At 42.7% G+C, this 72,089-nt stretch overlaps 1 protein-coding gene and 1 pseudogene across 11 annotated transcripts; one reads left to right on the top strand and one right to left on the bottom strand.

Moving 5' to 3' along the window:
* Positions 1–16,901: 16,901 nt before the first annotated feature.
* Positions 16,902–17,001, bottom strand: LOC126268515 (U6 spliceosomal RNA; annotated as a pseudogene).
* Positions 17,002–20,913: 3,912 nt separating this feature from the next.
* Positions 20,914–37,900, top strand: LOC126267499 (acanthoscurrin-2-like). 11 transcript variants are annotated; one of them, XM_049972790.1, is made up of 4 exons: positions 20,914–21,317; positions 21,363–21,428; positions 37,523–37,609; positions 37,700–37,900. In XM_049972790.1, exons 1-4 carry the CDS (start codon positions 20,963–20,965, stop codon positions 37,768–37,770), a joined length of 579 nt encoding a protein of 192 aa, XP_049828747.1. In that variant the 5' UTR covers positions 20,914–20,962; the 3' UTR covers positions 37,771–37,900. The 11 variants fall into 11 exon arrangements, with proteins under 11 accessions (XP_049828747.1, XP_049828751.1, XP_049828750.1 ...); XM_049972794.1 differs by lacking the exon at positions 21,363–21,428; XM_049972793.1 differs by having other exon boundaries at positions 20,914–21,407; positions 37,574–37,609.
* The last annotated feature ends 34,189 nt before the right edge of the window (positions 37,901–72,089 follow it).

Here is a 72,089-nt window from a genome sequence, read left to right as displayed (position 1 = left end):
CCTACTCTACCATGCTTACGTGGTATAATTGCAATTGATTGTTCTCGATTCCTGTTGTTATTCATTCCACCCCATCCTTGGTCCGACCGTTGACGAGTTTCTCTATTGTAGCCCCGAGATGCGGATACCCTAGAATCCTTCTACATCACTTCCACATCGGCCGACGAGCGTTTGCTGGAAGGAAATTGGCAACTTGATGTAAGACAACCTTATGATGCCGCCGCCGGTGGGGCATGGGTCGTCCAAATACCGATTTTTCTTGGTCTAGTTTTCGAAATACTTCACCTGACAATGGAACCCTGAACTCTCCAACTCTCTGCTCATCATTGTTTCCTGTTTGATCCTGTCCTGTGTCTCTGTGGACCAGTATTTGCTTAAAAATGCGTTTTACGAAACTCTTCTTATGACGTGCACGTTTGTGCACTATTCCGCACGCATTCGGCAGATGTTCCCTCGATATGAGAACATTCGAAGTCCAGTTTGTACATCATAGGCCAGTGAGGAGGTAATGATAAATCAAATTGTTCAATAAAAGTTTTTCGGTGTAAAACATTACCCTCGTCTTTGTAATGCTGGAATTTCCGTACAGAGATAAAATGCTTAAATTCGAAAACTTCATTAGAATTCCTTCCCGCTAGGTCTACCACATTCTCACTTGGCGCTAAAATTTCCTGTCTACCGTTACCTCGGCCGTCCTCTCTTCTACTCCCTGTCACGTTTTCATCACTGGGACAATGTCTCACGGTGCACATTATCGGGTAACAATTATGCATATGACATATCTCATTGCCGTTCTCCTTATTCGCAATTTGCGACCCAGTCGTGCCCTGTGTAGACGTGAGGGTCGTGTCTCTATCGATATTTGGTTGCTCTGCAGATACGCTTTCAGTCTGTAGTTGACGAGCAACTCTTACATTCGAGCATATTCTAGTATCGTCCGGGCTTGCACATGGTCGTGCTGAGATTGAACTGGCTCTTTCGGTTTCTGTTATTTGCAAGTCGCCTACTATTTCTTTTCTGAGATGGGATTTTTGCCTTGGTTGCGACCTGTCTTCCTGAGATAATTGCTTAATTTCGCTTTCTATGTTTTGTTTAAATTGTGAGAGCTCCGCGGTCAATGCCTTCTTTGGCGCAATTTCTGACTTTTGCAGCTGCGTTATTTCTACTTGTTTCAAACGCCTCTGCAACTTCGTTAATGCACCTCTACCTATCATTGCATTTTCTGTCATCTCTGATGTTTCAAGAGCAAACCGATTTGTACCCCTCACTAGTAACCGTGCCTCATTCGCGGTTCTACTGACCTCATTTCTCAATTCCCTCGTTTCATGTTTTATCGAGTGAATCTCAACACTAATGTTTTGAATTTTACTTCCCGTTTCAGAGCGTACTTCATCATTCCCTTTTTTTATTTGGCTTGCCAATTCTGAGCTGACCTTTTGAATTTTACTTCTCATTTCGCTTCCCTATTCGGAGCTGACCTTTTGAGTTTTATTTCCCATTTCACTTCCCACTGCTTTTAGGTATGCAAGGATGTCCAACACACCTGTGTTATCTAAAACGTCCCTCCTATGGTGACTTTCTCTTCCTCTACTGTTAGGTGATCTTCTGCCCTACTTCCTTTCCATTTCTTGTTATTCAAAAAATTCATCACCTCGCGCCCTTGATATGCTGCCTCGTGACGATGTCACTGACGGCTATCTAACACGATTCTTAGTTGTCCCACGTTCACTTGGACTCACTACATTATCTTCCTGCAGGTTTACGATTGCCTCAGTCTGTCTCTGTTCCTCTTCTTCCCTAACGGATTCCCCACAACGGGCTTAACTGTGCATATCATCCTCAAAAGGTTCCCTTGGATTGGTATTCACCTCACCTTTGCCTTGTGCTGCTAACAAAGCTAACTCTTTCTCATTCCATAGGCTTTCTTGATTACCCCGTGTATCTACCATTTCTATAATGTTACAACTACTGTTGTGCTACTAAGTGCGCTTTCGCTCTATTTATCATGGAGTGATCCCTGATAACAGTTCTGTCTTAAGAGCACACACAATTTACACTACCCACAGTTATTATGTAACGGACACACGAGATAAAATATCTACAACAAAGAAGCTAGACTAATGGAAAAGTCGTGTACGAGCAGTGTCGTTACAATAGAAACAAAATGCAACGACAAAGGACATCAATAAATTACATCCAGCGGGCTTAAGTGCAAATAATCTGAAAATAAGTACAATAATGTACAAAAATGTTAGTTTTAATGTTATCGCGAGACTTTACCACTGCAAACTATACACACAAGCTGATGATCACTATCAATCATATCTAAACATTAAAAGATTTGAAAATTTCGGAGGTTTGAAACCACTTATGACTACCATCAGAAGACTCTAAGTAGCATCCTGGCAGGTTAAGCCAAATCCAAGATGCTACTCCTGGTGGGTGTAAAGTCTATGTACACAATACTGAAGTCGAAAATAAAGATTTGGCCCTGTCTGTCTAGCCCACTGAAGCAGATCTTAGGATGTCTTACTGGAGACCCGGCCGCTGTGGCAGAGCGGTTCTAGGCGCTTCAGTCTGGAACCGCGCTACTGCTTCCGTCGCAAGTTCGAATCCGGACTCCGGCATGGATGTGGGTGATGTCCAGAGGTTAGTTACGTTTAAGTAGTTCTAAGTTCTAGGAGACTGATGACCTCAGATGTTCAGTCCCATAGCGCTCAGAGCCATTTGATCCATTATTCGTAATGGTGAAATTATCTCCTCCTTCTTGCTCTTCAACATATAAATCACAACGTAAACATAAATGAATGATTGAGGGTACTAGTAACTAAAAAATGATAAATGCTGTTTCTGCTTATACAGTTATTATAGACCAAAACCCCTTTATATATCACACATGATTATATATCAATGTCCAATTGACATAAAGAGATACAAATGAATTTCCTAACTAATATTACTTATCAGCTTCCCAAATCTGCCCCTTTTTATGGCTACGCGATCTAATATAAATAACGCGAGATGACTGACATCATCTACGTACCAAACACTAGCAGACACTACTTTCAAAGATGATCTACAGTGGTGTGCAACCTTAGTGGAAATAAAAGTTACATGATCACAGCTGTTTAGCTTTATAGTCCTAATAAACCGAAACAGTTAGCAATATCACGGTATGTACTGCGTCCAGTGCGTCGGAGTGATGGTTCTCGTACACGTCTGCGACGAAGGAAGAACGCCGGTCACAAAATATAAAAACACTTCATTCAAACACTAGGCTGGCAGAAGACGGTCCTCTGACTTGTATAATCTAATACAGTCTTCTCCTCTATGTGTGATACAGACGAGAAAAGAAAACCCCCAGACACAAGGACGGAGTTCAGATAACGTCTCAACGTGAGTATAGACAGAAGAAGTGCTCTCAATCACTAAACTGCGTACGCAATGACGACTCCCTACCCGGAGGCGAAGTCCAGAATCATATAATTTCGCAACAATACGGTGCCTAACTGTTCACTAACTACCAAAAACTCCTGAGAGCAAAGACAGCAAGTCCATCTGTACCAACAGAAGCTGATACTGAGCGACGGTCAAACATGGGTGCTGAAATAGAAGACCTCTTGCTTCCCAGCAAGTCTCGGCTCCCCTCTCTCGTAACTGAAGAAGGCGAGCCGTATTCTCGAAACCACGGAATATTCCCCCTCTCTACAGATTCATCTGAACGCCGACCCAGCGACTGGTGGCTGTGGTCGAGCGGTTCTAGACGCATCTGTCCGGAACCACGCGGCTGCTACAGTCGCAGGTTCGAATCGTGCCTTGCCCATGGATGTTTGTGATGTCGTTAGATTAGTTAGGTTTAAGTCGTTCTAAGTCTAGGTTACTGATGACCTCAGATGTTAAATCTCATAGTGCTTAGAGTCATTTCAACCATTTGAACGCAGACCCACCATATTTTAGACTTCTGTCGTCCAGGACGGAAAGTCTGCGAAGAAATACCTGCACCCGTTAATTAGGAATTCATACAATGGTACGCTTCTCAGAGTAAAAATCCTCTGAAATAACACAGCCTGCGCGATTTCCGAGGTAACGCTTCCTCGTTCCTCTCTGTGGCGTTAAAGATTTTCAGACTTTCCGAAGTATTGTCTGGTTATCTTTCCAGCCCCGCTACAATATTGGCCGGTCGCTGCTGTATTGTGCTTCAACGCTCAGGTGCCCAGATCGCCCGTCTTGGGATACTTCCTGTGTGTAGTAGACCAATCTTCCATAACCCCGTTTTGATAATAAAGGCAATACATAACCTTTCATGTAGTAAGTGTTGACATCTATTTACAAGGTGTACGTCACAACGCCAGTCTTCTTGAAATATTCATATCAAATGATATCTAATTCCGGGTTTTAAATCACGGCAAAGTATGTAGGTGAGTTCTTGTAAGGAGCGAAATTATAGCCACCTTACAACCTGGATGGGCATGGCATTGACCTGAGCCTGAATGACAGATCAGATGCGTCATATCGTGCTGCTACAGTTCTACGCCAGAGTTCATTAGTCATAGTGAGTGTCGAGTGGTGTCGTGACAGGATGTCTTCAGCAAGTTAGGGACCTGAAAAACGTGTCTGCCAAGGCAACACATATACCAATATCGGTTGTAAGTAGGTTTATAGTATGTGTATCTCTGATCATGAAGTGTTTGTTCTTTGTTCGTTAAGCTCATTAATTTTTGTCAAGAAATTTAATGTTTGTAATGTGTGTATGAAAAAAGATAGATGATATTTAAAATAATGAAATTTTATAAAATATGTATCTCCATCAAGAAAATTTTGTATATTTGAAGGTGGTTCATGCTTAGGGAATTTGTATTGTGAAATATAAAAGCTGTAGGGAACCCGCTCCGCAACGGAAGTGGCTTGGCGTAAGGTAAAAGGTTGTTTTGGCGGTCGATCTGAACGGTTCCTTTGAGGGGACGGTAGGCAGTCAGTGGCTAGCCGTTGTACAGTAAACAGTGTGCCAAGGGAGGCATTTTGAAGGCGTTTTGTATGGATTTGTGACTCGGATGTGGATTTGGTTAATGCATGGTGCTCTTGGAAATAAGGAATGGCTCTAATACGACACAAATCCGTCGCTAAGAAGAAATTATAAAGAGCATTCAACACGAAGAGCCGTGAGTACAGTTAGCCGCCACATCGCTTGTCACCACTACTTCGCCACTGCTCCACCAACTTAAGTTACACATAAACCTTCGTTTGAACCCTAACGTTATCCTAATCATGAACCGATGCCGGATTCCATCCTAAGTGTACAGAAAATCTAGTATCCTGTTTCCATCAAAATAGTGATTTGTTTCTGTGTATTAAAGGTGCAAAAATTGAGTGCCAGATGATGAAAAGGCACGTATATTTAACGTATTTGAAATGTAATTTAATCTTGATTGCTATCATGAAAGTTTTTTTTAGGTTAATCGATCTCAATGTTGAGTAAATTGCTTTAAAGGATGAAAACATAATTTACTCCAAGTGGGGCTAAGCATTAACTTTGGTTGAATTGAACTTTTCTTCTGAAATAATCATAGAGTTGCCTATTGAGTCAGTATCAGTTTATGGGTCCTCACCATATTCTTTTCATATTAGAAAGATATTTGGAATGTAATCATTACTAAAGACATGGGAGTATAAAAAGTGTATATGTAGTATTATTTAATTTTATGTGTGGTATTTAAATGTCAGTTAAGTCATAAATCTTTTCATACCCAACTTTGTTTAAGTGTTTCCATCAGTAACATCTCAGTACTGAATCATGTAATGATAGTGATTGTAACTGTTATTATAAGAGTTGGACAGTATCTAGCTTTCTATGATTACTAGTTGGTGCATTAATGGTAACTACTGTTACCCACAACAAAGATTGCCCTGTTTTCGTATGTATCCAATGTGCTATTCAATAGAAATCTTAATGAAAGTTACTTCAAAAACACATATTCATTTTTCTTAAACATAATGTTTCAAATTAATATGCCTAATTAGCCTGGCTACCGTTTATTTTTTCATTTGTATGAACGTTTCTACTTTCATTAACCCCAAAGTAAAGCCTGTTCAGTTTTCTTTTAATTGCAGTATATACAAAGTTACTGTCCGATACCCTTTATCCATTAGACAAACACGCGTTCAAAACTCAGAATCCTCCCAAAAGGTAACACTGTAGTGTGTGACAGTGTTATAAACAGTCAAACATCCGCTGTATCGAGGCAGGTCAGGACAACAGGGGAAAAGTGCGATCTTGCGTTCTGTTGTCGAAAACTAACGTCACAGGGTCCTCGAGGATAGGGAATAGCCACTAGCGCTAATGTCTCAGAAATTAACGACTGCTGTCCGTATCAACAGCTATGCGAGCCACAGGTGATCTCTTTGCGTACTCTACACCATGACGCGAAGTATTCAGCTCGTATGATATTAACGAATGTAACCTGCCAACGTTCGTTCTTCTTAGTGTAGTCACACAAAGGTACTTTTATCGCAGAAGTGGAACTCGTGTTCAAAGCTGAACTGATAACACTTGAAACAAATCCTCTCGAAGTTTCTTCCGAAAGGAGCTAGTACTATTCACAGCACTTACCTACACCCTTCAAATATATTTCCACGATCGTTAATCGTCATGGTACTGATTAACTTGCCTGATTGAAACTACGAGCTCGTGTTATACACTTCTTTCAGTGGAAGCGACCACTATCAGACTGCTCTCGCAACCTCTGTCGTTAAGCCGTCCTCGAGTCTACGTTTTCGAAACCTAGCCACTCAGAGGGCTAGAAGAGGAACACGTCCTTATGTGATGAAGCGCTGGACAGCAAATGAGCGACGGGAAACGTATTGTTAGTCGTTTCAAGTGTTAATCTACGCACCCACTGCGTGTTCACGATGCAGCAGATGTCACCCAGTTGAGTTTATCCCACAACATTATAGTTTTCACGTACTACAAAACTTCGCAGAAATGACTGTCTCACAATGGAACAACACCATGTTTAAGGTTTCGCAGGTCTGAGCTCAGAGCCAGTTAACCATAAATGTTACACATTCGTGTCCCCACTGTTCGTATTTGGCACACCACCATGTTATCCCCTTTCTACTGCCGCGCCAAGAGAAGTTCTAAGGACGATCGCAGTATTGACAGTTTGTGCTGCTCCAAGCGTCGTTGCTCTGTCCGTGTGGATACTTGTCTTGCTGTAAAAATCCCATTTCGTTGCTCATTGTACGCGATGGAGCTTTACGGTACTGCACGGCAAGCGAACAATTTGGTTGTCTTCTCGGGCGCTCGTCACTTGTGGCAGTTGAGATCATGTATGGCGTTGAGTATGGCTGTCCTGAACCCATCGATACCATATTAACAGGTCAATCGTAGTATCTCTACCAAAACGAGCAGCAATGTCGGGGAACAACATGCTGCAAAAAAATGGTTCAAATGGCTCTGAGCACTATGGGACTTAACATCTGAGGTCATCAGTCCCCTAGAACTCAGAACTACTTAAACCTACCTAACCTAAGGACATCACACACATCCATGCCCGAGGCAGGATTCGAACCTGCGACCGTGGCAGTCGCGCGGTTCCAGACTGAAGCGCCTAGAACCGCTCGGCCACTCCGGCCGGCCAACATGCTGCAGCAGACAACTGTTTTGTGGCTCTTTAGCACAAGCGACACTTCAAACTAGTTTGTGATTTGTTTTATCCTGTCTTTATGGTGTTTCATATTCGATGGCCAGAAATGCACTTACTTGTTTCCTTCAAAAACTTTGGAGAAGTAATGTTTTCAGAAGTGATTACAACAATAACCATACAAATATAATTAAGAAAGGTCAAAGAACTTGACTAATACACTTCCGCAGCCTCCACTTTCCTTCTCAAAGAAACTTAAATAAACCTCCCTTACCTGACCATGAAATCCATGTTGATATACTCCTACCTTACTAGATCTACGAGATTCCTACCACCTCCTCTTCCCAGAGCTTCCTTCCCCACCAATCCTCTCCGCCCATTTCCTAAGTCTCGGTTTGGAAGCACATCCCCCTCCACCCTCACCCAAATCTTCCTCCAAACTTCCTCCTGCGCAAACCCCCCCTCCCCCCCCTTATGCACTATCTTTAAATGCCACCACGTCCATGACACGTTTATCCCTGGCAGTCTACATCCACTCATCTCTTCACACATTTATGTATCTATTGCAATCATTCAACACATCAGCCTTTCCATGTAACCTTCTGCAACTGTCTATCTGTTTTTATATATTCGTGAGTGACGCATGTTTCCATTCATCTGCGTCTGTATTTTAATTAATTTCTAAAACAACCTTTTATGCTGTAACTTGTGCAACTGACGCTCTGCCCTTTTATTGTACAAAACGTTTATTTCTGTCAGCACCACGTCCAGCTTTTATATTATATTATTGAAACTTTACACTCATATGGCTGAAGAACGGCTAATTGTATTTGCTGATAGCCCACCCACTGCCCATATGGAGGAGGGAGGATAAAATAAGAACCAAAAAAAGTAACTGGAGATATACGAGATAGACTATATGAAGTGATTGCTAATAAAACAACTGCTCAAACTGCGGAATGTTTACCAGTAATCACTGACCAAAAAAATAAAACATGTGGTTTCTAAGTGTATAGATTTTCCTAGTTTCGGAGCACAGAATTCAGATGTGAATCAGATTTTCTCTTGCCTGTCAAATTTGTGTGAGACCAAATATTAATGAAATCTTATTGGTTTTATTTCCAATAGGTGTCGAACATAAATAAAACCAAAATGTGATACACATAATCGGAAAATTATTTGAGCACCTGCACGAAACATCAAAATAGTCATCACATTATATGAAAAGTCAAATATAGCATCCAAACATTCATGGTAATTAGAAATGTATTACAAAATCTAATGTCAATTTATTTCGAGAAATGGAATGAGGATGCTTTTCTTTTGGAAAGTGTCTCATCGGTCTCACTGGACAAAAGCTAATGCCCGTCACTGAAGGGCTTCTTGTTAGCAATGTCCCACTTTAAGAACACCTTGGTGCAAGACTTCACCCCATTCATTGCTAACAGCGGGGAAAATCTAAGTGCGAAAGTAAAAACGATATTTTGTTATCATTCTACGTCTCAGTCTTTGTAGTTCTCTTACAGCTGGATCACTAATAATTCTCTTTCATTTGTTTCCCAAAAAGTCATGAAAAGTTAATTTGAAGGAATTCCAAGCACGTAGCTCCACATTCGTGCATTTAGCAACAAAGGTTTCATCTTCCATTAATTTTCTTCATTGTAATGCGATAAAAACTGTTACTTTTGATTTGGCCTCACCGATCTTGGGAAAAACTCTTTTCAAATGTGTGAAATCTTCATCTTGTTTATGAAGAGCCACTGCAAGATTCTTCATCGGGCCTAACATAATACGAAGCAGCGGTAACATGAATTTACTTGTAATAATTAAAAGTTTGTTCTTAACATTTTCCTTTCCAGCAATATACATTTTTCTCATATACCACTCCTTCACATTACAGTGGTTTCTCATGTCTTGGATGTTCCACAGACACAGAAATCAACACTAGAAAAATTTTGAAAAATATGTGTAACTGCATTGCGTCTGGCATTGCAAACAGCACAACAAAACTAACTATTACAGATAAAGCAAAATCCAATGTTACAACAACTGTACCGCACAAAAAACCAAAATTTACTTTAATTGCTTAACGAAGACATCCTGGGACGTAAGATCATCTTAATATAAAGCAGTTTCATACGGACTAATATTACTAACTCAAAAGATTCTGGCAAATGATACTTAACCTGCCTCTTTTTAAAACTGACACTGTAGAAGGCATTATGTCACTCGTAATGATACTTTTTATAATACGAACAAACAAAGAAATAAACTAGCAAAACTGATTGAAAATTACGGTACATTGATAATTTTTACTTATGGACCGTCTGACAGCAACTGAATAAAACACAATTTTAGTGCCATGCGCTTTTTGCCTTTATTTTCTGCAAGGCATCAACAGTGGCCTGGTATATGTACATATGTTTGCTATTTAATTGACATTTTTGTCATTGTGTTATAAACAACCTATAGGCACAGTGATAAAAATGTAAAATAAATAGCAAACATATGTACATATTCCAGGCCACTGATGATGCATTGCAGAAAATAAAGGCGAAACGCGTATGGCACTAAAATTGAGCTTTATTCAGTTGCTGTCAGAAAGTCCATAAGTAAAAATTATCAATATACCGTAATATTACACGCAACTAAGGAAGACAGGACTACAAAAATTGCTGATTAAAAATGTCAAACAAAGTACATAATTATAAATATTACGAAAACCGTATGTTGCCCCACGTTTCTCAGGATACATTGTGGTTTTACAACGAAAAATGCATGGGGATTGATACATCAAACAGCAGATGCAAAATGGTTGCTCAACAGTGTAACAGGTAGTATTCAAGTCTTTTATGTACCACACACAACGTGTTTCGAGAGACAGTGCTACAATCTTCAGAGTGTGAAACTCAGCTCATGAGGTTAAAAATCTAAAAACTCTACCGACACGTTTCCAGTCTTGATAAAATAAACTACAATAAAAACGCATTGGACTGTAGGTCCTTGTCTTGCATTAAAATCGTCTTCTTCTGCCCATAGTCCCACCATCTCACACCGCACCCACACACCAGGCCGCGTCCTCTCCATCAACTGTAGGCTCTAGTTTAGCAAGCTGAAGCTCCTAAAGGTGTCTGGGAATTGTGATCTGAGATGTCCAAGAGGGTACTGTGTGACAACAGCTCCTGGGTCATCATATTGTTATGCTTTGGTCATCTGCTTCTCCTAGTCTCAAAGCTGCTACTTGCATGATGCCTTGTATGATCCTCAGAATCACACTATTTCGTCAGTGTTATAATTGTACATCTGATTTAAAATAGTAGGAAAAATCCGTTGAGAAATCTCGTTCCGTTCTTTTCACTTTCATCTTAAGAGTATTGTCGAACTTCTTTTCACGAAGGGTAATCTCTAGTTCTTCTAGCACATTGGGGTTTTTCCTTTCTTTTCCACGTATCGGATTTCTAAGTCTTCTTCTAGTCATCTACGGAGATGTTTTGTTTCGAATATATGGTTCGCAACAGCTGAATCGTCGTAGTTATGATGTTATTCCCGTCTGTCCAGTATAGACACTAAGACAATTAAAACTACGCACCACGAAGAAATTATCTGAATGGAAAGGAAATCGGTAGATGTGATGTACATGAACAGTCAAGCAAGCGATTACAATTTCAGAAAAGTTGGATAATTTTCTGGAAAGAGATTCACAAAGCGAGCTAGTCAGTTGGTCCACCTGTGGCCTTCATACAAGACGTTATACGGCATGGTATTGATTGTTAGACTTGTTGGATCTCCTCCTGAGGGATATCGTGCTAAGTTCCATCCAATTGACGCGTTAGGTAATCAAAATATCGAGCTGGTTGGGGGGACCTGTCCCTAATGCTTCAAACATTATCAATTGCTGAGAGATGAGACGACCTTTCTGGCCAAGGCAGGGTTTGTCAAGCATGAAGACAAGTAGTAGAAACTCTCGCTGTGCGCGGGCAGCCATTATCTTGCTGAAACATGAGCCCAGGGCGACAAAACTGAGCATAGAATGTCATCGACGTACCGCTTTACTTTAAGGTGCCTGCCACGAAATTAAGTAGCACCCCAGGCCGTCACTCCTGGTTGTCATTCGCTGGTATCACGGCTCACTTCGAAGCGGGACTCATCACTGAAGACAGTTCTACTCCAGCCAATAACATTCCAGGCCGAATATGCCCGACACCTCTGCAAACCCGCTTGTTGGTGTACAGAGGTCAGTGGTAGTCAGTCCAAAAGGCTCTGTGAGCTCGGCCCCATCACTGTGAGCCGCATATTAACGTACTTTTGCTCACTGAAGCGCCAGTCGCACGTCGGCTCCATAATAGTGATGAATCCGTGGCTCTGGGTGCTTCTCTGTCGATTACTCGGTCCTCACTTTTTGTCGTCTCTCTAGGTCGACCGCTTACTTCTTCACGCTGTGTTCGGCCACGGTTCGCCGACTACTCCAACTGACTTCTTTGAGCACAACTACACGCCCTCTGCCAAATGCTTCGCGCGCCCATCTGTGAGGCATATTTACCGTACAACTGAGAATTCGAAAAGACTTTATGCGCTGGTATCGCCACTTCCCCTGTTTACTATCCGTGCCAACTGCACTGTGAAATGCGCTGCGCCGTCACATATTCATCCGTCGGCCGCCTAAGTTTCCGATTTTGTATTTCACGTCGATGCCTGTATTTATATCAATTGGCGAGGAATTTGCGTCAATCCTTTCTCGCGGAACGTCCTTTTTCTTCCTTAGAGTTTGCTTTGCATCACAGGACGCGCAGTGTGTTTTATAGACTCCCAGTCAAATAGACAGGTTCATAAGATTCGTGTGTGAGGAGCCATAGTGGCTCACAATTTTATTCACTTTATTAATGCTGACTGTTGCTGTTTTCAGCATCTGCAACCACTTTCAAATGACCTAGGTCGAAACTTCAATCGTGAATGCTGTTATAAACAGTACAGTCAAAGAGGAACATGATGCCATTTTAAAAATTTTTGCAGTATTGTGATCCCACAACAAATATAGTTGTGTAGAATACTGTCACATTTAATTATGTTTCACACAACTTCATCTATTATTTATTTTTTCATGCTAAAATGTTTCATATCACTAGATTTCATACCACTTCTTCAATTTCTATTCCCATTTTATGCATTGATTTTTTCCTGCATGTTGTACCTTATTTTAAATTTTATTATTAGATACACACTTCAGTTGTGTGAAATCATTTTAAGACTATTGAGTCTGTGATGGTGGATATTTACATCACCATATGACTAACGCCACCTGATGGTTAAATCCAGTGTTAACATGAGTATACGACGCCCTCGAGCCATCGTTCACACTTGTTCACGTGTCTGCGTGTACAAATTATTTGATGTCGCCACTTGTATCAGAATACTCCTAATGGTATGTTATGGCTCTTGGCCACGTTGACCTCTTTATTTATTCTTTGATTTCTTTCTGTAGACTTGGCCTTCAGCCAACTGAATCAATTATTTCTATGGCAGAGTATTTCATTTTGTAACAGACCTGATGACAGCATTAAGATGAAACCGTTGATTGTAAATTGTGCAGTAACGTGTCTTTAAGAAGGACATTTAATAATAAAGTATCAGCTATGAAATTAAGCACTGATGATTATCAAAAATGTGTATTAATTAATGTTGACAGATTATTCAGCACACTATTCGATTCAAGTTACTTACAGTTGATGTCATGATAACCGAGTCATATTCGGTGATAAAGTGACCATAGTAGCGTGGTGTTATTTTCGGTAAGCCTTGGCTAGTCATCAGCTATGTGTGCAACAGGAGGTGATTAAAAACTGATTTAACAACAAAAAGACTGGTTGTAAATGTAATGTACTGAAATTGTAGCCTATATGTTCTATACGTAGAAAAGATGTAAACTGAAATTGTAACCACCATGTTATAGGTACAGGAAAGATGTAATGGTAAACGTAACTGAAATTGTAACTATATGTCATAGATGCATTATGATGAAAAAGTAGCAGACTGGCTACAGACGTATTATAAAAACGCAATTGAAACACACTGGTAATATTCGCGAAATAGATGGAATTGATCTGTTACTAAAAAATAACCAAAAATTTCCATAATATATTAATCTATGTATCCTCGTATTTTTATTGCCATCCATACCTCTCATGACTATTTGAACTTGCATGGCAGACAGACAAACGTAGCATTTGCCTATTCCAACTAGCTGTCATCGCGAGAGAGTGAGAAAATCATGTAACCCCCCTCCCACTTGTCGTAGGAAGCAGCTGATTGGCTGTTTCATTTTTATGGCGGTATAACACTGAGTTCTGAGTGGAAAATCTAAATATGTGTAGCACAGTTGGTTTATATGCTCTCTGTTCCTCTTATTTTCGAAAAAGTGTACGTGAGTTGTTAAATAGTTGAAAAATGAACTAAACAAAAATGATAAGAGAATAAATTACTGAGTTGTAAATTTCACATCTGGATAAGAATGGTGTCAACTCCTATTCTCCATACTTGCGTGTACTTATCGGACTAGCTATTTCACTTTCATGGCAGCACAATACTGAGCAGTGAGTGCGACATCTAAATACACCACTGGCCATTAAAATTGCTACACCACGAAGACGACGTGCTACAGACGTGAAATTTAACCGACAGGAAGATGATGCTGTGATATGCAAATGATTATCTTTTCAGAGCATTCACACAAGGTTGGCGCCGGTGGCGACACCTACAACTTGCTGACATAAGAAAAGTTTCCAACCGATTTATCAGACACAAACAACAGTTGACAGGCGTTACCTGGTGAAACGTTGTTGTGATACCTTGTGTAAGGAGGAGAAATGCGTACCACCACGTTATCGACTTTGATAAAGGTCGTATTGTAGCCCATCGTGATTGCGGTGTATCGTATCGCGACATTGCTGCTCGCGTTGGTCGAGATCCAATGACTGTTAGCTGAATATGGTATCGGTGGGTTCAGGAGGGTAATACGGAAGGCCGTGCTGGATCCCAACGGCCTCGTATCACTAGCAGTCGAGATGACAGGCATCTTATCGGCATGGAAGTAACGAATCGTGCAGCCACGCCTAGATCCCTAAGTCAACAGATGGGGACGTTTGCAAGACAAAAACTATCTGCAGGCACAGTTTGACGACGTTTGCAGCAGCATAGACTACCAGCTCGGAGACCATGGCGGCGGTTACCCTTGACGCTGCATCACAGACAGGAGCACCTGCGATGATGTACTCAACGACGAACGTGGGTGCATGAATGGCAAAACAACTTTTCCGATGAATGCAGGTTCTGTTTACAGCATCATGATGATCGCATCCGTGTTTGGCGACATCGCGGTGAACACAAATTGGAAGCGTGTATTCGTCATCGCCATACTGGCATATAACCCGGCGTGATGGTATGGGGTGCGATTGGTTACACGTCTCGGTCACCTCTTGTTATCATTGACGGCACTTTGAACAGTGGACGTTACATTTCAGATGTGTTACGACCCGTGGCTCTACCCTTCATTCGATCTCTGTGAAACCCTACATTTCAGCAGGATAATGCACGACCGCGTGTTGCAGGTCCTGTACGGGCCTTTCTGGATACGGTATAGAAAATGTTCGACTGCTGCCCTGGCCAGCACATTCTCCAGATCTCTCATCAATTGAAAACGTCTGGTCAATGGTGGCCGAGCAACTGGCTCGTCTCAATACACCAGTCACTAGTCTTGATGAACTGTTGTATCGTGTTGTAGCTGCATGGGCAGCTGTACCTGTACACGCCATCCAAGCTCTGTTTGACTCAATGCTGAGGCGTGTCAAGGCCGTTATTACGGCCAGAGGTGGTTGTTCTGATTTCTCAGGATCTATGCACACAAATTGCGTGAAAATGTAATCACATATCAGTTCTAGTGTAATATATTTGTCCAATGAATATCCGTTTATCATCTGCATTTCTTCTTCGTGTAGTAATTTTAATGGCCAGTAGTGTATGTGTAAAAATTTGCCCAGAAATTCCTTAAAATGTCTATTTACATGAAACGGAAACGGCTTAAGGAGAGGTTGAAAAATATAATTTGATGAGCAGGTAAGGCGGTAAGATATTGAACAATGATTGGGGGAGCTTAATATGTGCAACACAATTGGTTTAGAAGCTCTCTAATTAGGCCATTTCCAAAATGAGTTGCGTCTTGGGAGGGGTGAGGGTTTAACTTCGTAATGCGGTAGAAGGGGGGGAGGGGTGGGGGAAGGGTGGGGTGTGGATTGGACGTGAAGGGAGAAAGAAGATCAAGCTCAGAAGTGAACTTTGGTGCGAAATGCCCACAGCATTCTTGCTTGTAAACTGAAGCACAACTTTACAATTTTAACATTAAAAAATAATGACTGTCGATAAAAAATCCCTTAGCTGATGGAGAATCAACACGGGAAATGATAATTTATTTCCTTAACCAGCAGTATTTCTGTAACACGTTTCATAAGGAATATATTATTCGAAATAGTCTACGTAACCCGCCGGCATCTTATCTGCAGTCAGTCGGCAGGCTGTATCCCATGCTCAACACACTGAAAAGTACCCTGTTTCAATGATAGCTTATAATTTTCTACAATTCCTTTCCATTTTCTAAACTGTCATTTTTGATGCTAGTGTGTTCTCTGAGCATCAGCTGTCTGTCCTTGTAACTGCGCATGGCACTTCTATGCCACGGGTCGATCTCCATAGTCATTTAAAACTGTGTGCGTGTGTGTGTTTTGAACCTCAACTGCAATTTTATGCTTCTTCCAAAAATAATATGCTTCTTAGATGCAGATGACACTCAGTTAATTGTGTATTCGCCTTATCAAGTTTTAAAGGAAGTATTGTGGAATCACAGCCTGTAAGAATCTGGGTTATTGAAGTTTATTAGAGTTATGATTCTCATAGAATATTTAGTGTCATAGCGCTATGACTCTGTAAATATTTTCTGGTCTACAATAATACTAGTAAAGAAGAATTAGCTGACAATGACCTAACTTATGGAGAACCCAAAGAGAGCAGCAGGATTCATTTAGATTTACTGTTGAAACAAAAGTAAATTCCGTACCTGCATCTCAGTAGTTAGTAAGGTTACTACATTTTATCAGCCGTTAGTTACTATTCGTAAGAATTAAAATAGATAATCGATGTCTTTATCGTGTCAAGAAATATCTAAAGTGAAACAGATGCTTTACTTTACAGACGGGATTCGAGAAAACGACACTATCCAAACCATATTTTTTCTTCATTTTGACGTCCTTTCGCAGGGGCAATGCTAACGTTCACTGTGTTGATCCAGTTTGAATATATATACTGTTGATGCGAGTACGCACTGCGAATTTTCCCTCTCTCGTTATTCGTCCTTAGCAACTAAGGCTCTGACTGAAATGGCGTGAAGCAGTGGTCCCGAAAAAGTCTCTCCTCTGCCAGCGCTAGAGAAAATCGTGACATTGTCGACGAAGAATACATGTACCTGTAACCAATGTAGTGTTTCGAATCTAGCTGAAAATCAGGCGGTTACTATTTACGTGTAAGGAAGAAAAATACTTATTTCTTTGAAATCTAAATCGCATGGTGAAGTACACCATCCCAAATGAAGCAAAACATAATTACAGAGTAAGCAGATGGGAGATTTCTGTTCTTTGGTAGTAATATGAGTTGATGTGGTTTCTTTTTAAACCATCTCGTAAGTCTCTCTTGTGACACAACTCTCCCATGAACTTGCAAAGACTGAAGAGCATTGGAAGCTCAAAAAAGACTCAAGAACAAATAAATTAAAAATGTGGAAGTTTGATGAGTTTCGACGAGTAATGACGACGTTGTCAGAGTCTTAATGACGTGCTGGATGGATTTAATGTTAAAATTTAAATCTGAGTGGAAGAATGAGAATTTTAACCACAGCTCTCCAAAATGAGAGTGCAGTATCTCAATCACTATCGCAGACAGATTCTGCTAAGCGGAATAGAAGATACAGAAATTAGGCGGATTCTGCAAGCAGAACCACTTACAGAGTTTACAAGAGATGTGAAATTGGTTAAATCATGTGCAGTATGTTGCAGGCAGATAAGAGTGTTTAACAAGTTTGTCTGTGTGGCCTCCCTCAGCAGCAAGCACAGAAATACTTGACACACAGGTAAAACCACCTTCTCTTGGTGCAACATAATTTATTTTTCCCAGACTCGTTTCACTTTTTTCTTGCTGTAAATTTTCTTCAGTGGGATCTATAACGATACGGTTTTGTTATTTTCAGATTATCTAACAATTCACGTCGCGATTTTTTATGTAAATAAGTAATTCCTTACAGTCCACACTGCCAATTTATGTCCGACACATAATTGTGCATATGTGTCGAAAATAAAGTGGTAGGTAGTGCGACCTCCAGACCAGATGAGAGGAAACGCAGATCACAGCAAACTGTAAGTAATTACTTATTTACATAGAAAATCGCGACGTGAATTGTTTGATAATCTAAAAATAACAAAACTGTACCGTTATAGATCCCACTGAAGATGATTTAGAGTAAGAAAAAGGCGAAACGCGACTGGGAAAGGTAAATTAAGTTGCAGCAAGAAAAGGCGGTTTTATTTACAAAACAAGTAGGTATAAGAGTGTTTAAGTGCGAGGACCGTAATATCCTTCATTTTCTGTGATATTAAACTGCTGAATTCCTATAGTTGCATGTGATACCGCTTGTTCACTGTCGTGGAGAGTTGAAAAACGGCGGAAAATGTACTGACGGCAAACACATAATAACGGTGAGAGGTATACATGGACTTCGCAAAAAAACTCGGACAATGCCGAAAAAGGCAACTGTGTATGATCTGATTGAGTATAATGAATATATGGATTCCAAAATTTCACTGTATCGAATAAGCATTGTGAATTCAATTTTTCAGCAAGATCGGATCAGCTGATACTGTTCAGTCGAAACAATGGCTTATTGCCTACCTGTTCCTCAGACCGACTCACAGTGACCGAGAACAGCCCACTCGAAAGTTCAAATTAACAGCTTCATAAATATTTTATACAAGAATTCCTTAAACTGCAGATTTACACACAAAACCCAGACTCTGAATCAACGTACCCAGTAGATTCGACATAAGACCAACAAATTCGACGCTTGTGAGTGTGAGAGAGTCTGATTAAATTCGTATATATAGTGAATGTACCGTTGCATTTCAGCTGTTACTGGCTCAGGTCACAACTATCAACCACAGTATTGCGCATTTACCGTATATAAGCTGAAGTTCCTGTTTAATCCAGGGATGTTTTCCCAGTTTCATGCCTACCGGTGGTGCTTACTGACTAAATTCAGGTGTATGGTACTATGTATCTTATATATTACGTTGTCACAGTGTAACAGACCGTATTAAAGTCCACATAATAGAAAGCAAGCGTACGCCCGACAAGACGGTTCATGTCAAACTTAGGTAGTGGCAACACTTGGTTACAATTTAACCTCAAACAGTCCCATTTCTGTTGCTGACGTTGCACTAGTTCTGACGTTTTAATTTCTGACAGTATTGCAGTCTCAGATTAATGTAAGTGTGATATTGTAGCTCATACAAAATGTAAAATTATAAAGAAAATATCAAGTCTTAAAATTGTACACTACAGTATATTATACGATTTCAATATTCGAATAATCATTGTCTCTGCAGTCAAATTAGCATTCTTTGTCTACTCAGAATAAAATCAATATTTCAGGTATCATATTGCATTTCTCTGTTTTTTATTGATAAAGAATAGTATTACGTACTATGCCCGTGTCTTGGAGTCACTACGGAGCCCGTGCAAAATTCTGTATTGTCCGCTACAACTTGCACTATTCCACATGCAAAATTTAAAATCTGTTTAAACTGTGACATGAGAAATAACATTTTTTTCTACATGTGGCTGAGAAAATGCCGCAACAGACCTTAGGGCCCAATTCTCAACCGTCAAAAACCCGCCTTTTCGTAATTATGATCACCCCTACGTTTAGCTGCTCGTCAAATTTGCCTTCGCTGTTTTTCTTAGTAGTATAATTTCCTGTCTGTCAGTCAAGAATAGTTACGTCACAGAAAGAGACGGAATACCTGTTTTCAGTAACAATGACGTTCAATTGAACGTCCGTCAACATTAATTTAGGCTACCTGTGGTTTACAGGGATGCTTCTTTGAATAAACTAATACCGATTCCTTCCTCCATAGTACTATAAATTAGCTAGTGAGAACTGTAATAAGCTCCAAGTGTAGGGACAGTTATTTGGTTTGTAACATTAAAATGTTTGTTGTTCAACCTTCCTATTAGTAGCATTAAGTATTTTGATGTAGAATCGTGAGACAAAAAAGGAAAGTATACTCGTAGATAAAAAGTATTTATTAATGATTAATGAAATCTTCGTATGAAGATGACGACTACGGAAATTGCTGAAACGGTACTGTACATCTGATGCTATTTCCGGAGACAACCTTAATTTAAAGTCAGCACATCTCCATGGGGAGGGGAAACAACCAAGCCTCAAGTGCCCCTAACATTGACCTCCTTGATGATGAGGAGAAGGAAATTCGTTGAAACGTTGCTTCAAGTCGAGCCTGTCACTTGGCTGCTATCACGAACAAGATTTCACGAGTCAGATTATCTGAGAAAGCCTACACTCCCATTTAGTAATGACGTTTGCCGAAGAAGAACGTTTACTTCAAAGCGGCACCAGATTCTCTAACAGAAAATTGACTGACAACTATTGTTGTTGACTGTTCATAAACTTTCTCCTTGAAATTGGTTAGTTGGTTATGAAACAGTTACTGAAACCATTTAATAAATCTGGAATGTACTGTTTAACTTAATATTTTTTGACATTCCTTTAATTACGCAATCAAAACAAAAGATTATATCGGAACCATACACAGAGCACCGAAGTGAACTAGTGGCAAATTACCGAAGCAGTGGAGGGGCACAGCTTAACGTTCGGCCGACAACGAGATTATTCGAGAGTAAATAACTGGGGAAGAAATAAATAGTTATTTGCTTTTATGATCCACTTTTGGAAAGAAAATAAAGCGTGGTTTACTCTTCATACAAATCATACAGTGTATTACCTTATACGAAGACGTGCTTTCTGTTTACGAGTAAGAACATTGCGAGAACGAAACCGCGACGGATCGGCAAGCCGAGGAAATGAACCGAGACGCCGAGATGCGGAGAAACCGCCCATGACGCGAGTATAAATACGTGTGGGAGCGCTGGACGAGGCAGCACAGTCGTCCTGCGACGACTGATCCCACAAGTGTCCAGTCACTCCGGCAGCAATGGCGAGATCGCGGGCTTCTAGCAGGCGGCTGCTTCTGGCGTTGTGCCTGGGTGCCGCGCTCGTGGCGACTGTGGCCGCGGGAGGCTACGGAGGCGGAGGGCACGGGGGCGGCGGGGGCGGAGGACACGGCGGCTACGGAGGCGGCGGCCACGGAGGCGGTGGTGGCGGCCACGGCGGCGGTGGTGGTGGTCACGGGGGTGGCGGAGGTGGCCACGGAGGCTACGGGGGCGGCGGTCACGGAGGCGGCGGCGGCGGTCACGGAGGTTATGGAGGCGGTGGGCACGGAGGCGGTGGCGGTGGACACGGAGGCGGCGGTGGTGGACACGGAGGCTACGGAGGCGGTGGTCACGGAGGTGGTGGCGGTGGACACGGAGGCTACGGAGGCGGTGGTCACGGAGGCGGTGGCGGTGGACACGGAGGCTACGGAGGCGGTGGTCACGGAGGTGGTGGTGGTGGACACGGAGGTCACGGAGGCGGCGGCGGCGGCCATGGAGGCGGTGGTGGTGGTGGTCATGGTGGTCACTATGGCCGCTAAGTATCACTCTTCCTCTCTACTAAGCCATCTCTTACTTTCGGACGCTAAAAATTCCCACTTCTGTACCGTCTGGACATTGACTGAGTCAAAATTTTTATATCTTCTTCAATAAAATGTCACTTAAACTGTACATTAATTGTTTTACGTACTCTTTCTTCCCTTGTTTTTCTGTTACTAGTTTTATGTCGTGTCACTCGTTTCTGAACACGAAAACGTTTGTGAGTTTCAATACAGTAGTTGCCTTATTACGACGGTTCTACTGCATCTTTTCTTGTTATCTGGTAACCAACGTATTAGATTCTCCATTGTTATATGTATGCTTTTAAAGCAGCTGGTAAATTAACTTATTCTATAAAGTGTTACACTTCCAAAATGGATCTAAAAGAGAATTTCCTTTCTATCATGATTCCGAAGTACTATGAAATAAACTTAAATCTTTCGCTTACCCTGGATAAAGTCTGCAATAGTGTATATTGAAATATCTATTCATGTCGTATACTTCATATTTTTACATTGTCGAAGATTCTTGGTCAATATTTGTGCAATACAAAGTACATCGATTAGAACAGCGAAAATACCGTGAAAAATAATTCCATTCAGCATTTCATCTAACAATCGCAATGTTAAGATGTACGTGATCATGATTCAGTACACTCAAAATACCGAGTGTCTGAAGGAAGATACAAACGCTACAACACCAAGTGGGGTGTACCAACTCACACACAAACTGACTACGTTTCAAAGTGAAATCAATGCGATATTAAACTGTAGTCTGTGAGATCTCATACTACTAAGTCCGCCAGAAAACTGTACGGACACTTTAAGGAACGAAAAGTATTACTTATGTGTTTATTTTACATTCAGTAATAGAACACACCTGTTGTACAACCTACAATTTAGCACATGGTTACTGTAAATGTTCAAAATGTTCACTGTTGGCGGCTAAACACATAACAGAACGACGAGCGGTCGCCGGAACTACGTCAGTAACTGTTACAGTGAAGATCGCTACACATGTCGCTGTAATCTCCTGGACAAGTTTCTCCAGCGTGCGTGACTTACGTCGATAGCGCTCTCTTTAACATTTCCCCATAAGCACAAAGTGCATATGTGTTAGATCTGGCGACCGTGGAGGGAACTCAATTGGCCCCCATCGTCCAATGCAATGCCCTGGAAAATTGTGATCCAGGAAAGCTCATACGGCTAGGTGGTAGTGTAGTGGCGCCCCGTCCTGTTGGTTGAAGACCTCTTCATCAACTCTAGAAAGCGCACGTATACCTGGCAAAATTGATGTGTGTATCATTTACAGGTAAACTTATCCAGAGACTGCAGCATCGAAGAAAAAAGGGTCCTACTATGCCCCTAGATGATAGTACACACCAAGCATATACCCCTGGGAGAGTTGCTGTTGGTCACTTGTTATTCATGAGTTAGCCTCACGAGTCGCAGTTCACACCATGAGAGTCTCTGCTCTCAGCTACACCTCCCTCACACCTTTTCAAGCTTACTACTTGCTGCACTTTTGAATGATTCACTTAAAAATAAAAAAGAGATCTTTCAAACAATTCAGAGGTTTACAACTACAACGACAATTTCATTACTTCCTAATTCAACCTACGGAAGTATGGTATGCTGCCACCTATGCTTCAACCATATAGCCTACAAAAGTCATCTGTGGAGAGATCGACATTTTTGTTTTGTTCTCACCCCTCAACTCGCGAGTGGGCGAGGAGTAGTCTATTCCATCTCACGACGAGATGCTATAAGTACATCATTTGCCATCAAGATTTTTTTCGTCTTTTGCGATGGCGGCTCTTCTTCGCCTGTCTCTGCCAGAAGGGTCGTTCTCTTCAAAGATTTTCCTGCCATATGTTCTTGGAAGAGAGGCTACTGTATTATGGCAAATTTCCATCATCTCTTCAAATTTCCTGCCATTGCATTTTTGTTAACATTTTCTCATCTTTCACTGTATCTAATTTACTTTCCTGTTTTGTAACTTTTCTATATTCATGGACAAGCTTTTCATGTAAAGAAAAGGCACTGGAAAGTCAGAGTCTTGAAAGGAGCAACCAAATCTGAAAATTATTACTTTGCTACTGCCAGACGAATTCCACGCATCTGCACAACATTTGGAAGATCTGTGATGAAGAACAACATACCACTTTCCCGAAACGCTTTGTGAACGAAGGGAAAAGTCACGATGTCCCTTGCAGTGGCTGGTTTGAGAGCAGTAACGACATACAATCTTACCTCTCAGATCACTAAAGGCAGATTTCAGAGCGCCTAGGGAAAATACGGCGGAATTTATAGCCAACAACTCGAAATTAAGAAAAACATTTCATGTATTAACGGCTTAACCTCTTTCTGGATAACGACAATCGACGAGAAAGAGCGGAGGAGGGTTGCAACTTGTGTCAGCGAAGCAGTTACGTCGACCGAGTTATGCGCGAGACATGTAATATCTCAACCAGTACTGACAGCAGAAAAAAATCTCTGAGACGCTAGTGTCGAGCGCGCCCTTGTAGTGACACATTAACGTCTCAAATTATCAGACGTTTTCTTCTCAACTGCCGTATTTTTCTAAATTGCAGTATCTTGGGCATTGTGATAAAAACAAAATAGTGACTAAGTAAACGAATTATTATTATTATTATTATTATTATTATTATTATTCCTATTATTATTATTAAACATATCAAAAAAGTTTTGCATCACCTCGGTTCCGAGAGTCCCGGAACCTGTACAGAAAATTGGAATAGAGATCAACATAAACATAATTTCTGCCCTTTTTATTGCTCATGAAAACCACACACTGCGTGTTATACCACCTTACAGCGAGACTTTCAGAGTTGGTGGTCCAGATTGATGTACACACCGGTACCTCTAATACCCAGTAGGACGTCCTCTTCCACTGATGCTTGCCTGTGTTCGTCGTGGCATATTATCCGCAAGTTTGTTGGTCAGGATTGTCCCAATCCTCAATGGCGATTCGGCGTAGACCCCTCGGAGTGGTTGGTGGGTCACGTCGTCCATAAACAACTCTTTTTAATCTATCACAGGCACATTCGACAGGGTTCATGTCTGGAGAACATGCTGTCCACTCTAGTCGAGCGATGTCGTTACCCTGAAGGAAGTCATTCACAAGATGTGCACGATGGGAGTGTGAATTGTCTGTCGTCCATGAAGACCAATGCCTCGCCGATATGCTGCCCATATGATTGCACTATCGGTCGGAGGATGGCATTCGCACGTATCGTACAGCCATTACGGCGCCTTCCATGACCACCAGCGGCGTACGTCGACCCCACATAATTCCACCCTAAAACATCAGGAAACCTTTACCTTGCTGCATGCTGCACTCGCTGGACAGTGTGTCTAACGCGTTGTGCCTGACCAGGTTGCCGCCAAACACGCGTCCTACGATTGTCTACTTGAAGGCATCACGTTCTCATCGGTGAAGAGAACGTGATGCCAAACCTGAGCGGTCCATTCGGAATGTTGTTGGGCCCATCTGTACCGCGCTGCATGGTGTCGTGGTTGCAAAGATGGACCTCGCCTTGGACGTCGGGAGTGAAGCTGCGCATCGTGCAGCCTATTGCGCGCAGTTTTAGTCGTAACATAACGTGCTGTGGCTGCACGAAAAGCATTATTCGAGGTGGTGGCGTTGCTGTCAAGATTCCTCCGTAGGTAGCGGTCATCCACTGCAGTAGTAGCCCTTGGGCGGCCTGAGCGAAGCATTTCATCGACAATTACTGTGTCTCTGTATCTCCTCCATGTCCGAACAACATCGCTTTGGTTTACTGCGAAACACCTGGACATTTCCATTATCGAGAGCCCTTCCTTGCACAAAGTAACAATTCGGAAGTGATCGATCCGCGGTGTTGACCGTCTAGGCATGGTTGAACTACAGACAACACGAGCCGTGTACCTCCTTCCTGTTGGAATGAGGGGTAGTGACATCTCTGAACAGTCAAAGGTACTGAGTCTGTGATACAATATCCGCAGTCTTCAGGAGTTCTGGGAAGTGGTGTGATGCAAAACTTTTTTTGATGTGATTATTATTTTACTTTAAAATATCGTATCATTTTTATTATTATTAAAAGACCTGTAGCACTTAAAGAGTGGAGTTAATGGTAAGGACCAAGAGAGTAATTAAACCGAAAGTGATGCTTGCTTTTCTTGGTAGGACCTGGTATCAGGCACAATCTCGAAATAAGCAAACAACAAAGTCGCTACCACACCGTCTAAGCCAAACTGGGAATAGGAAATGAGCCACTAACTTCGTTCCTACTTCGCGTCACGGTCTAGCGAGTTCACTTCGCATAATTTTATCATGAGGAAGAGGAATCGCTATAAACTGTAACTACCGCCATGCAATAAAGTTGTATACATCAAAATACACAACAGCAACAACAACAAGAACGAGGCATTTGTCTTTTTCTCGAATTTAAACGCATCCTTTGTTTTATGTCTCCAGTTAAATTGCATATTTTATACAATTTCAACTAATTTATGAGTTGACGTTTGAGACAAACGTTAACCAGGAAAACGTCTTTTTCACACTTGGATGAATGCTCAATCAAATCACATCATAAAAATAATAAATATCGAATTTTGACTATTACCAATTTCCTATAAAGGTGCTTGTCATATTTATTTAACCCTGCACCTGAAAAATGTTTCAGCAGCTGAGGATCATGGAAATTAGGTTTCCATCTTTTGCCAGACAGACTTCTAAGACTTCGTCTACTGTTGTTAAGCTCACAAACGAATTTACAATACTGTGGCCGTGTCTGGGAACCACTACCGACCTCATGCAGAATCCCGTAACGTCTACTATAACTTGCATTCTTCAGCATACAAAATTTAAAATAAACTGTGACATGAGGAAAATCATTCTTTCCGTGTGTAGCTCGGCAAATGTCGCAATCGACCATAGTTCACAGTTCTCAGTCGTCGAAACACTGCTTTTCTCTATCATCACCCGTAAATTTAGCTGCCCGTCAAATTTGTCCTCGTTTTTCTGACTGATGGTGAAAAATCCTGCAGGGCAGTCAAGATATGTTATGTCGCCATGTGAGACAGCTCACTTGTTTTCAGTAGCCATAGCATTCCATTCGACATCCGTCAACATTAATTAAGGTAACCCTTGGTTTACAGGGAAGCGTCTTTGAATAAACTAATACCGATTCTTTCCCCTATCCTACTGTAAAATATTTGTTGGATAACTTTCCTATTGGCAGCAGAAAATGTTTTGATGGAGGAAAAGGTGTAAAAATAGGCACGGGTGTAATTATGGGCACCCCTCACGAAGAGGGAATGGCAAGTGCTGCAGTCTCGCTACCAGGACTGAAAACGGTGCCTGTTGTTAATAGACGGTAGCAGTGAACAGTTGGAAGCATTGTTTCAAGCAGTGTAGTTACAGCGTCGGTTATTGGGTGAATTGGTGTTCGTTCAAGACTGCAAGCGTTTGGCAGGTATGTGAAATCGTTTTCTTTTTATATCCTTCTCATTAGTTTAAAACAATTTCTCAGTGATATCCAGAGTAACGTAATCCTAAGCTACTTTTATAAACACGTTTTACGTTACACGCTCTTAGACGTGATAGTGACCATGTTGCTTAAGGACGGTTGGTGAGAATGGGATATGGTTAGTCGAATTTTGTTTAAAGTTCATATATACAACTCACACAGCAACAAACAAACAAACATAACTTTCAGATTGCGGTAATAGACCCTAGTGCTTTTGTTCGTCCTTGCAAAATGCTTAGAACGAAGAAGCGCTATTAATGTAGGAACCAGAGGTATCAGTGGAATAAATCTCAGATGGTACGTGCCATAGCAGCTGTGAAAGCGAAGGAGGCTTCTGAGAAAGGTACTGCACGAGCACTAGGAGTGCATGGTACCACTTTGCAGAGATTTATTAAACTTAAAATCCCTGTGCAAGCGGTTCAAGAGAAAAAGCTTGGAAGGAAACCGACTTTAAACACAGACCTCGAAAAACAACTAGTTTCTTATCTCCTTGAGATGGAGCAAATATTCTTCCAGTGCACTTTGGCGGATCTGAGAAGAATGACATTTCTATTTGCCTAGAGAAATAGTCCGACAACCCCTTTCAAAGGGGAAGAAGTAGGACGTGCTTGGGTTGACCTTCTTCCTGGAGACGCAAGGATCAGCTGTCAATTCTCAAACCTTGTGCAACTTCATATGTCAAAGCCTTAGCCATCAATAAAGAGAAAGTGATGGTTTTCTTTGAATTATTGGCAGACGCTCTCAACAGACACTCCTATCCAGCAGACGGAGTGTGTAACGTGGACGAGACAGACTTGTTATTGTCCAAAGCAAAATTCCAAAAGCGATAAGGATGAAAGGGAAGAAACAAATGCCAGCATCTCGTGGTCGTGCGGTAGCGTCCTCGCTTCCCGCGCCCGGGTTCCCGGGTTCGATTTCCGACGGGGTCAGGGTTTTCTCTGCCTCGTGATGGCTCGGTGTTGTGTGTTGTCCTTAGGTTAGTTCGGTTTAAGTAGTTATAAGTTCTAGGGGACTGTTGACCATAGATGTTAAGTCCCTTTAGTGCTCAGAGCCAGTTGAAGAAACTAATTGCAGCTCTGACGTCTGCAGGAAGAGGGGCTACAATCACAGTTATCGGACGCATGAGAACTTCCGAACATTATTTCCGGCCAATGATCATTTTCCCTATAACCACCAAGTCCCTAGCACTAATGAGGGGCTGCCCCCTTGGTGTAGTTGGTAGAGCCTATCCTTCAGGATGGGTTCAGAACAATTTGTTCACCGAATGGTTCTTTCCCTTCACTGAGAAAACATGTCCGACTGAATGAAGGCCAGTTCTCCTCATCTTGGATGGTCAGTACAGCCAGTTTCGAAATCAGATGTGATTGACTTGGTGAAAGAACACCACGTGGCTATCAATGGCTATCAACTCACTTCCTCCACATTGGACTCACAAACTGCAGCCTCTTGATAATACGTTAATGGGATCTCTGAAAACGTAATTCACCGAGACAGTGAAAGTACGGTTGCATCACAATGGGCGTCCTCTCACACCTTACGACGTTATGGAGGTTTTTATTCAAGCCTACCTTCGTAAGGAAGTTGTATACATGGAAGAACCCTGGAGATACTAAAAGGTATCAGATAGATTATATAATGGTAAGACAGAGATTTAGGAACCAGGTTTTACATTGCAAGACATTTCCAGGGGCAGATGTGGACTCGACCACAATCTATTGGTTATGAGCTGTAGATTAAAACTGAAGAAACTGCAAACAGGTGGGAATTTAAGGAGATGGGACTTGGATAAACTGATAGAACCAGAGGTTGTACAGAGTTTCAGGGAGAGCATAAGAGAACAATTGACAGAAATGGGGGAAAGAAATACAGTAGAAGGAGAATTGGTAGCTTTGAGTGATGAAGTAGTGAAGGCAGCAGAGGATCAAGTAGGTAAAAACATGAGGGCTAGTAGAAATCCTTGGGTAACAGAAGAAATATTGAATTTAATTGATGAAAGGAGAAAATATAAAAATGCAGTAAATGAAGCAGGCAAAAAGGAATACAAACGTCTCAAAAATGAGATCGACAGGAAGTTCAAAATGACTAAGCAGGGATGGCTAGAGAACAAATCTAAGGATGTAGAAGCTTATCTCACTAGGGGTAAGGTAGATACTGCCTACAGGAAAATTAGAGAGACCTTTGGAGATAAGAGAACCACTTGTATGAACATCAAGAGCTCAGATGGAAACCCAGTTCTAAGCAAAGAAGGGAAAGCAGAAAGGTGGAAGGAGTATATAGAGGGTCTATACTAGGGCGACGTACTTGAGGACAATATTATGGAACTGAAAGAGGATGTAGATGAAGATGAAATTGGAGATACGATACTGCGTGAAGACTTTGACAGAGCACTGAAAGACCTGAGTCGAAACAAGGCCCCGGAGTAGACAACATTCCATTGGAACTACTGACGGCCTTGGGAGAGCCAGTCCTGACAAAACTCTACCATCTGGTGAGCAAGATGTATGAAACAGGCGAAATACCCTCAGACTTCAAGAAGAATATAATAATTCCAATCCCAAAGAAAGCAGGTGTTGAAGATGTGAAAATTACCGAACAAACAGTTTAATAAGCCACAGCTGCAAAATACTAACTCGAATTCTTTATAGACGAATGGAAAAACTAGTAGAAATCGACCTGGGGGAAGATCAGTTTGGATTCTGTAGAAATACTGGAACACGTGAGGCAATACTGACCTGACGACTTATCTTAGAAGAAAGATTAAGGAAAGGCAAACCTACGTTTCTAGCATTTGTAGACTTAGAGAAAGCTTTTGACAATGTTGACTGGAATACTCTCTTTCAAATTCTAAAGGTGGCAGGCGTAAAATACAGGGAGCGAAAGGCTATTTACAATTTGTACAGAAACCAGATGGCAGTTATAAGAGTCGAGGGACATGGAAGGGAAGCAGTGGTTGGGAAGGGAGTAAGACAGGGTTGCAGCCTCTCCCCGATGTTATTCAATCTGTATATTGAGCAAGCAGTAAAGGAAACAAAAGAAAAATTCGGAGTATGTATTAAAATCCGTGTAGAAGTCAGGAAGTCATTTCTGAAAGTATTTGTATGGAGTGTAGCCATGTATGGAAGTGAAACATGGACGATAAATAGTTTGGACAAGAAGAGAATAGAAGGTTTCGAAATGTGGTGCTACAGAAGAATGCTGAAGATTAGATGGGTAGATCATATAACTAATGAGGAAGTATTGAATAGAATTGGGGAGAAGAGAAGTTTGTGGCACAAGTTGACCAGAATAAGGGATCGGTTGGTAGGACATGATCTGAAGCATCAAGGGATCACCAATTTAGTATTGGAGGGCGGCGTGGAGGGTAAAAATCGTAGAGGGAGACCAAGAGATGAATACACTAAGCAGATTCAGAAGAATGTAGGTTGCAGTAGGTACTGTGAGATGAAGAAGCTTACACAGGATAGAGTAGCATGGATAGCTGCATCAAACCAGTCTCAGGACTGAAGACAACAACAAAAACACCTTCGTACCCAATTAGCTGAGATAGCAACAAAATCAAATGTTCAAATGGCTCTGAACACTATGGGACTTAACATCTGAGGTCATCAGTCCCCTAGAACGTTAGAACAACTTAAACCTAACTAACCGAAGGACATCACACACACCCATGCCCGAGGCATGATTCGAACCTGCGACCGTAGCAGTCGCGCGCTTCCAGACTGAAGAACCTAGAACCTCTCGGCCACCCGGCCGGCTTATATTTAATGCTGGATAAGATAACACAACTGCCGGCTAGATAGCAACAAGCGGATTCGAAATAACTGGGTTATACGCTATGAACCGTTACGCCTTTACCGACGGTGATTTCACAGCTGCTGCGTTGGTTGCAGGAAAATTGGTTCCACCGTGGAAGATAGACCTAATGTTTCTGAATCACGTACCCCTCTACTTGCTGTCTCTGGATCATCGAAATCACCTGCTTCTTCTTCGAGTTATCCTGATGTACAATCACATCAAGCTCTAGCTATGCCAGTTGATGAAGCCACTGAAACACTGGGAAGTTCTCCAGGGACATCAGCAAATGCAATTTCACCATTCGACATATCTTCTGACCCCAACATCAGGAAGAGAACCACAACGCGGGGTCGAAAAGCAGCAACCGCCTACCACATCACTGGATCGCCATACAAAGATCAGTTCACAAAGTTACTTGACGAAAATCCTGTCAAGAAGAGGTCGTTGAGTTTTTCAGGGGTTAGAGGCTGCCGTGCGGACAGAGATGCAAATTCCAAAGGCCTTCAAAAAAGAAAATTCGTTTCACAAAACTATCTGATTCATCATCGGACTCTTCAGGCTCCTGCAGCCCTCACCTTGTGGATAGCGATAATGAACTTGATGTGAAGGTTGGGGTACACCATACTCAAGCGATGAAACTTGCGTCTTTTGTGATGAAACGTTCTCTCACGACAGGAGAGGAGAGGCATGGATTAAGTGTATTGTGTGCCAAATGCGAGCACACTTATATTATGCCGGTGCTGATGGCGCTACTTACGTTTGCGATTACTGCAAATATTTTCAAATTTCATGCATATATGTACGAAACTTGCTTGTAGACTGGTCTACAATTTCGTATCGTTTTAATCCATTCCATGAAAATATTTTAGGAAGTTTCCTGCACCTTTTTGTGGATGCCCGTATTCGGACGCCCTTTTCTTAAGTTTTACAAGCTTTTCTAAACCTTTGTTTTCGGATACAAGTAATGGATGCTAATCATTGTTTTGGACCTCATCATTTCTTAAACTTGTTATACATCTACATCTACATGACTACTCTGCAATTCACATTTAAGTGCTTGGCAGAGGGTTCATCGAACCACAATCATACTATCTCTCTACTATTCCACTCCCGATCATCGAGCGGGAAAAACGAACACCTAAACCTTTCTGTTCGAGCTCTGATTTCTCTTATTTTATTTTGATGATCAACAAAATATTTTCGCATTCGGAAGAGAAAGTTGGTGACTGAAATTTCGTAAAAAGGTCTCGCCGCGACGAAAAACGTCTATGCTGTAATGACTTCCATCCCAACTCGTGTATCATATCTGTCACACTCTCTCCCCTATAACGTGATAATACAAAACGAGCTGCCCTTTTTTGCACCCTTTCGATGTCCTCCGTCAATCCCACCTGGTAAGGATCCCACACCGCGCAGCAAAATTCTAACAGAGGACGAACGAGTGTAGTGTAAGCTGTCTCTTTAGTGGACTTGTTGCATCTTCTAAGTGTCCTGCCAATGAAACGCAACCTTTGGCTCGCCTTCCCGACAATATTACCTATGTGGTCCTTCCAACTAAAGTTGTTCGTAATTTTAACACCCAGGTACTTAGTTGAATTGACAGCCTTGAGAATTGTACTATTTATCGAGTAATCGAATTCCAACGGATTTCTTTTAGAACTCATGTGGATCATCTCACACTTTTCGTTATTTAGCGTCAACTGCCACCTGACACACCATACAGCAATTTTTTTCTAAATCGCTTTGCAACTTATACTGGTCTTCGGATGACCTTACTAGACGGTAAATTACAGCATCATCTGCGAACAATCTAAGAGAACTGCTCAGATTGTCACCAATGTCATTTATATAGATCAGGAACAGCAGAGGTCCCAGGACGCTTCCCTGGGGAACACCTGATATCACTTCAGTTTTACTCGATGATTTGCCGTCTATTACTACGAACTGCGACCTTCCTGACAGGAAATCACGAATCCAGTCGCACAACTGAGACGATACCCCATAGCTCCGCAGCTTGATTAGAAGTCGCTTGTGAGGAACGGTGTCAAAAGCTTTCCGGAAATCTAGAAATACGGAATCAACTTGAGATCCCCTGTCGATAACGGCCATTACTTCATGCGAATAAAGAGCTAGCTGCGTTGCACAAGAGCGATGTTTTCTGAAGCCATGCTGATTACGTGTCAATAGATCGTTCCCTTCGAGGTGATTCACAATGTTTGAATACAGCATATGCTCCAAAACCCTACTGCAAACCGACGTCAATGATATAGGTCTGTAGTTAAATGGATTACTCCTACTACCCTTCTTGAACACTGGTGCGACCTGCGCAATTTTCCAATCTGTAGGTACAGATCTATCGGTGAGCGAGCGGTTGTATATGAGTGCTAAGTAGGGAGCTATAGTATCAGCGTAATCTGAAAGGAACCTAATCGGTATACAATCTGGACCTGAAGACTTGCCCGTATCAAGCGATCTACTTCTAAGAAACTCATGCTAGCAGATGTTCGTGTTTCAAATTCTGGAATATTCCATTCGTCTTCCCTGGTGAAGGAATTTCGGAAAACTGCGTTCAATAACTCCGCTTTAGCGGCACAGTCGTCGATAACAGTACCATCGCCACTACGCAGCGAAGGTATTGACTGCGTCTTGCCGCTTGTGTACTTTACATACGACCAGAATTTCTTCGGATTTTCTACCAAATTTCGAGACAATGTTTCGTTGTGGAACCTATTAAAGGCATCTCGCATCGAAGTACGTGCCAAATTTCGCGCGTCTGTAAGTTTTAGCCCATTTTCGGGATTTCGCGTTCTTCTGAACTTCGCATGCTTTTTCCGTTGCCTCTGCAACAGCGTTCGGACCTTTTTTGTGTACCACGGGGGATCCGTTCCATCTCTTACCAATTTATAAGGTATGAATATCTCAATTGCTGTTGCTACTATATCTTTGAATTTGAGCCACATCTCGTCTACATTCGCATAGTCAGTTCGGAAGGAATGGAAATTGTCTTTTAGGAAGGCTTCTAGTGATACTTTATCCGCTTTTTTAAATAAAATTATTTTGCGTTTGTTTCTGATGGATTTGGAAGAAATGGTATTGAGCCTAGCTACAATGACCTTGTGATCACTAATCCCTGTATCAGTCATGATGCTCTCTATCAGCTCTGGATTGTTTGTGGCTAAGAGGTCAAGTGTGTTTTCGCAACCATTTACAATTCGCGTGGGTTCGTGGACTAACTGCTCGAAATAATTTTCGGAGAAAGCATTTAGGACAATCTCGGAAGACGTTTTCTGCCTACCACCGGTTTTGAACAAGTATTTTTGCCAACATACCGAGGGTAGGTTGAAGTCCCCACCAACTATAACCGTATGAGTGGGGTATTTATTTGTTACGAGACTCAAACTTTCTCTGAACTGTTCCGCAACTGTATCATCGGAGTCTGGGGGTCGGTAGAAGGAGCCAATTATTAACTTAATTCGGCTGTTAAGTATAACCTCCACCCATACCAATTCGCACGGAGTATCTACTTCGACTTCACTACAAGATAAACCACTACTCACAGGCACAAACACTCCACCACCAATTCGGCCTAATCTATCTTTCCTAAACACCGTCTGAGACTTCGTAAAAATTTCTGCAGAAATTTATTTCAGGCTTTAGCCAGCTTTCTGTACCTATAACGATATCAGCTTCTGTGCTTTCTATTAGCGCTTGAAGCTCAGGGACTTTTCCAGCGCAACTACAACAATTTACAACTATAATTCCGACTGTTCCTTGATCCAAGCACGTCCTGTAATTGCCATGCACCCTTTGACATTGCAGCCCACCCCGTACTTTCCCGAGGCCTTCTAACCTAAAAAAACCGCCCAGTCCACGCCACACAGCCTCCGCTACCCGTTAGCCGCCAGCTGAGTGTAGTGAACTCCTGACCTATTCAGCGGAACCCGAAACCCCACCACCCTATGGCGCAAGCCAAGGAATCTGCAGCCAACACGGTCGCAAAACCGTCTGAGCCTCTGATTCAGACCCTCCACCCGGCTCTGCACCGAAGGTCCGCAGTCGGTTCTGTCAACGATGATGCAGATGGTGAGCTCTGCCTTCATCTCGTAAGCAAGACCGGCAGCCTTCACCAAATCAGATAGCCGCTGGAATCCAGAGAGAATTTCCTCAGATCCAAAGCGACACACGTCATTAGTGCCGACATGTGCCACCACCTGCAGCTGGCTGCACCCTGTGCTCTTCATTGCATCCGGAAGGACCCTTTCCACATCAGGAATGACTCCTCCCGGAATGCACACGGAGTGCACACTGGATTTCTTCCCCTCCTTAGCCGCCGTATCCCTAAGGGGCCCCATTACGCGCCTAACATTGGAGCTCCCAACTACCAGTAAGCCCACCCTCTGCGATTGCCCGGACCTTGAAGGATGAGAATGATCCTCTGAAACAGGGCAGGCAGCTGCATGTGACTCAGCCAGAGACAGAGCCTGAAACCGGTTTGTCAGACGCACCGGGGAGGCTTTGTGATCAGCCTCCGGGGACGCCTTTCGCTGCCTGCCACGCCTTGGAACGACCTCCCAATCAACCACAGGCGAGGGCTCAGCCCCACTGCGGGCAGCAACCGGGGCAACCACAGCGGCAGACCGATCTGGGGACAGACGGGACGAGGTTGACATCCCCGTGATACCCAAGTCCGGCTCCCCACAGTGGTGCCCATTGGCAATAGCCTCAAGCTGCGCAACTGAAGTCAGCGCCGATTGCAGCCCTCATCCGAACACAGCAATCGCAGTCCCTGTCCATTCTAATCGATGTTGAACAACAGTTACTGAAACACGAGTCCATGCCTAGATAACGCAAGCGAAACACGCAAAGAATGAATCAACTAACCTGTACAAATGCCTAACGACTGCGCTACAATCTGCTGAATTTACGATTACAGTAACTAAAACTCGAAATTGCACCTCCTATACGAAACTCACACGCAATTTAAATAAGAATCTACCAAGTAAACACTAAAGCGCGATGCTACCACTGTCAAATACTAAAATACGCCCGAAATATATGAATTAAACAATGCAAGTACCCAAAAACACGCAAAGAAATTAATTAAACTATCTAACAAATAAGTAAGCTAGGGTTATACGACTTGCTGCTGCAGCTGCTTATCCAACTTGTTAATTAAGGTACAAAATCTAGATTTTTTGCAAAAGAGGGTACCTTTAAGTCAAAAACGAAAGAGGGTGTCCATATATATACCTTTTCCTGCAGTAAAAATGTAACACAGAAAAGGAAAGTATACTCGTAGGTTTAAAGTATCTCTTACTGATTGATGAAACGTTCGTCTGAAGATGACGAGTGCCGAAGTCACTGAAACGTTGCTGTACCTCTGATAATATTACCGGAGACAACCTTCATTTAAATTCAGCAAATCTTCAACGGCGAGCAAAATTTTACGAGTGAGATTATCTGAGAAAGCCTACACTCCCATTTATTAATGATGTTTGCCGAAGTAAACCGTTTAGTTCAAAACACCACTGAATTCTCTTACAGAAAATTGACTAGCAACTATTGATGTTGACTATTCATAAACGTTCTTCTTGGAACTGGTTGGAAGGTTATAAAACAGCTACTGAAACCATTTAATAAATCTTGAATGTACTATTTCCTTAAATATTATTTGACATTCCTTTAAATGACGCAAACAAAACAATAGATTGTATCGGAACCATGCACAGAGCACCGAACTGAACTAGTGGCAAATTACCTTAGCAGTTGGGGCTGAGAGCTTAACGTTCGGCCGACAGCGAGATTATTCGAGAGTAAAAAATTGAAATGATCGGATGGCATTATTGGCCGAGACGACCCCATACGGTGGAGTTCGGCCACCGTATTGTAAGTCCTTTTTAGTTGACGCCACTTCGGCGACTTGCGAGTCAGTGATGAAAAAGACGATGAAAGACACACAACACCCAATCCCCTGCTGGGAATCGAACCCGGGCCCCCTTCCCGGTAGGCGGTAACGCTATCGTTAAGCTACAGCGGCGGTCATTCGAGAGTAAATAACTGAGGAAGAAAAAATATTACTGTGCTTTTATGATCCTCTTTTGGAAAGAAAACAAAAGGCGGTTTAATCCAGAGAGAAATCATACACTGCATTACCTTATACCTAGACGTGCTTTCTGGTTACGAGTAAGAACATTGCGAGAACGAAACCGCGACGGATCGACAAGCCGAAGAAGTGAACCGAGACGCCGAGATGCGGAGAAACCGTCCGTGACGCGAGTATAAATACGTGTGGGAGCGCTGGAGGAGGCAGCACAGTCGTCCTGCGACGACTGATCCCACAAGTGTCCAGTCACTCCGGCAGCAATGGCGAGATCGCGGGCTTCTAGCAGGCGGCTGCTTCTGGCGTTGTGCCTGGGCGCCGCGCTCGTGGCGACTGTGGCCGCGGGAGGCTACGGAGGCGGAGGGCACGGGGGCGGCGGGGGCGGAGGACACGGCGGCTACGGAGGCGGCGGCCACGGAGGCGGTGGTGGCGGCCACGGCGGCGGTGGCGGTGGTCACGGGGGTGGCGGAGGTGGCCACGGAGGCTACGGGGGTGGCGGTCACGGAGGCGGCGGCGGCGGTCACGGAGGTTATGGAGGCGGCGGTCACGGAGGCGGCGGCGGCGGTCACGGAGGTTATGGAGGCGGTGGTCACGGAGGCGGTGGTGGTGGACACGGAGGCGGCGGTGGTGGACACGGAGGCTACGGAGGCGGTGGTCACGGAGGCGGTGGCGGTGGACACGGAGGCTACGGAGGCGGTGGTCACGGAGTCGGTGGCGGTGGACACGGAGGCTACGGAGGCGGTGGTCACGGAGGTGGTGGTGGTGGACACGGAGGTCACGGAGGCGGCGGCGGCGGCCATGGAGGCGGTGGTGGTGGTGGTCATGGTGGTCACTATGGCCGCTAAGTATCACTCTTCCTCTCTACTCAGCCATCTCTTACTTTCGGACGCTAAAAATTCCCACTTCTGTACCGTCTGGACATTGACTGAGTCAAAATTTTTATATCTTCTTCAATAAAATGTCACTTAAACTGTACATTAATTGTTTTACGTACTCTTTCTTCCCTTGTTTTTCTGTTACTAGTTTTATGTCGTGTCACTCGTTTCTGAACACGAAAACGTTTGTGAGTTTCAATACAGTAGTTGCCTTATTACGACGGTTCTACTGCATCTTTTCTTGTTATCTGGTAACCAACGTATTAGATTCTCCATTGTTATATGTATGCTTTTAAAGCAACTAGTAAATTAACTTTCTCCATAAAATGTGCTACACTTCCAAAATGGATCTAAAAGAGAGTTTCCTTTCTATCATGGTTCCGAAGTACTATGGAAAAAAATTTAAATCTTTCAGTTACGCTAGATAAAGTCTACAATAGTGTATATTGAAATCTCTATTCAGGTCGTACACTTTATGTTATCACATTGTCGAAAATTCTTGGTCGATATTTGTGCAATTCAAGGTGAAAATTAGTTCCATCTAACAACGGCAGTGTTACGATGTACACGATCAAGATACAGTACGCTCCAAACCCCGAGTGATTGAAGAAAGACACAGGGTACAACATTAAGTGTGGTGTACCAACTCAAACACAAAGTGACAAAGTGAAATCGAGCTTACATTAAACCGTAGTCTCTGAGATGTCAGGCTACATGTAACTCTCGACAAATCCCCAGTCAGAGATCAATGTCACAATAATAATGCGTATGATTCAAGGCGCTTTTTATCACTTACTTAAACGATTTATGGGTCCTTCAAATTTCGTTTCAGGTAGATAGATTATTATTCTTCTTCTGAATCGGTGGCCTGCATCACCTTGAAATATGTTCCCCTCAGTGATCAATATTACATTATTAAAGTGACATCCCAGCCCTGGATTCCAAAGAAAACAATAAAAAAGCTTTACTTTACCAGTAAGCACCCAAGCACTGCAGGACAACCCGCCAATATATTTTCCTAAAGTTCCAGGATAAATGCTCTTTCAGCGCATTTATAACGAAACATGTACCTCGAACATGAACAGTCACCGATCTGCCCCATATTCAGTCTCTTGAGGGCTGAGGGAAATGAAGGAATCTCATATTATATATTATTGTACTGAACAATTTACTAATTGTTGTACCTTACGTATTGTTTCGAAGTATCGATGGCATATCTATGTTGTATATTTAACGCGATGAGTACTTTTGTAGCGCTGTTTTGTGCTTGTATTGTTTCTAAATGTTGCATGTCGATGGTTTCAGTTAAGCCCCTGAAGCCATGCTGCTGATTCATGTAATTGCTCTTTTACGGTATTATTTCATCATTCATTCATTCCATTTCGCATAACTTTTACATTTACTATTGTAACTTATCATTCATGAGCTGTCCTCACGATTGATGGTTTCCACTATCGGTATTTTTTTTAATTCTTTTTTTTTTATCTACGAGAACCCATTACAGATTTACTACATTCAGTGCGTTTAAACTATATGGCTATTCAAATCAACCTACCAAAATACGGTATGGTATAAGTTCAATGGTAGTGTCTTACAGCAGACCGCTATAAGAGCATTTGCTATTTAGTTGTTTTCGTCTTTTGTGTAGGCTTCTCTTCTTCTTCTTCACCTGGCCTTTTGAGAAGAGTCACTCTTCAGTGCTTTTTTCTATCACACACTCTCGGAAGAGAGGCTACTGCCTTCTGCAAAATTTCCACTAAGGGTTTTAATGTAACTGTCACTGCATTTTAATTAATTTTTCCTCGTCTTTTACAATCTAATACAATTTGTTTTTATGGCTCTTCTAGATTCATTGGCAACCTATTCATGTACAGCACATGCACTGAGGAGAGACCAGCTTTAAACGATTAATGAAAAGTGAAAATTATATTACATTGTTACTGAGAAACTAGTTTTAGGCACAGATAATCACATGCAAAACATCATTTGGAACATCTGTATTGAAGAGTGACGTAACACTTTCGCCAAAACCCGCTATGAATGTATGGGAAAGTCTCGGTTTCCGATGATGGGACGGTATGAAAACAGTAATGACATACTCTATAATCTCTCTTTGAAAACTCTAACGAAGTTTTCAGTGCCCCTAGCAGAAATACGGAACAATTTATAGTGTGCAGCTGGAAATTTGGCAGAATTCATGGGTTGGATAAAAAGCAGTGACAACACGATTATAATTCATGTTAGGCGTTACTCACAGACGTTCATCGTTTCCCATGCCCTCAGTATAATCTCCCTGCATCTCGAGCACCTTCTCCCATAGGGATTGAAGGCATCGAACACGGTCAGCGCATCCATCTCTGTCGACCGTCCGATGGTGAGAACGATGTCTTCTCTTGCTTTGCAGCCGTAGGTTCCTTCGTTTCGCGAACAGTTCGTAACCGCACGGCCTCACAACGGTTGAATACGCTGGATTTCTAGTATCTTCCAACCCCACGTACACAGGAGTTCCTGCACGGGATTCAACGTGTGGCATTGTGCATTGTCGTGAAGGATGGTTGGATGCATCACTGTGCTAATCGTCAACGAGCCACTCCAATCTTGATAATTCAATCTCGACCCAAGAACATTCTTCGTGCTTGCTAAACACACTGTTAAGACGTTTGAACTGACCTTTCGCGTTTTCAGCCAGTAAGCACAACAACAGACCCACAGACTCAAACCGGGCCGCCACCGTTCATGGTACTAGTTCAGCCTTCTGCTATCAGCTACAGGCAGCGGGCGAGCCATGTGAAGCGCATTCTTCGTGTTCCGATGGTGTTGCCACTACGTATTATGTATGTCACATATTAATACGCTAAACGCTTTCTGGATACTAAAATCCCCGGGTTCCTGGGTTCGATTCCCGGCGGGGTCAGGGATTTTCTCTGACTCGTGATGACGTGGTGTCGTGTGCTGTCCTTAGGTTAGTTAGGTTTAAGTAGTTCTAAGTTCTAGGGGACTGATGACCATAGATGTTAAGTCACATAGTGCTCAGAGCCATTTGAACCATTTTCTGATAATAAAGTCGACACCAAGCAGCATAATAAAATCTATGACGGTCCACTAAGATCGTCTACGTTATACTACAGGGCGGCAGGAGCGGCTCAAAGGGATGAGGTGGTGGTGGCAAGGGGGAATGGGAAGGAGGGAGTTGGGGTCCATTTTTTTATAATTATTTTTACGTATTGATATACAAATCTCACTTTACCTATTTATGAGAATAAAGTAGCATGGAATGTAATAGTCTGTAGCTTCTAGAAACGCTCAGGTGGATGTACTTGCAATCTCACCAGGCAATGGCGAGCAGTCACAGGCTGATTGCCAATCAGAAACCCGACAGGGTTCGCGAATACGCAGATAGGAATGGTTAACTGCGGGAAACTGAGTAATCCAAGAACTGAGTAAACAAAGACAGGAAAGGAAATGCCATCCACTGAGAAAAACAGAAGAAAACAGAAAACCGACGACCTCTAAGTGAGTGGGAAGGCCTGAAGGAAACATTAACGCCCCTATAGCCATGCTTTGGAGAGTTGTAATCGTAATCGCATTGCATGATGAAATACTTATGACTTATGACGAGTGTGTTCTTGGATTTCTTGTTGCTGAAATAACAACGTAATCACAACTGTGAGGGTTTCGTAGCTATTATATACGGAGGTGGCGTAAGTCATGGGATAGCGGTATGTACGTATATAGACAGAAGTAGTACAACGTACCCGAAATATAAAAGGGCAGTACACTGGTGGAATTTTCATTTGGACTCAGTTGATTCAAGTAAAAATGTTACCGACGTGTTTAAGGCGATCGACGGGAATTAACAGAATTTGAACGTGGAGTGGTAGTTGAAGCTAAACGCATGGGACATTCCATTTCGAGAATCGTTAGGGAATGCAATATTCCTCAGTCTATAGTGTAAGGAATATCACATTGGAGGCATTGTCTCTCATCACCGGGAACGCAGCGAGCGCAGCGGCACTTGCGTAGAGGTGTCAGTGCTAACACACAAGCAACACTGCCTGAAACAACAACAAAAATCAATGTGGGAGGTACGACGAACGTATTTGTTAGGACAGTGCGGCGAAATTTGGCGTTAATGTGGTATGGCAGCAGACGACCCACATCGGCTGCAGCGCCTCTCCTGGGCTCGTGACCATATCGATTGGAGCCTAGATAACTGGAAAACCGTAGCCTGTCAAATGAGTCTCTATTTCATTTGGTAAAAGCTACTGGTATTGTTCGAGTGTGGTGTAGACCCCACGAACCCATGAACCCAAGCTGTCAACAAGGCACTGTGTAAGCTTGAGGTGGCTCCGTAATGGTTTTGCTCTCTCTTTACATAGAATGGACTGGGTTCTCTGGATGTTCAGCTACTTCCAGACTAGTTGCAGCCATTCATGGACTTCATGTTCCCAAACAGAGACGAAATTATCATGGATGAAAATACGCCATATCACTGGGCCACAACTATTCGTGATTGGTTAGAAGAACATTCTGGACAGTTTGAGTATATGGTTTCGCCACCCAGATCGTCCAACGTGAATCCCACCGAACGTTCTTGGAACATAGTCGAGAGGGCAGTTCATCCAAAAAATTCTGCGCCAGCAACACTTTCACAATTACGGACAGAGAGGCACACGGCTCAGTATTTCTTCGGGGGAATCCTACGAGTTGTTAGGTCTATGCCACTACGAGCTGCTGCACTTGGCCGAGAAAAGGAGTTCCGACACAATATTAGCAGATTTCCAATGACGTTTGACATCACTGTGTACAAGGGCATCCTGAAAAGTAATGCCTTCGACTTTTTGTTTTTACTTTAAAACACTTAAAGCTTTTTTCAATATGTCGTTATTAACATTCTACATCTTTATTCTTCATGTCTACGTATTTACTTCTCAACATAGTCACCCTGACGACGAACATATTTTTCACAACGAGAGACCTGTCTGTTGATATCGTCACTGTAAGATGTTTGACTATGTTAACGGAGCCACAATCTCACCCTTCTTGCACCGCTTGAATACTATCAAAGTGAGGTCCTTGACGGTGTTTGTTAAGTTTTGGGTACAGGTGCTCTCCTGTTCTCAGGTCAAATTGGTGAACTAAGGTTTCATCACCTGTCACAGTGTTATTAATGAACCTTTCACTCTCTTCTCAAAACGCAAAGGAAATTATCGACAGTGCCCAATTCATTTGTTTCTGGTCAGTAGTGAGCATTCGAGGCAGACACAGTTTCCTTCATGTACCGTACATCCGCAATGATACCTCTACAAGCTTTTGTGATGTGCCACATTACCTGAGACGTGGTTCTGTGTTATACGACGATTGCATCTGAAGAGTTCGTGAGCCCGATTCCGATTACTCTAGTTGGTTACCGTATGTGGTAGTTCACACAGAGCTCTATTACTCAAGTTCAGGTTAACACCACCGTCTTCTTCGTTACGAGTACAAACAAACCAACATCGCACATTAGTGACGTCGATACAATCGTCACAGTACACGGTTCTCATTCTTCTATGTATTTCAACTGGAAACGCGTTTCCTGCGATGAGAAGCCCGATTACAACACGCTGTTTGTCATGCATAGACGAAGTTACGTTACACACTGTCGTGGTACAAGCTGCAGTCGGAGGTCTCGTGCAGCAGGGGGTTGCAACTTGTGTCATCGACGCGGAAAAGTCAGAGTTATACGCAGGACATGCAATACCTCAACCGATATTGATAGCAGAAAAAAAACTCTGAGGCACTAGTTTTCAGCGCGCCCTTGTAGTTCTTAAGTTACACTCTGCGATCAAAAGTATCCGGACACCCGGCTGAAAATTACGTGGCGCTCTCCATAGGTAATGCTGGAATTCAATATGGTGTTGGCCCACCAATAGCCTCGATGACAGCTTCCACTCTCGCAGGCGCACTTTCAGGTGCTGGAAGGTTTCTTGGGGAATGACAGCCATTCTTCACGGAGTGCTGCACTGAGGAGAGGTATCGATGTCGGTCGGTGAAGCCTGGCACGAAGTCGGCGTTCTAAAACATCCCAAAGGCGTTCCATAGGATTCAGGTCAGGGCTCTGTGTAGGCCAGTCCCGTACGTGGATGTTATTGTCGTGTAAGCTCTCCGACACAGGCCATACATTATGAACAGGTACTCGATCGTGTTGAAGGATCCAGTTGCCATCCCCACATTGCCTTCAACAGTGGGAAGCAAGAAGGTGCTTAAAACATCAATGTAAGCGAGTGCTATAATAGTGTCACACAAAATAACAAGGGGTGCAAGCCCCCTCCATTAAAAACACGACCACACCATAACACCACCGCCTCCGAATTTTACTGTTGACAGTACACACGCCGGCAGATTACGTTCAGCAGGCATTCGACATACCCACACACTGTCATCGGATCGCCATATTGACTACCGTGATTCGTCACTCCGCACAACGTTTTCCCACTGTTCAATCGCCAATGCTTACGATCCTTACACCAAGCGAGGCGTCGTTTGGCATTTACCGGCGTGATGTGTGGCTTGTGAGCAGCCGCTCGACCATGAAATCCAAGTTTTCTCACCTTTCGCCTAACTGTCATAGTACTTGCAGTGGATCCTGAAGCAGTTCGTTGCTATTTCGTCGTAGCCTATCGAGTTCACTACGCAGTATTTTATCTTCGGGAAGATAAGGCTTTCGTATAATAATCTTGTATGCATGCTTTTGTTCGAGTGATGAAGTGGCCAGTCATGATACTACTGTCGTGAAAAAATTCCCTTTTTCTCAAATTTAAACGCGCCCATTGTTTTATGTGGCGAATTCAATAGCGTACTAAACCCAGTGTCAACTACTTTGAGAGCTGACACAAAGGCCAATTTTGATCCCGGCCAAACAACTTTCTCACGTGTGAATAAGCAGCTATCATACTAAACAGAATGAAAGATCAAGCCAATCACATCATAAAAAAAACTAAATTCTGTCGTATCATTTTCATATCAAGCAACAAGGGCCTAAAGAAATTTAATTTTGATCTTCTGTAGGACTTTTTAGAAATAGACTTTCGAGCAGTGTGACTAAACTCACAATTACAATAAATTATAAAAGGGGTATTGATTGTTGGGTGCAGTTCGCCAAACCTAAACTCACACATTTTTTAAAATATCTTTCAAGGGAAAAGACGTCATGGGCAAGAAGTACCAAGAAACTTTATTTTATTGACCGGAGGTACATTTATGTAATCTCTGATCGTGATACGAAACATACATACCAGAAAGTATAGTCCCAAAATACTGCAACGGTCCCCCCCCCCCCCTCCCCCTCCACCTTCCCGCCATTGGCTCCTGTCAACTACGTGCACCACAAGCACAAGACCCTGGCACGCATTACATGAGAAGAGGCGTCCCTGGTGCACAAATAGGCCGACATCCGCAATATCTCGATACTCCACCAAAAGACGCTGAGTACGACATTCGTCGAAACGCTGTGAAATTTCAACTCTGTCACCAGGCTGGAAACCCGAAAGCATTACATTATCAACGCTGAAACTTTTTTATATCTCTCTGTGTATTTTATTCCGTCGCATAATCGTCACCACATACAAAACAAAATCTCTACGATTACTGGTCAGTTTCCATTTTTGTTAGGAGCAGAGATGTAGGAAATACTGATAAAAACAGCTATCGGGGCAGATAAGCACAGTAAGAGACCATGAACATCTTCCGTAATGATTAGCCAGAATTTCAAAAATTTGTAACAAAATGCTTAAAATGTCTATTGCTTACGCTATTCAGATATGGTTGAAGCAGACGTCTGACATTTATTAACTATTCGCTTATCTCTTTCTGTTGTATCATAGCTTATTGCCACACAGTAAGCATAGCTATAACAAGGAAAACAAAATGTAACATCCTAGGTTTGCACTCCAAGGCGTTCTAGTAGATGCTAAATACAGAGATATGGGAAACCGTCTGTAACTGAGGCACCAGGGTGCGGACAGGACTTCTGTCCCCTCTGGTTAAACGAGAGCAAATGGCCGCCTTAGCTGATGCAGTGTCTGGCTTTAAGTACCCCTGTTTCAGATATTTCGCCCTGAGCATCTCGTCATTTCATCTGTATCGCAGATCCCAACCGAATGACGATGTCGCCGGCCGCTACAGTCTGGAACCGAGCGACCCCTACGGTCGCAGGTTAGAATGCTGCCTCGGGCATGGATGTGTGTGATGTCCTTAGGATAGTTACGTTTAAGTAGTTCTAAGTTCTAGAGGACTGATGACGTCCCATAGAGCTCAGAGCCATTTTTTGAACGGTCTCGCTGGTTACAGGTTATCTCTGTTGGCGAACCGTAACGTGGTGCTTGCTGTCTGTTTGTAGGCTTCTACTACGAGACTGCAGCCTCCTTCCTTTGACTGGACTTTATCATTCCATGCTGCCGGTACCGAAGTGTGACAACCATGACTGACCAAAGATGCGAAACTACTGAGCCTTCCTCTGAGAAAAGCCAAACCGACTGACTGCAAGTTGCTATCTGGGTGGGCATCTGAGTGCCGCTTCTAGGGCTGTGTATGTATCGCCTTGGTAGCTGTACAACGCGTGTGCTGAGGGCCCCTAGACTCACGCCTTCACGACAACAGCCATCACGAAGATGCTGTGCGCACAATTCAAAGCAAGCGTCCGTCTTCAACAGCGCTGAGGTTCATTGTATTTACAGGGGAGTGTCCGTGGCCCGCTTCACTGGCTCCCGTTACTGCACTCCACGTCGCATCGACATCACGCACTCTGCCTGACCTGCCGCAAGCTACGTGAGCTACCGGAGTGCTGTGTCTAGCATTTCTCGCCGGCGAATCAGGGAGTAGCTTGGCCCATTTCCTGTGTGTTGGAAAAGACAATATTCACTGTATCAACTACGTTAATCAAAAGTTAGTACAGACGTTTCATGGACAACTTCGCGAGTAAGACTGAAACACTCACCAACCCTCGAAACTAAGCCTCCAAGACTTGAAAATTTACCACATCATCATCACCTCTCCACACACTAACCTCTTGGCCTCAGGGTGACGGTTACAGCTGGAGTACAGAAGTAGGCCTCTTGACACCGGCCACTGCCTCAACTGGTGGTCAGAAACGGTCTTCGAGACACCCAGCATAATCAAAATTCTCAGCAACTCAACATCGCTGCAGTCAGCCTCACTTATCTCGCAGTTTGTAGTTCAGAATGAAGAGTAGTGAGAGAAAGTTGTTTTGTTACCTTGTAGATGGCCTTTTTGTTTCATTATATAATTGTTAGCATTGGTAAATCACTGACACAATCATTTCAATCTGAAACTAGCTCTGGTACAGCACTGTGAAAATCTTGACCTGCTGAAGTTCAGGGGCGGTTGTCGTGAAATGTATATGTCAGGTCTGAATTTTGAGCTAATTTTTCTGAGCACGGGTTGCCGTGCACCAAGACCTGATGTTTTACTTGCCGACATTGAGGTCATTTGGCACGGGATTGTATGAATGTAGATGGCTATGGTACACCGTAAGAATTAGAGTAACTCCTTTTGTGTTGTGTACCCCCCCTTGAACCGTGGACCTTGCCGTTGGTGGGATGGCTTGCGTGCCTCAACGATACAGATAGCCGTACTGTAGGAGCAACCACAACGGAGGGGTATCTGTTGAGAGGCCATACAAACGTGGTGTTCCTGAAGAGGGGCAGTAGCCTTTTCAGTAGTTGCAGGGGCAACAGTTTGGATGATTGACTGATCTGGTTTGTAACACTAACCAAAACGGCCTTGCTGTTCGTGTACTGCGAACGGCTGAAAGCAAGGGGAAACTACAGCCGTAATTTTTCCCGAGGGCATGCAGTTTTACTATATGATTAAATGAAGATGGCGTCCTCTTGGGTAAAATATTCCGGAGGTAAAATAGTCCCCCATTCGGATCTCCGGGCGAGGCCTACTCAAGAGGACGTCGTTACCAGGAGAAAGAATACTGGCGTACTACGGATCGGAGCGTGGAATGTCATGTCCCCTAATCGGGCAGGTAGGTTAGAGAATTTAAAAAGGGAAATGGACAGGTTAATTTAGATATAGTGGGAATTAGTGAAGTTCGGTGGCAGGAGGAACAAGACTTTTGGTCAGGTGAATACAGGGTTATAAATACAAAATCAAATAGGGGTAATACAGGAGTGGGTCTAATAATGAATAAAAAAATACGAGTACGGGTAATCTACTACAAACAGCATAGTGAACGCATTATTGTGCCCAGGATAGACAAAAATCCCATGCCTACTACAGTAGTGCAAGTTTATATGCCAACTAGCTCTGCAAATGACGAAAAAATTGATGAAATATATGATGAGATGAAAGAAATTATTCAGGTAGTGAAGGGAGACGAAAATTTAATACACATGGGTGACTGGAAGTCGAGAGTAGGAAAAGAGAGAGAAGGAAACACAGTAGGTGAATATGGAATGGGGCTAAAAAATGAAAGAGGAAGCCGCTTAGTAGAATTTTGTTCAGAGCATAACTCAAACGTAGCTAACACTTGGTTCAAGAATCATCAAAGACGGTTGTGTACATGGAAGAACCCTGGAGATACTAAAAGGTATCAGATAGATTATATAATGGTAAGACAGAGATTTAGGAACCAGGTTTTACATTGCAAGACATTTCCAGGGGCAGATGTGGACTCGACCACAATCTATTGGTTATGAGCTGTACATTAAAACTAAAGAAACTGCAAAAAGGTGGAAATTTAAGGAGATGGGACCTGGATAAACTGAAAGAACCAGAGGTTGTACAGAGTTTCAGGGTAAGCATAAGGAAACAATTGACAGGAATGGGGGAAAGAAAAACAGTAGAAGAAGAATGGGTAGCTTTAAGGAATGAAATAGTGAAGGCAGCAGAGGATCAAGTAGGTAAAAAGACGAGGGCTAGTAGAAACCCTTGGTTAAAAGAAGAAATATCGAATTTAATTGATGAAAGGAGAAAATATAAAAATGCAGTAAATGAAGCAGGCAAAAAGGAATACAAACGTCTCAAAAAAATGAGATCGAGAGGAAGTGCAGAATGGTTAAGCAAGGATGGCTAGAGGACAAATGTAAGGATGCAGAGGCATATCTCATTAGAGGTAAGATAGATACTGCCTACAGGAACATTAAAGAGACCTTTGGAGAAAAGAGAGCCACGTGCATGAATATTAAGAGCTTTGATGGAAACCCACTTCTAAGCAAAGAAGGGAAAGCAGAAAGGTGGAAGGAGCATATAGAGATTCTATACAAGGACGAGGTACTTGAGGACAATATTATAGAAACGGAAGAGGATGTAGACGAAGATCAAATGGGACACATGATACTGCGTGAAGAGTTTGACAGAGCACTAAAAGACCTAAGTCGAAAAAGGGCCCGGGGTAGACAACATTCCATTAGAACTACTGAAAGCCTTGGGAGAGCCAGTCCTGACAAAACTCTACCATCTGGTGAGCAAGGTGTATGAGACAGGCGAAATATCATCACACTTCAAGAAGAATATATAATTCCAATCCCAAAGAACGCAGCTATTTACAGATGTGAAAATTACCGAACTATCAGTTTAATAAGTCACAGCTGCAAAATACTAATGCGAGTTCTCTACAGACGAATGGAAAAACTGATAGAAGCCGACCTCGGGGAAGATCAGTTTGGATCCCATAGAAATATTGGAACACGTGAGGCAATACTGACCCTACGACGTATCTTAGAAGAAAGAGTAAGGGAAGGCAAACCTGCGTTTTTAGACTTAGAGAAAGCTTTTGACAATGTTGATTGGAATACTCTCTTTCAAATTCTGAAGGTGGCAGGCGTAAAATACAGGGAGCGAAAGGCTATTTACAATTTTTACAGAAACCAGATGCTGTTAGAAGAGTCGAGGGGTATGAAAGGGAAGCAGTGGTTGGGAAGGGAATAAGACAGGGTTGCAGCCTCTCCCCGATGTTATTCAATCTGTATGTTGAGCCAGCAATAAAGGAAACAAAAGAAAAGTTCGAAGTATATATCAAAATCCACGGAGAAGAAATAAAAACTTTGAGGTTCGCCGATGACATTGTAATTCTATCAGAGACAGGAAAGGACTTGGAAAAGCAGCTGAACGGAATGGACAGTGTCTTGAAAGGAGGGTATAAGATGAACATCAACAAAAGCAAAACGAGGATAATGGAATGCAGTCGAATTAAGTCGGGTGATGCTGAGGGAATTACATTAGGAAATGCGACACTTAAAGCAGTAAAGGAGTTTTGCTGTTTGGGGAGCAAAATAACTGATTATGGTCGAAGTAGAGAGGATGTAAAATGTAGACTGGCAGTGGCAAGGAAAGCGTTTCTGAAGAAGAAAAATATGTTAACATCTAGTATAGATTTAAATGTCAGGAAGTCGTTTCTGAAAGTATTTGTATGGAGTGTAGCAATGTATGGAAGTGAAACGTGGACGATAAATAGTTTAGAGAAGGAGAGAGTAGAAGCTTACGAAATGTGGTGCTACAGAAGAATGCTGAAGATTCGATGGGTAGATCACATAACAAATGAGGAGGTATTGAACAGAATTGGAGAGAAGAGGAGCTTGTGTCACAACTTGACTAGAAGAAGGGATCGGTTGGTAGGACATGTTCTGAGATATCGATGGATTACCAATTTAGTATTGGAGGGCAGCGTGGAGGGTAAAAATCGTAGAGGGAGACCAAGAGGTGAATACACTAAGCAGATGCAGAAGGATGTAGGCTGCAGTAGGTACTGGGAGATGAAGATGCTTGCACAGGATAGAGTAGCATGCAGAGCTGCATCAAACCAGTCTCAGGACTGAAGACCACAACAACAACCTTATAATCTGGTCATGGTTTTCACGCCTCATGTGTTATATTTCTTTGGCAGCTACTGGTAGAATATGCAGCATGCTGAAGGAAACATTCTCTGCTAATACGTTTCTTTTGTCACTATGACCCAACATATTGTTAGATTACAAGCTGCGCTTGAGATGAAAGGTGGGGAATTAAACCATTAAGAATCACTGCAGACTGAAATGCTGGGAGGTTGGTCTGAATGATCATGCCTTCGTATGGCCAATTTGCGACAGACCTAGTAGGATACACTAACATTTGAACAATCAGCTAAAGGGTTACAGCAGAGATACTGGAAACAAAATAGTACCCCCATCATTAGATAAATATTAAATACATTAACTCAGAAGCATAACGAATTGGGCAAGTCATTTTAGGATAGTATCAGGAAACTAAACTTTCAGACATATGTGCTGACATGAAATGAAGAAGTGAATACAATGTTACACCAAAAAGCTGAAAGATTCTCGATGCGTTTTGAGTGGCACTGCTACTGAAATATCGAACGTGTTTGTAGTTATGCACTTAGAGGAGATAGATACAGCGACCAAGGACCGTGGTTTGTTTCGACTGTAAATTATCACACTATAGGTGGTGACGGGCATCTCCCGAAACAGTGTCATCATCCAAAGTGTTAACGAATGGGGACATGCTGGTCACAAAGTACAGGTGCACAGAGCTAAGAAACGAAAGAATTGGTCGCGGGGGAGGCGTTCGGTAAACACAAACTGGAACGTATCAGTCGTCGGAAGACAGTCCCAATAGAATGTGGTACTGCACGGTTAAATGCAGAGATGTAATGTTGCTTGTGGGATTTTGTCAGTGGCAGGCAACGTAGTTTTTTAATAGATCTCTTGAGTAGGAAAAGATTAAGAGCTCGTCATTACAGATTACATGGGGTGGGTAACAGTGATATATATTCAATGGAACAATACAGCTCAAGTTCAGCGTTAGAGCTAAAACTTTTTCTGAGTATTTCGAGGTGTTGTCACAAGTGGGGCAAGGGTATTGCAGAACTTCATTTCCATGCTGACCATCATGCCAAAAATCAAGCTTTCACAACATACAGTTGAACTTGGAGGAACTTTGTTTCCACTGGGTGATACTGCTACAAGTGAGACGATGTCACAATGCATACCAACATACAGGTGTTACCGACTACACTGCATACACGCACGCTGAAAATGGGTTCTCACAACTATGTGCCATCAGGCACAGGTGAATTAATTCAGGTATCCATAGGTACAGACTCACCACAGAAAATATTATACGTGGTTGAATCACTGAAGAATAACAAGCATTTGGATACGATGCGCTGATTTGTACACAGAAGCATAGCATGCATAAGTAATGTACAAGGGGAATATACGGTTCTGATAAACCTGAATAATTTTGGTATGGGCGACATAAATTAACAAAGGGCTTAATTATCACCACATTGGATATTTTGGTGGAAGAGGATATAGACATGCCATATTCTGGCCATAGGCACACCGTCTGTGATCCTGCTTAAATCGAGACACCTACAGGGCTGTGAACAGCAAGTTAAGGAAGACCTATTGTTGCGGTTTAAAAATTTGTTTAATGAACAGGATCCACTACATGTGACTCTTATTTCCCAACATCGCATACCAACAGGGAGTAGTGATCCAGTTTATAAGGAGCCTTATCGCATAACAAAGTGTTTACATCATATAATGGAAGAATTTATCGACCTATAAATGTCAGAAAGAATTTTTGAAACTAGTGATAGGCCGTGGGGAAAACCTGTCACCCTGGCCCCAAAACTAGTCGACTGATGGCATTAAGATATATCGCTTTTGTTGGGACTAAAGATGTCTGAAATGATAATTAAATCAAAACCCTAAGCCGTCGACAGGCGCTGATATATATCGACGATGACAGTTGAAAATATATTCCCCGCCCGGGACTCGAACCCGAGATCTCCTGTTTATATGGCAGACACGCTCTATCCGCTTAAGACACCTAGGGCACAGAGGATAGTGCGACTTCAGGGACTTATCCCTTGCTCTCTCCCCGTGAGACCCACATTCCCAACTTAATGTCAACACACCACATTCATAGTGCCCCTGCCCATTACACTCATTACTCGCGGCAGACAATCTTAGCGAGTCCCGTAAGAGTTCGGGTAATGCGTGTGCATCCAGCACAGAAGAAGAAGGTCAATGGCCGGTTAGCCTTAACTATATGAAGATATTGTCTTCATATAAAGGTGTCTGAGTGCGCGAACTAGCACCAAAGAGTATTTCGATAGTGATTATCATGGACGCTTGACAATTAGGAAGATGCAAGTTTTTCTCTACAACTGATTTACCTAGTGGGTAGTATCAGATCGAGGTAGTACCGGAGGATGGATCTAAAACAGCTATTTCGGTCGTATGGGGCATTTTCAATACCGCCAAATGCCGTTCTGGCTTAAAAACGTGCAGCCACATTCCATCAATTGTTAGATGGAGTTTTTCATGGCCTGAAACCTAGGAAATGCATGGTGTATCTCAATGACGTTACAGTTTTTTCGCAAAATATTGACCAAAATGTGAAACGGTCGCAGGAAACATTAATCTTTCTCTGAGTCTTGACAGATATAATACTGCACAGACTCAAGTCAAGTACTACGGCCATGTCATTAGGGAGGAGGGTACACAAATCAGTCCCCATTATCAGCAGTTTATGAATTTTCAGCTGCACAAATAGCGAAACAATCGGCCGGTCGTTGTGGGCGAGCGGTTCTAGGCGCTTCAGTCTGGAAGCGCGCTACCGCTACGGTCGCAGGTTCGAATCGTGCCTCGGCCATGGATGTGTGTGATGTCCTTAGGTTAGTCAGGTTTAAGTAGTTCTAAGTTCTAGTGGACTGATGACCTCAGATGTTAATCCCATAGTGCTCAGATCCATTTGAGCCCCGCTTTCTCTCTTTAATGTACTGAAACCAAAGTTATAATATGCAAAAAGATACATGAGGTGTGGCAACGACTTTGACAATCCAGCACAAAAGCACTGGACAGGCGAGAAATTGTGGGACAGCAGGGAAGTCAGCATCCACGTGTTAGTGTCGGCCAATGTGTGTTGTTTGCCGACTCATTCATGCCAAAAGGGAAAACCAAGAAATTTTTAACGAAATGTAATTGTCCATATCAGGTTATAGAGCTTACCGCTCCGGTTAATGTTGAGATCCAATTACCTAAAAAACTTTCAGTGTACTTGTAAGCAGAGTGTAGCAAATCGATGTTGCGATAGATGCTTTACCCCAAGTTCTGATGACAGCACCACAGCAAACCTAAAAACCCAAGGAAGGTTAAGGAGAGTGTGTTACCAGGTACTCATGCTATGCACAGGGTACAATATGAATTTAGCAATTTCCTATAGGTGGCGAGACAGAAGGGGGCAATTACCGTTTACCAAAAGCAGTTACCGGTACCGGTACACCAATACTGTACTGGCAAGACAGACCTCCGGGTATCCTATCTACCCAGAATATAGCGTTTCTGGGCGGCATCTTGGATACATAAGTCTTACATTTGATTAATGAGCTAGTCACAGAAGGAAAATAACGTATTTCTACTGAACAGATGTCCAGGAATATTCAGAATTTTCGAGAACAGCATCGTCTAAATGATGTTAATATATTCAACTATCAGCATAACGGCGTTTCTTATAGCACCCTGCATGCTCCACCTACACTTTAAGCAAACAGTTGCCAGTCCTTCAGACTTACCACCACATCGGACCTCCAAAGAATTACTCGACATCATACATAAGCAATAAGAACTAGAATCACTTGTTGCAGTATTATTACCAGATTATAGTAAATACAGATTAAAACTAGATTTTAAGGAAGAGAGTGGCAATTGGCAATAAAACCCAGTCTCGTGAGTTGTTAAACAATAACTGCTAAATATAAACCTTTGTAAATATAATCTGTGTACACGAAGTTGTTCTACAGTTTTCTTATGGCAAGATGTGCACCGTTGTCCATCCTTCAGACCTACCAGAGCATCAGATCACCACATAACGGCTTCACACTACATATAAACTATACGAACTAGACTTACCTGTCGTAATACTTGTTATCAGAGTATGGCAAGTAGAGATTAAAATTAGTTTTTTTTAAGGAATAGAGTGGTTATGAGCAGTGAAAACCACTCTCTTGAGTTGTTAAGCAATAATTGCTAACTGTAAACCATTCTAAATATAATCTACGTATATGAAGTTATTCGAGGGTGACAGCAACACAAAATTCGTAGCTAATCTTTTGAAGAGCGGAGGACTGTTACACAAAAACTCCTGATCCTGGGGGTTACTCGACACCGACGGTAAAAGAACCAAATCCGACTCAGCCCATGTGTCACAATCATAATTTAGAACACGCAAAGATTGTCTATATGGCAAACACAGTTCAACACGCGTAAATCATTGCCACACAGCAAGGATAGCCATAGCAAGGAGCGTTAACGGTGCAGTATGACAGCAGCCAGGACGTCATTCTCCACATGCAGAGGAAGGGGAAAATGTCTGTAAGTGAGGCACCGCAGTGCGGATAGGACTGCTGCCACCTCTGCTTAAAAGAGGGCAAATGCCCACCTGATCTGCTACAGTGTCGTGAGTCTGGCTTTACATACTTCTGTTTCTACATGTCGTCCCAATGTCTCGTCATTCAGTCTGCATCACTGTTACAGACAGAATTACAGTCTCACTATTTACACATTAACTCTGCTGGCGAATTGTAACGTGCAGCTTCCTGTCTGTTTGTAGGTTTCAGCTACGAGACTACAGCCTGATACTTCGGTTGGACTTTATGGTTCCACACTGCTCCTACCGGTACCTGTCATTAAAGATGCGGACCTACTGAGTCTTCCTCTGGTGAAGGACCACCGCCTGAAGGGACAAACGATTGAATGTAAGCTGCCATCTTCTGCTTGCTGGTTGGGCACTTGAGGGCGGGCTTCCAGATAGTACGTGTATCGCCTTTGTGGCTATACGCTGTGTGAGCTCACGGAGCCCGGGGCTTCTGTCTTCACGACAACGGCCATCAGGGAGATGGTCAAGGCCCGCCTCACTGACTCCCGCTACTGCATCCCATGCAGTCTCGTTGTCAGGCAGTGTGCTTGACGTATCGCAAGTTGCATGAGCTGCCGTGGTGCTGTGTCTAGCATTCCTCGCCGACACCTTATAAAGCAGCCGAACCATATTCTGCACACTGGAGAACGCAATATTCATTTTAGCAATCACGTTAACATTATGTTATTTCAGATACCGCTGGAGCACTGGTACCTTCGGACACAAGATTGAAACGCTCACCAGTCCTCGGAGCTCGGCCTCTGACACTTGTAAAGTCACTGCCTCACCTGTTCACGCTCGATGCCCACTGATTTAGACTTACTTGCAGATTTTACCGTTGCGCTTAGCAGATCTATGCCAGATTCTTTGCCAATCGCAGTACCCCTCCCCAACTAGTAAAATCTCATTATAAACTTTGGTGTCATTAGTATCAACTTGCAACCAATAACGGCTCCACTTTTGATATGTGTGGCTAACACGTGTTTGGTCATACGACACTGATTGATCAAGAAGGGTGCTTGCAGAAGACAAGAGCAGGTAATTGGGAACTCTGTCTCTTGATGGTGTATGAGATGAGCTATGTGCCATCCTATAAGGTCATGTCCCTGGATTCAATGATCGTGATACATACCTGGGTTCAAATGTAGTAGTGATGTTACTAATAGCAACCAAAGCCCTTGGTAAGAGCACGATATTAAAATGTAAGAGGAAGGCAATAACGATATCATAGCTCACAACGTGATATAGCATTCCGAGTGCGTATGGTCCGTGAATCGAGCCAGAGAATTTTTCCTCTCTTCACGACTTGCCAGAAACATGTTTTCTGAGTTGTACTCTATGTGATGAGACAATTGAGATTAATTTGTTTGTAATACTGTGATGGACTTCTAAGGCTGATTTTTATGTAGTGCAGTAAGTTGGACTGCACAGGACAGATGGCAGATAAAGGCGTGGTAAGTATGTTAACTTCACATTGTTAACGATTAATTAGGAATATCCTGTACTCGCAGATAGCTGTATTTATCGAAAAGGGCGGAATACATTCAATCCTTAGTAGTTCTCATCCGTCGCCTAATAATCGCTACCAGAAATGATTATTCTACCGTTCTGCAAAGATCTCCAGCGGTTTTTAAGTATCATTGCAACGGCCTGGGTATTTTTCTACTTTTTAGTCGTTCCTTATGTTTTGGCATGTCTTGGACATAAACTTATACAAAAATTTCTAACCTGGCCTAACGTTGAACTCAGCATGCATTTATGGTTCAAATGGCTCTCAGCACTATGGGATTTAACTTCAGAGGTCATCAGTCCCCTAGAACTTAGAACTACTTAAACCTAACTAACCTAAGGACATCACAAACATCTATTCCCGAGGCAGGATTCGAACCTGCGGCCGTAGCGGTCGCGCGGCTCTGGACTGTAGCGCCTAGAACCGCTCGGCCACTCAGACCGGCTCATGCATTTATCCTATGAAGCTAACAGTAAAGAATAAGTGGACTGAAACTATAATTCACATTTTGTCATCTAACGCGAGACACTAAAATTCATTGCTGTTGCGTCCTAAAAGTTAATACTAAACAGTGTTTTCTTTAAGTAACAGTTTTAACTAACTAACTGTGGCCTAATAAACTTTATTTGCCACTTTCAAGGCTATCGTGATTCTGAAGAACCTAAAACACTGCTACGTAGTAGTTTCTGAAGCACATTAAAACTAATGTTTTTATTTTCTACCTGTGTAATGCCTCAAATGGATACTTTTTCTTTTCAGACCCACAGTACCAATATTTAGAACTGAGTCAGGAACCAGTGTCAGCAGCTAGTAGTCTCGTGATCGCGTTCTCGCTTCCCGAGCGCGGGGTGCCTGGTTCGATTCCCGGCGGGGTCAGGGATTTTCACCTGCCTCGAGATGACTCGGTGTTGTTGTGTCGTCTTCATCATCATCATTCATCCCCATTACGGTCGGAGGAAGGCAATGGCAAACCACCTCCACTAGGACCTTACCTAGTACGGCGCTACGGGTCTCCCGCGTCGTTGCCCTACGCTCTGTAAAGAGATATGGGACATCATCATCATAATCTTCAGGAACCAGTGAACGTCACCTACAAAAAGTTCCCTTGTGATATGTTATACTGTAAATCAGCCGCCAGTCCAGGAGGGCAGTTAATTGTTTTCTTCTTCACCCAACTAGTTATTGTCAGTCATTAAGGGGCTAAGACCTATTTGAAAATTTCAAAAATATTCTGGGGGCTGTCAGCTTTTTTGTAGTGATCATCGAAGTTCGCCAGAAACTCCGTGATCGAGGTACAGGGCGATTTGTGAAAAAGTGTCTCCAAAAACATTCAAGAGGGAAAACGAAGCCGACAACGAGGTTACTGAGGCAGCATAGAGTTTCAACGACACTCTGACAGATAATAAGGAAAGTATAAACGGACCAGAACTTGAAATCAGACCCGCCTGTTACGACTCCTGCACAAAAAAGAAAGAAAGCGTATCGAGCGAGCAGAGCAGCGGATGACAGAAGCTGCCAAAGTAGCACTCAGGATCACCAAGGCCACTAAGAAGAGGAAGGAGGATCTTATTTTTTATCTGGATCTGGATCTGGAATGTCCAGGGATCGTTGACTAGAGGTGTCTCTAACTTACATAAAAAAATGATGGAGCCCAACATTTTAAACGCGTCTTTGTTGAAACTGTATTTTTCATATTGGCGGGAAACGACCCTTGAGAATGACACATACGATTTTGACCGCATTTTGATGCCAGCGTTCTAAATTTAATTGTCTGTCAACGTAAGTGGCCGTTTTCCGATATCTTTAAACATTTCTTTTTGGTGCACTGTTTTTCATCGATTTTCTGGATGACGTCAACAACATTTGTTTTAACACGTCACCATTTTGTCAGAGCTTAATATTTTCGATTATGCTATGTGCGCTGATGTAAAATACATTGAAAATTACTTTATTTTGTTGCGGGTCCAGTTGGAGGGCTTCGGGAATTCCCGCCAATGACCAGATGATCAACGTTTCGGCTGCAAGGGATCCTTCCACCTGGTGCAGCAGTAACAGTTACAGGGAACATTCTATATGAACAAAAAAATGATTTCTTAAGGGCAAAAGTGTAAGGAATAAAACTATGTTATTAGATTTAACATTACTTTTCCTCTTACTTGAAAAATAAATCACGAAAGACACCTATTTTTCATACGTTCGAAGGGGACTACCCAGTTAAGTGTGTGTTAGCAGCTTCTGTACCTTAGAAAGACTAAAATGAAACAAGCAGCACTGTGACATTACGAGCAGCTTGTCTGCTTGTGTGGCTGGCAGGTTGCCATGGTGCGGCCGGCCATTTAAGTCAGACTTGGCACTGGGCAGAGCACCCAGGGTAGTGCAATGAGCTGTGAGCGGCCGGGGAGGGCGGCTCGATAGGCAGCCACTAGAAAATCCCGAGGTGGTAGGGGAGTGTGTCGTCACGAGCTTGAGCAAGCGAATCAAGATGGCCCAGGAACCGTGTAAAAGCTGAAATCTAACACGCTGCCAGAAGAGATTTATTATACCGTTTTAGAGGTTTCATTCACTCAAGATTTATTGTTGCAACAGTGCATATAGAATACGTGAAATGATTACATTTACAGATCAATAGCACAAGTGGTTCTGAGGTATCACTTATCAGCTCCTGCTGAACACCCATATTAGTACTTGGTATAGCTTCCACGGACGGCAATGCAGGCGCCGTGCCTGGCACCCAGTCGATCGTACAGGCGGCAAATGCTGTCTTGGGATACTTTACGCCACCTGTTCACGTAGTTCCGTAAGAGTTGTTGGCTGACGAGTCGCACGAGTCACTTCTCGTCCCACCTTATCCTACATGTGCTCGTTGGGAGACATGTCTGGAGATCATGCTGTCCAGCTGTCGATTTCTGAGATTTCGCTGAAGTTTTAGTGATTTTGCTGTCCGGCTCCAAGCCTTTCGTTCGCATTCAGTACTGGCTGCAAAACACTCTTTTTGCACTGCGAATCTTATCTGTATCGTGTTCGGTAACAAACTACACTACTGGCCTTTAAATTGCTACACCACGAAGACGACTTGCTACAGACGCTAAATTTAACCGACAGGAAGAAGATGTTGTGATATGCAAATGATTAGCTTTTCAGAGCATTCACACAAGGTTGGAGCCGGTGGCGACACTTACAACGAGCTGACATGAGGAAAGTTTCGAACCCATTTCTCATACACAAACAGTAGTTGACCGGCGTTGCCTGCTGAAAAGTTGTTGTGATCCCTCGTGTAAGGAGGAGAAATGCGTACCATCACGTTTCCGACTTTGATAAAGGTCGGATTGTAGCCTATCGCGATTGCGGTTTATCGTATCGCGACATTGCTGCCCGCATTGGTCGAGATCCAATGACTGTTAGCAGAATATGGAATTGGTGGGTTCTGGAGGGTAATACGGAATGCCGTGCTGAATCCCAACGGCCTCGTATCACTAGCAGTCGAGATGATAGACGTATTATCGGCATGGCTGTAACGGATCGTGCAGCCACGTCTCGATCCCTGAGTCAACAGATGGAGAAGTTTGCAAGGCAACAACCATCTGCACGAACAGTTCGACGACGTTTGCAGCACCATGTACTATCAGCTCGGAGACAACGGCTACGGTTACCCTTGACGGTGCATCACAGACAGGAGCGCCTGCGATGGTGTACTCAACGACGGACCTGGGTGCACGAATGGCAAAACGTCATTTTGTTCGGATGAATCCAGGTTCTGTTTACAGCATCATGATAGTCGCATCCGTGTTTGGTGAACGCACATTGGAAGCGTGTATTCGTCATCACCATACTGGCGTATCACCAGGCGAGAGGGTATAGGGTGCCATTGGATAAACGTCTCGGTCGACTCTTGCTCTAATTGATGGCACTTTGAACAGTCGACGTTAAATTTCAGATATGTTACGACGCGTGGCTCTACCCTTCATTCGATCCCTGCTAAACCCTACATTTCAGCAGGATAATGCACGACCGCATGTTGCAGGTCCTGTACGGGCCTTTCTGGGTACGGTATAGAAAATGTTCGACTGCTGCCCTGGCCAGCACATTCCCAAATCTCTCACCAATTGAAAACGTCTGGTCAATGGTTGCCGGGCAACTGGCTCGTCACAATACACCAGTCACTACTATTGATTAACTGTGGTGTCATGTTGAAGCTGCATTGGCAGCTGTACCTGTACACGCCATCCAAGCTCTGTTTTGACTCAATTCCCAGGCGTATCAAGGCCGTTATTACGGCCAGTGGTGGTTGTTCTGGGTACTGATTTATCAGGATATATGCACCCAAATTGCGTAAAAATGTAATCAATTGTCAGTTCTAGTATAATATATTTGTCCAATGAATACCCGTTTATCATCTGCATTTCTTCTTGGTGTAGCAATTTTAATGGCCAGTAGTGTATATGAGTCCACCATTCGAGTAGATTTGTGTATCATTTCAATAAAGAAATAGTCAAAGATTAATCCACCTGTAGTAGCCCACATTATTATCCCACGGGATCTTTCTTTAATTTTCTTCTTTTAATGTTCACAATCTGTATTAATGTGTTTAATTATGTCTCTATTTGTCATTTTTAATTAATGTTATTCATGAATAATGCATGCTTTTATAACATCAGTATGTAGCGAAGCCCTTTTGATCAGATAAGCCATATTAAAATCTACCGTCATAATTTCACCCTGTGGTGGTAGGTAGTAGTGAATTGATGTTGACTGGCGATGAATTTCACCCGAGCTACAGTGAAGTTGCAGTACCTCACTATACGGGTATTAACATTTTTTTATGGATCGTTTCTTGGCTGTTTGCTCGGTACATTTTTTGCTATTGATTTTAAACTAAGTTCCCGATGAGCTACAGACTTGAAACTTTTAACATAGTTCAGAACTAGTGCAGCATTTACCACATATCTCTGTTGTAAACTCATCGAAATGTTTTAAATCGATTGAGAAATTTGACAAGCACAAGGCTAAAAACAGAAAATAATTATTTAAATGAAATAGTTTATAATATAATACGTTTCTAAAACGGACTAGAAGGTGTAAAATAATTTTTCATAGCCTGGTACAGATTGCTAACCCCATACATGTAGTCCTAAAAATTTGTGCTTGTCAATTTTTAATAGCTATGGAAATAGTTGTAGAATTTAAAAAGAAAATCGTGGGGCGCATGCAATACATAATAGATACGTGAGTAGTTCACTTTCTTACTATTATATCTTGCATAGCTCCACCTTTTTCGTTTTAAATTCTACAACTAGTTTCATTGTTATTAAAAATTCACATGCACAAATTTTCAGTACTATTTGTGTGGGGTTTAGCAATCTGCATGGGGCTAGGAGAAATTTTTTTGTGTTTTGTAGTTCGCTTTAAAAACGTGTTGCTTAAAAGATCTTTATCTAAATAACTATTTACAATAGTATCAGATATCTTTCCTACTCACAAGCCTTAGCTTAACAATATTATGGCACTAGACGGACTGAATCTGTTCAAGACTTCTAGTCGCAACAGGCAGAAGCAATCCCTCTAGTACGGCATTTTGTGAGAATACTACGTTTATTAACCGTAACAACACAAATAAGGCTTTTATTTAAGTTGCCACATTAAAATTGCTTAAGATAAAGCTTTACAGTGACAGGAATACTTTGCTCGAGAACCTGTAAATATGCCTCACAAATAAAGTGTATCGTAAAGAAAACATCCAAAAATTTTTACATTAAACAAGGTCATAGATAGAAAATTCAGATTTAAATAATTGTGAATACACTTTCACAATACGACACAGAAGCGTTTTGTCGTTTTCACAATTGATCAGCGATTTGAACAGATCGGAGAAAGTATTAGTCACCTGCTGGTGACGTCACGCTAATTCGGCGTTACACCGCCTCCATCCTTGATAGTGGCCTCAATTTGGCGAAGAAGAAAGTCCAGAAATTTCTTCAGATATGTCCTGTCCAGCTGAAGCGACTCATTGATGATAAGATCCAACAGAGATACTAAACTGCTGTGGTGTTGACTGCTACCTTTCGTCTGCCTTTCCAAAGAATCTCAGACATTTTCTGTGGGCTTAAGACTGGCTGATTTAACAAACCAGTCTAGGTGTGACTGGATGCAAGAATGTTCCCCAAGTCACAAATGTAAAGGTGACTATTGTCAGAAGACGAGACCTTCCACACCTTACTCAACCTGAAGATGTTGGTAGACTGTCACCGACAGGGCGCGTCACCTATCTCTGGTCGCTTCAGTTAGCATCTTTTTACAACCACTGTCATTCCGCTGTGTGCTACACCATTCCTTGTAGCACGTTGTATTCCCGCGTGGGCACACCAACAAATCGGGCAACTTCGTTCACAGTGTGGTCTGGGAACGTCCAAACACGAGAGCTCCTCTCCATGTCGACCTATCCCGAATGCGCTCATTGCGACAGCCCACTGACACATTTACACTGTTTAGCTCGTATTACCTAGGTTAGCGGTGGATGGTCACATGACAGCCCCTGTAACGGTTCTACACCATGTAGCTGTACCGCTCCAAAGCGACCAGTGAATCCTTTTAAAGTAGTGGGTGATTTTCTTACGGTGAGTTGATGGACTCCCCTGTTTCCGTTTGAAAAAGGATGCGCAAAGTATCGGCAGCTGGCCGCATCATCGTTAAATCGTCCACAGGTAGCCATGTCCCACCTCAACACGCGTGTTAGTTTGTAATACGTCCATCCACAGAGTATTAAATTTTGGCATTTATATCCAAATCATCTAGCGACCTTCGTTAGGAACTGCTAGCCTCCATATTCTTCCGGCCTAGGTAATGTGAATACCCGCAAGTCAGGAACAGTTGTAGTCAAGTTTCGTCTGCTCCGTACCATTCCAACTATTTGAATTTGACTGACATCGACCACGGCTAAACGGCGACTCCCCCTACTTTCCCCACGGGTGTCAAGGCTCGATGCGTCACAAGTGTTGGTACTTCCCCAGTGTCGCATGAAATGAAGTGGTCGTAAGGCATTGTTGGCCGTGATCTCTCATTCGGGTTCGGTCACCAATTTCAAGTCTTATTTCATTCGATGCCACATTGGGCGACTTGTGGCCCATGATGAAGATGAAATGATGATGAGGACAACACAACACCCAGTCCACGAGCGGAGAAAATCTCCGACCCGGCCGGGAATCGAATCCGGGCCCAGTGCATGGGAGGGAAGCAAGTTATCACCGAGCTAAGCAGGCGGACTACCCAATCCCGTGGTAGAAGATCAAGTTCAAAACGTAATGCTATTTTTCCCTAAAAGAAAGATCAGCTTGTACAGAGTTGCAGTAAATACCTAATTAAGGTATAATTTCTGTATAACTTTAACAATGTTTCTGTTACTGCGTATACACAATCTATCGAAATGTAAGTAAAACAAGAAGTAACACATGCGTGCAGTCCATGAAAAATAAGAATGGACAGTATCAAAAATATACGTGTGTGTAGTGTTGTAACATCATCCATGACTTTGGCGCATTAGTCGGTTATTAAAAACTGTGAGCCAGTATCTGTTTCATCCACAAAGCAATCACAGCTGGTCAAGACTTTCCGAACATGGAACGCGGAACAGAAACGTTTCAGTCCTAACACCCTGACGTCGTGAGAAACAAGCAACTGACGCCAATCAAAGACAATGTTCTTTTTTCTATATCGTTTGTTCCGAATGTGTGATCGCACAATCCAGCCTTGTACTTCACCAAATTCCGTACAAACAGTGCTGGATCTCCTTACGTCGGTTTTGAAGTGGTCTTGTCGTTCCCACGGCCGGCAGTGATAAGATACCGTGTATGACAGACAGTTGTCCTGAGATGAGCACTGACACGAGCTGATAACTGCGCTCTTCAGATGCCGAGTTTATCGCACAAATCAGATACCTTTGTCCTCGGCTACAGCACGCTTAATAAGCAGCGTTAAGTGTCAGAAAGTGCGCTACCCAGTCTCGAGAGTACGTAGTGTTCGATGTAGCTAAGAAATCGCTGCTTTTGTCTTTTTATTAATATTTACAGACAAACAGCTTCCACGGTCAGTGAACTGCGAGTTGTCACCGCGATACCGGAAGAATATGTCAAGCGTTTCATAGACAGCGACATTTGTGACGGACGAGTGGCGCATAACAGAAATACGGCTTATATAAGTCTGGCCTGTTTACGCTTACGTAATGTTCAGTCAGGACTTGTATTTGTCTTCCCCGGAGTAGTGGTTGCCGGAACAGTTCGAAGATAAATACAAATATAATTTTAAAGTAAAATAGAAAAATATTAGACACTGAAAATATCAAACGGAAAATTTTTAATAAGTTTCTCATTGTATAATATTTTCTTAAAAAGAAAAACAAACGAAAGAAAATTCAATTAACGTATGGAAAGGTCATGTATTAGCAGCTTGTGATTAGTTGCCCAGTCCTGGGCGAAACATTTATTCATTTCATGAGATATGCATTTAACTGCATATCTGTTCAGTATCATGTACCGAACCTAATAAGTTGTATATATAATTTGTTAATGTTTTCATCAAACGTGCTTTCCCATCCATTAATTCAAAACAACCTATTTTAAGCTTAATACAGCAAAGGTATAGAGCCGATCAGAAGGAGGCGGCAGAGATCGTCTGGCGGTAGGGCGCATCAGGCGTTTTTCGTAATTTTCTTTTTATTAGAAAATTGAAGGTTCCAGACGTCTCTAGTATGAAATTTACTTTCACCTGGTGTAGAGATTTTTTGGTAAAATGTACATTTTTCTTGTTATAGGGGATGGGACTATGCACTTTTGACGTTTTCTCAGAAGCGTCAAAAAATCTCCGCTCTTCAGCGTGCTCTAGCGCCGATACCGTTCGCCATAAAATCAAACCTGGTTAGTGAATTTTGTAGGAACGATCATTTTCAGAAAACGCCTAGTTTTCGAGATATAAGAGAGAGTCTGAAAAAGAGTGCTAAAAATTTGAAGGTTTCTGCGTTTTTGTTTGTGAAACCGACCCGCTACGAGGGGGCAAACATGAAATTCAGATTCAGAACCCCAACAAAAAAAAAACAAAAAAAAAAAAACAGATAGAACAGTTGACAAGAAAACTTCTATAATTTTCTTCGTGAAAACCATGTTTGCCAGCAATGCAGGAAATGTGTTATTGGAAATAACGACCATGCAGTTCTGAAAATAACGACCATGCAGTTCTGACGTAACGTACAGTGATATCTAGGTAGCTTTTATAACTAAACATTTTCAGTTTATTTTGCTTTTAAATTGCGTCGCTTATGTGATAGATCTACCAAGGGAGCAACGGCAGGTCTTTAGCCCAAAGGTTCAAAAATTGCTCTGAGCACTATGCGACTTAACTTCTGAGGTCATCAGTCGCCCAGAACTTACAACTAATTAAACCTAACTAACCTAAGGACATCACACACATCCATGCCCGAGGCAGGATTCGAACCTGCGACCGTAGCGGTCGCTCGGCTCCAGACTGTAGCGCCTAGAACCGCACGGCTACTCCGGCCGGCTAGCCCAAGGGTGTCCAGCCTTTAAGCTTACCAGGGCCACAATTGATGAAGACGGGTATATTTGGGCCGCTTGCTGGTCATCGAGGCTCAGTTCCAAGTGGGACTCATCACTGAAGACAGCTCTAATCCAGTCAACGAGATTCCAGGCCGCAGACGTCACTGCAGACGCCCCGACAGTGGCGGGACACCATTCTGACTGTAACCCGCCGTACAGCCCAACAACCATGAGTGATTTTCTGCAGTGCCATTTGTTTTCACAGAAGAACTCCCCTGGTTGCCATCCGCGGCAGCCTTACAGCATGTCGGTATGTCGACAGTATTCTACGTTCTGTTAGTTGCCCTCCATGGCAATCCATCTTGGGTTTACATTTCAGCAAGATGATGCCTACCCGTACACACCTGTCTTTGTGCTTGCCAAAACCTACCTTGGCCAGCAAGGTGGTCGGATCTCTCCCCAACTGAGAACGTTTGGGGCATTATGAGCAAGGCCGTCCAACCAGCTCAGGATATCGACGGTCTAACGCTCTATTTGGACAGCATTTGGCACGATGTCCCACAGACGGACATCCAACATTTGTCAGTCAATGCCAAGCCGAGGAATTACTAACAGGGCCAGAGGTGGACATACGCGTTATTGCCTTTTTAATTTTCTGAAGCTCTTATTTTTGAACAAACCAACCAATTTTTCTCAAATTGTAACCATTTGTTTGTCTGTGCATGTACATTACAACTTCAGATTTCCGTCCCATTTGAATAATTCGTTTTTCTTATCTCAAAGTGTAGTTGAGACATTTCAGTAATTTAGAATTTATTCGTTTATGATTCTTTATTCTACAAAAGCAAGGTGGAATTAATATTTGATATACATCGAGTGTTCATTTTAATTGAAGACATTGAAATATCTCAAAAACTACACATCGGATCAAAAAAAGGTATAATTCCAATTTGTTGTCTCTTAGGGGGACATCCCATGATACTACACTTGACCCATTCCCCGTGCGTGGGTGGTGGGGGTGGGGGTGAGGGAACTTCGAAATCTTCAATAGGGACCCCCATTTTTAATTGCAGATTACGAAAAAAATGGTTCAAATGGCTCTGAGCTCTATGAGACTTAATATCTTAGGTCATCAGTCCCCTATAACTTAGAAGTACTTAAACCTAACTAAACTAAGGACATCACACACATCCATGCCCGAGGCAGGATTCGAACCTGCGACCGTAGTAGTCCCGCGGTTCCGGACTGCAGCGCCTAGAACCGCAAGGCACCGTGGCCGGCGCAGATTCCGATTTACGGCAAAATGCACATACGTTTTGGCTGAAGCATTTTCTTCGTTTCACCATGGGAGGAACAGAAATGGGTAGATAGTCGTAATTTACGACATGTTACTCAATGGTCCTCGAGTATCCAGTGGTACGTTGGACCCCATCTCCTCGCTGCGGGGGTAGGACAGGCCTTATTTCATAACTTCTAATTGGAAACCCCATTCGCAACATTGTATACCTCCGACATCTGAAATATCTGACAAGAGACACGCCACAGCGGCATTGACTCGTGGCGAACCCTACTCAACTTTTTCAATTAGAGTAAGTGTTCAAACGTAGTATCGCAAATTTCAAAGCATTGGCGATCTGTTTTTCGAACGACCGAACACAGGACAGAAGCATATCTGCGGAAATATCAGCACAGGCGTTTCTGACGCAGTCGACCTTGTCTTCACGGCCAGCTGGCACTCGTTGGTACATCTTATCTTTTAAATATCCCCACAGAAAGAAATCTAACAACGTCATACCCGGTGACCTAGCAGTCACGTTGAACAAGACCACGTCTGCCGATCCAGAGACCAGTGCAAACACAATAAAACACCTCCCGCGCTTCAATTGCATAATGCGCTGGGCAATCGTCATGCTTGTAGAACGTCCAGGGCAACATCCTGCACTAATGCCGGTATTTCCTGTTTCGGAGACGTTCAATTTTAGTTCCATTCAACGTGCTATCGATAAAATACGTACCACTGCGTTTGTTACCCAAGATGCCATAACATACGTAACAGACCAAGGATGCTAATGGTGAACTTAACTTGCCTTAACCAATTAGGACTGTCTACACTCCCGTAATGTATGTTATGCGTGTTAACGCTTCCATGGTCTGTGAAAGTAGACTCATCGGGAAGACTTGGTAAGGGTTCAGTTCCGTAGAGTACCCTTCTGGATTCCATCAGGACCTGGTGATTTATTTGCTTATCTTTCAGTTATTTCTCTGCACGAAGGGTTTATTTCTGTGTCGACTATACTGAAGCCAGTCTAATGGTCAAATGACGGTATGTTAGCACTGTTCTACAGTGTGAACGATTTGCTCAACGTGACATTTAAAATTTCTGGTTTCGTTTTGCTATCTTCAACTGCCACACCAGACTGGTCAACTGAATGGGTGCCTTAGATCCGCAAAGCGATTTTACACAGGACCATACTTTTCTAGAGTTTTCTGCCAGATCTTTTGATAAGGCGTAACTGTAGTAGTTGTATGCTTCAAGCACAGATCTTTTCACGGACGCACGAATCTCTACTAACCTTCGCTTGTCGTCACATGTGCGTTCTCTTTTGAATCGAGAGTGAAGCTGCCTCTGCTTCCTCAGCATCTTCCGAATTTTGTTATTTAAACACTGTGGATCTTTTCAATCCTTTATCCACTTACTAGGCACATAACTCTCCAGATCACGATTTACAGTCTGTTTAAACGTCATCCATAATTCCACTACATCCATCTTACTGAAAATAAGTGATGTCAGTTCAATGTTTAAGGGAGACGCTAACAACTGCTTATCTGTTCTATCTTGCAGAACCACTCTCCTAGCCATCTCGACTGTTGTATTAACTTTGGTAATTATAGTTGCTATAATGGCATCATGATCGCTAATCCCCATTTCTGTACGGACATTGTCGATAACGCTCGGCCTATTTGTAGCTACAAGGTCTAAGACGTTTCCATTGTGTGTGGGCTACCGAGCTAACTGCTCAAGAATTTACAGAAAACGCGTTGAAAAGTATTTCGCTTGACTAGCTGTTTGTACCCCGCAATGAATCCACAGACATCCCAGTCTATACTCGGTAGGTTAAAGTCACCTCCAACTAGTACTTGCAAGATCTAGGTATACCACGGTAGACTAATTTTGAATGAGTCTAGAAGTGTCACAGCTGAATCGAGACGCCAATAAAGGCATCCAACAATTATCTTGGTTTCACCTACACCTTTTATAAGCGATCAGATTACTGCGGGCTTTCTATAATAAAAGTGAAATGGTGGGATGGCCCTCAACTACGTACCCTCCGATTCAGAGTTGAAATATTTAAAATTTTGGCTGGTTTCATTGTGTAGGGGCTGGGATTCGTAGTTCTCGCATCACAAGCCAAATACTGCGGAGTCTACGGTATACAATATGAATATACACATGAATCGAATTTTCGAAGGTTCCTATAACTCGGCAATTGCGAATTTCGAACGTAATATAGACATTTATAAATGAAAGATTGCAATTAAATAAAATCTTCAAGTACTATGTTTACTGCTTTAAATGATGAGTATGATAATAGAAGTACTTTTGAGAATGTGGTATATTTCTGCAAAACATTTATTGGTTTCGATGGTCCAGCAATCAAATAAAATATAAGTTGAATAACAGGGAAACACTAGATTCCTACTTCACATAATTAGTTATGAACAACATCATAGCTCACGAGATATTCACTTCTCAACGCACACTACGTCTTCACTATAGAAGCTAAGAAAATCTCATACGTGCACAAGTCGGCGCCCCAAAGTATTTCTATCTGCCGCGACCACGCACAAACCGCCCCACACTCTCCACGTCTGCCGCGACAGTGCATCCATCGCGCAGTGAAGTCCAGCAACCCTGTCCTGTGCGACTGTCCCTCGCGCCACGCTGTTCCGAACTGCCTAGTATGCTCTCTGATAAACGATCCTTCTCCCCCAATTCCATACAGTCTTTCCAAGTATCCTTTTTGGAACAATCGCTGTGACTGGCTAGAGCGCTCCCGCCCTGCCTCCAAGCCAGTGCACACTCACGAACATATTGAAACACTTTCTAAATACTGGATTTACATTTAAATAACTTAAAATTAAATAAATACTCCTATGGCTGGCCCATAAACACGCTCTAACACACATTATTAAATACATAAACAAATTAAATAAACATACATCAAAGGAATAGAACCAAAGGTAGGCCAGTAGCCTAATGCCTCTGTGCTTTCTAAAACAGTAAGTATTTGACCAGTCTGGTTCAAATGGTTCAAATGGCTCTGAGCACTATGGGACTTAACATCTATGGTCATCAGTCCCCTAGAACTTAGAACTACTTAAACCTAACTAACCTAAGGACAGCACACAACACCCAGTCATCACGAGGCAGAGAAAATCCCTGACCCCGCCGGGAATCGAAACCAAGAACCCGGACGTGTTTGACCAATCTATTCATGAATAGTATATATCGGATATAGACAAAGATATAGACGAATACATATATTTATAAGCATGCTGCTACCGTTTTTTCGTGTCACTGTGGAATACTCACGGCCTGACGCGATCGACAGTAACCGACCACTTTGACCTCCAATAACTCATATACTATTCAAGTGACATGCTTGTAATTTATACCAATTTAGGTTTACATTAAAAGCTTTCTAAAGACACATCAATCGACAAAATCGGATGAACCGTTTAGATTTTGGAAATTCGTTGCTGGGTGTTACTTGTATAATTTACAGTCAGATACTAAATTTTAAACTAACAAAGATATTTAAAATCTGATTGCACCATCAGAATTGTCGTGCATGTAATGGTAATGTGCATGTTTCTTTTTGAGGTATCATGATTCATCTGGCTACTATTTTTTTCTATACAAACAGTGAAATGTCTGCCGTTATGTTTTCACAATGTCCGCCATCTTTGGCTCTCTCAGCATACAACTCTCTTTCATTGACACAGCGTCACCATGGAGTTCCCTGCCATCCGATTCCTGGACACTGGCCAAGATTCGGTACCATGTGTTTGCTGCCGGGCCCCAGCTTGCCGAGCAGTCCGTGCAGCCACGCCAACTCCGAACTTAGAATATTTCTAGGGCGTCACAACTCGCCCGTTACCTCACAACCGTATAACCGTGAATATGCACCCTGTCATAAAGCAGCATTGGTCAGGTTCAAAAATGGTTCAAATGGCTCTGAGCACTATGGGACTTAACATCTATGGTCATCAGTCCCCTAGAACTTAGAACTACTTAAACCTAACTAACCTAAGGACATCATCACGAGGCAGAGAAAGTCCCTGACCCCGCCGGGAATCGAACCCGGGAACCCCGGCGCGGGAAGCGAGAACGCTACCGCACAAGCATTCGTCAGGCAATAGTTTTTGGACAATAACATCGCTCAAATGGGCTGGTCCACCCAGAATCCTGACACTGAAATGACAGTCTTTTGGGATGAGCTGACATCACTGCAAACCCCAGCATCCAACACCATAACCTTCTGTGGCTTCGGCTCTTGAGAAATAATGGATTAGCACTCTTCCACACACATTCAGGCACTTTAGTGGAAGTGTCTCCAGCAGAATTCAAACAGTCGTAAAGGCGAAGAGTGAATATATCCCATGTCCTCTAATAGGTGACCTGAAACTTCAGATTACATAGTGTATGTCAGAGCAATATCAACTGTCAGTTGCTTTATAAAAACTGTTTCCACACTGTCAGCCTGAAGTTGTTAAACTGTTAGCAGCGTCATTTCTAGATGATC

The sequence above is a fragment of the Schistocerca gregaria genome, chromosome 4 (assembly GCF_023897955.1).
Source record: "Schistocerca gregaria isolate iqSchGreg1 chromosome 4, iqSchGreg1.2, whole genome shotgun sequence".
NCBI classification, from domain to species: domain Eukaryota; kingdom Metazoa; phylum Arthropoda; class Insecta; order Orthoptera; family Acrididae; genus Schistocerca; species Schistocerca gregaria.
This window is presented reverse-complemented; position numbering and strand designations above follow the sequence as displayed.

Coding starts and splice junctions, on each gene's coding strand:
- LOC126267499 (XM_049972785.1), top strand. CDS start 20,963: ATGGCGAGATCGCGGGCTTCTAGCAGGCGGCTGCTTCTGGCGTTGTGC. Junction 21,429..37,522: donor TGGTGGTGGTGGACACGGAG/GTCACGGAGGCG, acceptor GTGGTCACGGAG/GCGGTGGTGGTGGACACGGA. Junction 37,610..37,699: donor CGGTGGCGGTGGACACGGAG/GCTACGGAGGCG, acceptor GTGGACACGGAG/GTCACGGAGGCGGCGGCGGC.